Source organism: Neofelis nebulosa, chromosome 7 (genome assembly GCF_028018385.1).
Source record: "Neofelis nebulosa isolate mNeoNeb1 chromosome 7, mNeoNeb1.pri, whole genome shotgun sequence".
NCBI classification, from domain to species: domain Eukaryota; kingdom Metazoa; phylum Chordata; class Mammalia; order Carnivora; family Felidae; genus Neofelis; species Neofelis nebulosa.
The window spans coordinates 73,567,859-73,639,169 of record NC_080788.1 but is presented as its reverse complement, the minus strand read 5'-3'; the positions used below and the strand labels follow the sequence as shown (position 1 = coordinate 73,639,169).

Below are 71,311 nucleotides of genomic sequence, written 5' to 3'. Positions count from 1 at the left end.
TGTTCTATTTTATTTTTAATTAAAAATTTGTTAATGTTTATTTATTTTTGAGAGAGAGAGAGAGAGAGCATAAGTGGGGGAGGGGTAGAGAGAGAGGAAGGCACAGAATCTGAAGCAGGCTCCAGGCTCCAGGCTCTGAGCTGTCAGCACAGAGCACAATATGGGGCTCAAACTCACAAACCATGAGATCATGACCTGAGCCGAAGTTGGACACCCAACCGATTGAGCCACCCAGCTACCCCACAAATTGTTTTATTTTAATCTCCAACTTTATTTTGGCTTTTGGAGATAGGAAGCAAAGCAAAGCAAAGCAAAGCAAAGAAAAGAAAAGAAAAGAAAAGAAAATGGGTGATGAGAAAGCAGAATTGTGCACATTATTAACAATTCTCTGGCCCACATATTCTCTTGCTCCTCCTCCTCTACCCTGGCCTAAATTCGTAACCCTCTGTTTCAGAGATTTTCATTCTTCATTTAGCAATGAATCCTAAAGTGAATCATAACACTTTTCTCAGGTTAGAGCGTTCCCTTGTGGACTAACCTAGGGCTGACACCATATTATGTGCAGTAATGTGGCCCCCAACCCAGGGTCTCTGAGTGTGACCTTTGACATCGACAGTATGTTTTCAGAAGCTCCTGGAGCATGGAGTGTGTCCAAAGTGCTCTTAGAAATGATTGATCTGAACGGAGGTGGTACATCAGAGGATTCTTCAGCTCACAGGTCTTGCAGCCTGATGGCTGTGGGAAGTGGTGAATGGACCTCCAGTCACCATGAGAGGGAGTTCCTTGAAAGCAGGAAAAGTCCTTTCCATATTCCCTGTCAGAACATATACCGGGACACAAGTGAAGTTTCGAGTGTATCTGATCCAAGCTGTGGTGCCTACTTTCAAGTTTTTTCATTTTTAATCCACTATGCTAGGCAATTCACAAAACATGGTTAATCCTCATGATGACACAGTAAAGTAAGTACCATACTTACTTCCAAGGTACTTAGGAGGAAATTGATGCTCACAAAGCTAGTATAAAATGCCCAGAGTTACCCAGCCACTAAGTGGCAGAGCCATGAGAGGCTATGGCTCTTTTCACAGTGTCGCGTCACCTTTCAGGGAGAGAGACGTCTAAGAACAACGATTATGGAAAGACACTGGGCCCTCTTCTGGGGAAATGAAAACAAAATCTCCTGCCAGTCCAGAACACCTCTCCACAAAGGGAGAAAAGAAAGAGTTTTATTATTGAGGAATCATTAAGCCAGAATGTAATGTGCACCACAGGCAATTTGTTAAGAGATTGCAAAACATAGACAAGAGGTGCCTCCGTGGCTCAATGGGTTAAGTGACTTCTGCTCAGGTCATGGTCCCCACATCAGTCTCTGGGCTGACAGCTCAGAGCCTGGATGGAGCCCGCTTTGAATTCTCTGTCTCCCTCTCTCTCTCTCCCTCTCTCTGCCCCTCCCCTGCTCATGTTCGGTCTCTGTCTCAAAAATAAATAAACATTAAAAAAATTAAAAAATACTTAAAACACAGGCAAAAATTTTACCCCTTTATATAGCCAGCCGGGCAGATACAACCCATTACAAGTGTTTTCTCAACATGAACAGAAATTAGTCCTCAGGTAAGAGAACTTTACAGCGTCCTTTGTCATAATTTGCCCTCAATTTACCTGGGAATTGGGGTAGCCACCCTATGTTTGCTAATTGCCTTTATCTGAAAGAGAAACTTCTCATATCTTTAGGACAGAAGGTGAGTTTGCAACTTAGAGCAAGGCGTCTGTGGAGTTTGGGCTCATCTCCTCCCACAGAAACTGGGAGGCAGGAATGTCATCCTTCCTCATGATTACATCTCAATGAGCTGGCTTCCACCTGCTTGAGAGAAACATCCCTGGGTTGTAAAACTGGCAAGAGGCTTGGTCAGCTTTTTAAAAGATTTACACACCTCAAAGGGACAGAGAAAAGATTCATAATTACAAGTTTTCTAAAGTACTCTAATAAAAGGGACTGGGAGAGTGCCCTTCCCTCTTTATACCACAGAGAATTAGAATTTTTTTTAAATTTTTTTAACGTTTATTTATTTTTGAGACAGAGAGAGACAGAGCATGAACAGGGGAGGGGCAGAGAGAGAGGGAGACACAGAATCTGAAACAGGTTCCAGGCTCTGAGCTGTCAGCACAAAGCCCGACGTGGGGCTCGAACTCATGGACCGTGAGATCATGACCTGAGCCGAAGTCGGACGCTTAACCGACCGAGCCACCCAGGCGCCCCTAGAATTTATTTTTTTGGCTTTAATTTCTATGTACGATCTTCAAAATGAAGGAGTTCCCTATGATAAAACTTTCAGGGAAAGCCTTTGGAATAGGTTACTGGAACAGTATGGAATTAAAAGCAACAGCAAAATGGCCTTTGGAATCTAAGAGTGAGAAAATATAAAACTGCAGTTATTAGTTATTCGCATGGAAATGGATATTGTCTATAGTGAAAAGACTTTGGATGAGAAAGTGAATTCCAGTCTCCCACGAGTATAAGAAATTGATGGAAATTTTTAAATGAGGCCTCTTGGCATGGAAGATGAAGGTTTCATTCTTAATAAAAATTATGTGAACATTAATACTTTAAGAAGTACGTATAATCAGTATGAATGCAGGTGCCTTCCTTGTATAAACACAGCACTTGCTTCAAATCTTTTTTCCTCACTTACCCAAGAACTCTGAAAATCACGTCATTTTATGTCAATCCTACTACGGTTAGGGTTGTGTTTAGCCGCAGGTAACAAAAAATTCAATCAAATCATGGTTTGTGAAGAGTTTTCATGCACAGGGGTGCCTGAGTGGCTCAGTGGGTTGGGCATCTGACTTTGGCTCAGGCCATGATCTTGTGGTTCACGAGTTTAAGCCCCACGTCCAGCTCTGTGCTGACAGTTCAGAGCCTGGAGCCTGCTTCAGGATTCTGTGTCTCCCTCTCTCTGCCCTTGCCCTGCTCATGCTCTGTCTCTGTCTCTTTCAAAAGTAAATAAACATTAAAAAAATTTTTTTAAAGAGTTTTCATATACAAATAAATCTGAAGAAGGGACTTGACTTGGCCTCTAAAAGATGAATGTGGGATTGGGGAGGAGACCCAGGCCTGGGCTTTCCTTGATGATAAGTTACAACTTCTGTGTTGCCTGAAGAAGAGTTGGGGAAGGGGACTGGAAAATGTAGTCCTGTACCAGGAGAGCAAAAACATTATAGGAACTCCTAGCAGTTTTCTGATTATGTCTCATTGGTCAGAACTGTGCTATATGCAACCCTTCGTTGTAAAAAAGGATGTGAAATGTAGCACGGGTTTTTTTGTTTTTTGTTTTTTGTTTTTTAAGGTGGGGAGATAGTTGCCCAAATGGGTTATCAACAGTTCTGTAAGTAAGGAGGCAGAAGAGAATGTGGATTAGGTTGGCAACTTGCCATGTCTGCTTTCCTGACCACTAAGGTGGGGATCCAGAATATTAGGCAGAGATGATATCTTTCCTTCTTGAGAAGTCAGTACAAACTTCACAGTAGCGATAACATTTCCTTAGATAACATTTCCTTAATAATCATATCATTACAGGGTATTTGTTGAGTACATATGTTGCACATGGGACTTCATATAATTTTGTATATTTTATCTCATTTAATTCATAATAACTCAGCACAATAGGAGTTCTTTTTTTTCTCTTTTTTTCAAGTGTATTTATTTATTCTGAGAGAGAGTGCGGGGTGGGGGGAGGGGCAAGCTCTACCTGACATGGGGCTCGATCCCACAGACCATGAGATCATGATCTGAGCCAGAATCAAGAGTCAGACTCTCAACTGACTGAGCCACCCAGGCCCCCCTGGGTGTTCTTATTAACATGTGTTAACAAGGAAGCTTAGATGAAGATAAATAATTGCTTAAGGATACAGAGCTAGAAAATTGCACACAAGATTTGCAATTTGATGTTTGTGACTCCAAAACCCATGTGCTTTGCATATCATCTTGCTTTTTTTTTTTTTAAGTTTGTTTTTTTTTGGGAGAGAGAGAGAGAGAGAGAGAGAGAGAGAGAGAAAGAACAAGGGTGGGGGAGGGACAGAGAGAGAGAGAGAGAGAGAGAGAGAGAGAGAGAGAGAGAGAGAGAATCCCAAGCAGTCTCCACTCTGTCAGTGCAGAACCTGTTGTGGGGCTGAAACCCACGAACTGTGAGATCATGACCCAAGCTGAAATCAAGAGTCGGGCACTTAACTGCCTGAGCCACCTAGGTGCCCCTCATCTTGCTTTAAAGACCAGTAGGAATTTGTCAAGTATAAAAGTAGGCCAGTGGAAGACTTACCAGGTGGAGGGAACTGTCAACTAGCTTCTTCGGAATAAACTGGTGGTTTCCAGAGGGGAGGAAATGGGGGAGGCAAACTGGGGGAAAAGAGGTGGGAGGTACAAGCCTCTACTTATGGGATGAGTATGGCATAGCATATTTTATGGGAATAAAAGGCATAGCATAGAGAATATGGTCAATGATATTTTAATGGCATTGCATAGTAATAGATGGTGGTTATACTTGCCATGAGCACAGCATAATGTATAAACTTGTAGAAACACTATGTTGTGCACCTGAAAGTAATGTAACATTGTGTGAACTACACTCAAATAAAATTTCTTTTGGAAACCAAAAAAATCCTATCTTCTTCAGCCTTGAAAACTTGAAGTTATTGATATCTACCACTCAAAGTCTAATAATCACCAAGCAAATCCTGTGTAAATACAGGCAATTGTAGCTAATGTGTAAGTAGTTCAGAACCACCAAATGGAGAGATTGCTTTGGAATCACAGTTGGGATATTACTGAAGTACACAGTAGGCATTTTTTTTCTGCCAAAAAAAGTACCAACTTTCTTCTAATTATTTTTTTTTTTACTATACTTCTGACTTTCACTCCAGTTTCATCAACTCTACTAGAATAAAGCTGCAAAATCATTCATTTCTGTCCCCTTGGACTAACCATTCCTGGCTGTGGTCTTTTTTTTTTTTTTTTTTTTTTTAATTTTTTTTTCAACGTTTTTTATTTATTTTTGGGACAGAGAGAGACAGAGCATGAACGGGGGAGGGGCAGAGAGAGAGGGAGACACAGAATCGGAAACAGGCTCCAGGCTCCGAGTCATCAGCCCAGAGCCTGACGCGGGGCTCGAACTCACGGACCGCGAGATCGTGACCTGGCTGAAGTCGGACGCTTAACCGACTGCGCCACCCAGGCGCCCCCTGGCTGTGGTCTTTAGGAAAACAGAATGACTCATTGCAACTACGATGCACCCTGACCATTATATTCATTTTTCTTCTCTATCGACTCCCTTCTTTTCTCCCCACTGCCCACCCCAGGGAGCTGTAGACCCATATTTTTACTGGTTCAGATAGTGAGATGCATTTCTAGAAGGTGATCCCACGACAGAGGAATCTTGTTCTTTAGTGTATGTGGGAAATATCTGGAAAGGTAGTGGAGATGGTTCCATGAGAGCCTGAGATTGTTACCACTGTTCATGTCAGGAAATGTAGGAGGAAGGGCCGGTAGGGGGGTGGGGGACTCAGCAGCAGCATGACAGAGCCTGCAGTAGGGCTTGGGTACATGCATCAGGTGCCATGGGAGCACTGTGGCCCTGCACAGGTGTAGATGGCAGCATCTTCAGCCTGGGCGGCAATGATGAACAGGGAGCTGTCTTTTCTTGCCTCACCAAACTGAGCTACTAGACTCTTCTGCTTCTTTATTTCTCCTCTCCTAGATAATGTCATCAAATGGACTGGACCTTCCCCAGGCTTCTGTCTGTACCACTGAAAGCTGGTAAACGTGCTTGTGGAGTTGCAATACGCAGTAAAGTTTTCTCCCTCCTGGATGCTTAGAAAGCGAGGACTCTGCTCCAGTTGCTGGGTGCTCTGCCCTGTTGAAAACCAAAGCAGTGGGCACTGGGGAACGGAACTGGGGACTCTTTCCCAGCCTGACATGACTTTTCTTCCCTCTTCCCCACCTGCTCCTTCCCTCACCCTCTCCCTTTTTTCTTTTAATTTTCCCTTGGATTTCCAGTTAAGGTAACTGGAAACTTCTCAAACTCACATGCCAGTTGAATCCAAAGGATCAGCACTGAGAATTTCAGGAGCATCTTTTCTTCCTGTCACAGGATGGCCCTGGTCACTGACTTTAGCTGCCCTTGAAAGATACCCTCCTGAAAGAGGCTTTTTTGAACTAGAGTAACACTTCCCACCCACTTGGATCTGGGTAAAAAGGCAGAGGTCTCTGTGTGGCAGCCAATTGAATTATTCACTCTCTAACCTCCCCTTCCTCCAGCCTCACACTCTGCTTTGAAGGATTTTGCCTTTTGAGACAGTACCCTCCTGTGGAGAGATAGGAAAGTGATTTACTTTCAGTAATGCTTTTCTTTCTCCTAGTTTCATTTGGTATGCACAAATACCAAGATATAAGTAGACACTAATGACCTTTCTCAGAAATAGAAAATACATCCTTTTAAAAATTGATCATTTTGGGGTGCCTGGATGGCTCAGTCGGTTAAACATCCAACTTTAGCTCAGGTCATGATCTCACTGTTCATGAGTTCCAGCTCTGTGTCAGGCTCTCTGCTGACAGCTCAGAGCCTGGAGCCTGTTTAGGATTCTGTGTCTCCCTCTCTCTCTGCCCCGCCCCTGTTTCTCTCTCAAAATAAATAAGCATTAAAAAATTTTAAAAACATTTATCATTTTGAGGCGTACCTGGGTGTTTCAGTCGGTTAAGCGTCTGACTTTAGTTTCACCTCAGGTCATGGTCTCTCGGTTCATGAGTTTGAGCCCCATGTCTGGCTCTGTGTGCAAGGAGGGGCAGGAAGCCTGCTCAGGATTCTCTCTCCCTCTCTCTCCCTCTCTCTCTGCCTCTCCCCTGCTTGTGCTCTCTCTCTCTCTCTAAAAATAAGTAAATAACATTTAAAAAATCATTAAAAAATAATAAAAAAATAAAAATTTATCATTTTGAGACAGAATAACAGAAGATAATGGAAATACTATCTTATAACTTCTGGTATCCTCAGCAAGCATGTTGAGCAGAACTGTGTCTGTAAACTGCATTTGTAGGTGTAATATGTGTGTTGTGTTTGTGTATGAAACTGTGGTATATTTTCTGGGTCATATGGCATGGGTAAGCACCCAGACATGAACCTATTTTTACCAAATTAAGATGAATAACCCTGTTGATATTCTTTAATTAAGAATACTTTCCTGATATCTATCGCATTACTCTGCCATTAGGTCTCTGATTCATGACTCTCAAAGTCTTCAACATGTTGTGTTGTGATTGCATCTGTTGGATTCACCTACAAGTTCCTTGACAGAAAGATTGCACCATTTTCACTCTTGTGGCCCTAGCAATTGCTAGGCAGAAAAATGTCAATACATGGCTAACAAATTATTGAATCAATGTGTGAGTGTGTGTGTGTGTGTGTGTGTGTGTGCATTAATATAGTGCTTCAAGTATACAGATATTGTGATGTGGGTGTATTGTGTATTCAAATATCATAAAATCTTGGGTAAATGGCCTCATGATTGCTTTAGCTACTGTTCATAGCCATTAGTAAAGATAATCAGTGTTGGCCATGTGACTACATCCAAGTGTAATGAGATTTGGTTCAGCATGATGGCTCTCCAGGTGAATGTTTTTGGGCCTTCTCTGCCATCTTATGCTCCATAACGTACTACTGAGTTTTAGGTACTATATCACCCTTTTGTCATGAGCTACACTATTCACAATAGCCGACAGAATTAAGTTACTATTTAGCTCTTCAGATTCTGAAGTCAAATGGGATCACCATCAACTTTCGCCAGTTGTTGGAGAAATGTTTCTTTCTTCAGTGTGCCCATTCTATAAAGGGATCTGTTTGTAATCATACATTAAAAAGAAAATAAAAACCAGTTATGCTCAAACAACACAATGATTTCTCTCAGTGTATGATTGTTACTGAGCCTCAACATCAGCTGCGCATTGCTCGAAATGCCAATACTCAAGAGACGACGGTTTTTTTTTTTTAAGTTTATTTATTTATCTTGAGAGCCAAAATCAATTTCAAGCTGGGCATAAAGCCGACTTTAAAAATATGTATTTTGGTGGAGGAGGGATAACTTCTGACTAAATGATTTGGTGCTGGAGTCAGACATATTTAGATTAGTAAGGCATCACTGCCAATTACCAGTGAGGTCACATCAATTTACTTCACTCACTCATGTAATAGCTTCCTATTCAGTAGAGCAGGGCTTACACTACTTATTTTATGGGTATGTCTTGCGGATACCCTGAGATTATGTACATAAATCAGACGATGTTTCAATCAACCTATTTTTATGATTCCCTGAAGCTCATCTCTACCCCTCCAATTCCTCCTCAACAGGACTGAGCAAAAAGGTCTAGCAGGGTCCTTATCCAGAAACATCCAAGAGCACGTCACCATCGTTAGCCACAATCATCCTAAGGGAAATCACCCATCCCGTGTGAATGTCCTGGCCTGTGACAAGGGTTGTGTGAAGAGGTAGGACAAGCACACAAGATCCAATTAGTCACCTTTTCCCTTTTTAATAAACCGGTATACAAAGTATCTAGTTGGGCCAAAACGTAGGTATTTTTGATTTGGTAAACTTGATAAACTATGCATACAACTAGCAGTTATCGACTTCTCTAAACACTTTACATAAATCAACTCATTTCATCCTATCAACTCCGGGAGGTAGCTAACATTATTCTTATTTTTCCTGAGGAGCAAATGGAGGTACAGAAGTTAATTAAGCTCCCAGGATCATAGAGCAGAGTCCGGCTTCGAATCTAGGCAGTGCACCTGATGAATGCACAAACCTGACCAGCTTAGAATACTGCCTCTCAGGCGGTGTAAACCTTGCCAAGGGGGGGGGGGGGGGGGTGGTCAGCAGACCAGCAGCAGCACGTGGGAGTTTGTTAGAAATGCAGAGTTACAGGTCTTACCGAATCATAATCTGTAGTTTAACAAGATCCCCACCTCATCAAAGTTTGAACAAGTCTGATGCAAAAGTGGTATGGTAACCATCCTAAATCATTGAGAATAAATATGCATCCAAGCGAGGTGGTGGATTCAAGAGGAAATACATATACTTATCTATTGAAACTACCTTGAGCATTATGAATATTCAAATACGTATTTCCTCTTACCGCAGCTGTGGATATTCATGTCCTTGCCTTCCTTCCTCAACTCAATCCCTGAGATATCTTTATTCCTTTAACTTAAGTCTGCAACATGGATGCCGGAGGTATTTTGTGTTTTTATCTCCTAAATCTCTGCCGAGGGAAACCTGTTCTATCCACAGCTGAGATTGCATCTTCTCTTTCCAAGAAAAATGTCTCATATTGTACTCAATTTATTCAAGTCAACTAGTAGCTTTATACAATTCTTTGGAAGATGGCTACTGTGCAAAGAGCTAGAGCTTAATTTTGTAATCTAGGGTTTAGTGACTTTGGATGCTCACAGGTGCTATAAATTAATTAACTGGCCTGTGTTCCTGGTTAAGTCATCAAAACAGCTCCCCCTAGGGGCGTCCGGGTGGCCTAGTCAGTTGAGCATCTGACTTCGGCATAGGTCATGATCTCACAGCTCATGAGTTCAAACCCCACATCGGGTTCTGTGCTGACAGCTCAGAGCCTGGAGCCTGCTTCTGATTCTGTGTCTCCCTCTCTCTGCCCCTCCCCCATTCATGCTCTGTCTGTCTGTCTGTCTCTCAAAGATACAATAATAAAACATTAAAATTTTTTTTAAAAAACCCAACTCTCTCTCTGTTTCATACGAGTAACTATACGTTGTGAGCAATTCAAACCCCTGGCCGGTTTGCAACTTAGTATTCGATCCACTTACAAAACAGCCAGTGTATATTTTACTTCAGTGGCACAATGAGGCTCAGCCCATCATTTATGTTAGTCTTTATTAGTTTCTTATTTGATAAATGGACATCTTTATTCTAGAAGGTGTTTTAGAATGGCCCTGTGAGAGGCTGAGTAGGTGAAATTGTCCTTTCAGAATAGAGGAAGGCTGTCTAAGATCACAGAATAGGGATGGATAGACAAGAGCCAAAAGTCAGTTTTCTCTTGCCAGCTCCTTTTAGGGCACCAAGAGAGGCAGAAAAGGGAACGGTGAGATAGGACAAAGAAGGAAATGTCCGTGGAAGATATGGAAGAAACTGGAACAAAAATAAAGTACTCACATTGCAGGCCCCAGTTATGCAAGGGTGGGAAATAAGTTAATGTAACTAACATTGGGGAGATAGAACTCTATGAAAAGCCATTGTTATACTTCAGTGTGTAGGCCTGAGTGGCCTAGAGTGTCACATTATATAACGTCAAAAAATAAGAGGATGGACCGAGTTACTGACTTCCTCAGCTGATGCAGAGGAAGAGAAGTTGGCAAAGCCCATATTAAGGCATAGCTATATTATCAAATGTATATATTTGCATTTTGAGATAATTTTTTCAGACTACTAAAAATACTTGATTCACTGGGGTTGCTTTTCCAAAACGCCTGTCGAGAACAACTTTGCTGCCTTGACGCTAGGTGTCACAACCCCAGCAGCAGGACTGGGGACCAGCTGCAGGTGCCCAAAGAATACAAAACACAGAGGTTAATTGGTGAAACTGAAATGTTCCTGAAGCCCTGAATCTCCTTAGTGGTAAGGTTAACTCTTGGTTTCTCTCTTCTTTTTCACTCCAATTTAAATTTGTTACAAACAGGATCTTGGCAATCCTTCCTGAGGTTCTGTTTATCCCCGTTAAAGCGTACACAGGAACAGGAATAGCAACTTTAGTGTTTCTCCCCACTTTGACATGCAGGGATCAAGAACTCTTCTTGTTGATTGGCAAGGCAGCATAAGACATATAAATTTAATCTTGCTATAGAATTTACACACTTTTTCTACTGTTCTTGCAACATATAAATTTAATCTTGCTATAGAATTTACACACTTTTTCTACTGTTCTTGCAGAGAACCCTGGATAACCCCAAACAAGGGTGACTCTGCTACATCCCTTAGGCTGTTGGGAAAGTCTTTGACAGCTTTGGTGCCCACATCCAAGGGGAAGCCATAAGATCTAAGCTTCTCCACCCAGCCTGGCCAAGCATCCTAACCTAAGGTGCTTGAAGTTCACAACTGTTGAGATCTTAGACTTCAAGAAATAGAATTATGTGTGTGGTTATGAAGACAGAGACCAGCTCCACTCTTTGCCAAGAATTATTTACACAAACTGTAAACGATGTCCCTCCGATCTGTGAGTGGAAACATGACCCTTTCAGGGAGGATTCTTCCCTGAAGACTCTCTCTTGGGTTCTTGAGTCATGAAAAGTCCCAAGGTTTGTGTTCAGCTCCCCCTGCGGACCCAGGCACCGTGTCGCTCACAGAGCAGAAGTACTTGGCTGCATCACTACCAAGGGCTGGGGATTTCCTCAGGTGGAAAGAGGTTTCACTCTTCTTAAACTCAGCCTCGAAACCGTTGAGGCCTTTAACCAGGGTGTCCCCTGATATGTACTTGAGGAGAAGCTGGAGTCCTTGGTTGGGGTACTGCACGTACCAGAAGACATAAGTCGTTGCACTAGAGGAATAGTTGCACTTCAGCTCCAGACGGGCTCCTTCAGAGACCAACACCTGGGCATCAGGCTGAGTCACTGACTGGGCTCCCGTTCCTCCTGAAACATCAATGCTGAGTCAGTGAGACCAGGACAGACGTACTTAAAAGGAGACAGTGTCTCCCTGCAGATTCCAGTCAGAACAGTGTTTCTGACATGGAGGCAGGAGCGTAAAATACAGTGTTACTTACTCACTGTGAAGAGCATTCCAAACAGCAGGATGGTCACTGAGCACATAGCTAGGCGGTGAGGAAGCTGACGGCTGTGTTCTGGAAGATTTCCCCTGAGGAGCAGGAAGAAGCCTGCCGGATTGTGCTGAGTCTTGGATTGCGCTGAGTCTTTGTAACAAGGAAAATTTGAGTTTCCAGAAATCCCCGTTCAAAGGCTAAGTTCTAGAGATAGTTAGTAAGAGACGCTTCCTTGACAATGACTGCTCCTGGTGTCTAGCCTACTCAGAATGTGTGCCTCTGTTGAGCTGTAAGGTAAAGAAGCTCACAGAAGTGAGGTAGAATTTTTTTTTTTTTTTTTTTTTTTTTTTTTTAAGAAGAGTCTCTTCCAGTTTACACAGTATCACCCTCTGGGGGTCAAATATGGTAACAAATTGTGTCAAGGTTTTTGTGCCTGTCTTTTTCCTGCTCCTATTTAGGCTTGAATGAATTTCTTAGCATTATAATCTGATGAGAGTGTGTTTAAGGGGCTGCTTACTAAGAGTCTGTTTTCATCTTAAGAAGTAAGTACTAGGGGGGCCTGGGTGGCTCAGTCGGTTTAGCGGCCGACTTCGGCTCAGGTCACGATCTTGCGATCCGTGAGTTCGAGCCCCGCGTCGGGCTCCGTGCTGACAGCTCAGAGCCTGGAGCCTGTTTCGGATTCTGTGTCTCCCTCTCTCTGACCCTCCCCCGTTCATGCTCTGTCTCTCTCTCTTTCTCAAAAATAAATAAACGTTAAAAAAACAAAAAAAGAAGTAAGTACTATTATTTGGCCAAATGAAGGAAATAGTATTACCATCCTCATTTTATAAATGAGAAAACTGAAATGTGGAAGGAAGTTTGTAATTTCTCCAAGGTCACAGTAAGTGACAACTGGAATTTGTCCCATTAGAATGATTCAAAAATCCGTGTTATTAACCACTGATAATTTACTACTAATGTCCCTTAGAGTAGATATTATCCTAACTTACTGACGGGAAATCAAATCTTTACGAAGTTAAATACTTTGTCCAAGGACAACATAAGAATTGGAATCTAATTCTGTTATACACCAAGCCCAGCCCCTCACCCACTATATTATTTATGATATAGTACTCCCTTTAAATAGTAGATATAATTTCACCAAGACACTCAGAGCAATACTCTGAGAAAAGCAATACTCAGAGAAAAGAATAGAAACTAAGGGAAATTCCCAAGGAACCCACCACCAAAGAGAGGGCAGTGGAAATCGTACCAAAGAAACCTCAAAGAGTAGCCTGGAGAAGTAAGTGACAAGTCAGAAATGACTGGTGTCCAGAAAGAGAAGGGAAAAGGACTTTTAAGAACAAAGGGACATTCAACAGAGCAATGCTGAAGACTTTGAAAGCCCCACCATCAATAATGATTTGATTTCACTACTCCTATGTTTGTCACAATTTTTAGCAAGCGTGAATGTTGAATTTTGGCAAACTTATTTTCTGCATAGATTAACACGATCATGTGATTTTCTTCTTTAGCCTGTTAGGAAGGTAGATTGCATCAGTTAAGTTCCAAACATTGAAGCAGAGCAGTCTTGCATCCCTGGGAAGAATCCATTGGCGTTTGGTATTATTCTTTTTATATATTGATGAATCTACTCGCCAATATTCTGTTAAATTTTGTGCCTATAGTCATTCATGAGGGAAATTTCTCTGCAGTTTTCTGTATGTCCTTTGTCTGATTTTGGTACTGGCGTAATACTAGGTTCATAAAAGGAGTTAGCAATTACTCTCTATTTTCTGGAAGAACTTGTTTAAAATTCATGCCAATTCTTCAAATGTTTAATAGAATTCTCACAATTCAGCCATCTGAGTCTGGAGATTCTTTTAAAATTATTTAACATTTAACTTTACACAGACATTGTGCCTTCAGCTTTCTCTGACTCCTGCCCTAAAGAGAGATAAGGAAGAGTTGCTCCTGGAGCTCCACAGCAAGGTTTGGGGACAGGTCGCAGGTGCTTTGAGAACACTGTGCCCCTGTGCAGAAATAGACTCCTGAATCTGCAGTCTGGGTGGCCACCATGTGCAGCAAACTGTTCTTTCTAGTGTCTCCAAACCAAGCTGTCAGTCTTTTCTGCTTCACATCTCCACTCTTAACTAAGGTGACCAAGAGGACGGGACTGCCCCCAGGCCTCTGCTTATACCACTGTAAGCTGTTTAAAGTCCTTGAGGAATTGCAGGAAATGGTGAAGTTCTCTCCTTCTTGTAGAAGCAGGAATTGAGGACTTTGCTTTATCTCTTGTCCGTTCACTTCTGTTAAAAAAAAAAAACACAAACAAAAAACCAATGGGAGGCATCAGAGAAAATCTGATTAGATCTCTATTCTCTGAGCTACACTCTTCTTGTCTACTTTTCTCCTTCTTTCCCTGTCTCCCTCCCCAAGTGCCTCTAACTTTCTTATTTTTTAGCTCCCCCTCTCCAATTTTTTTGCTCTTAATCAGAAAAATCTCATTCCTGCAGATGGTATTCCACTATGCTGGGCTCTCTGGAAGCAATCAGGGAAATCTCAAACTCACGTGATATTTGCATCCACAAGATCAACACTGGTACTGTAAGTAACATCTCCCTCTTCTTCCTCTTCAGAAAGAATGACTGAATCTGGTTGCTCCTAAATGTGTTTCCCTTGTTACAAGAGTCTCCCAGACCCAAAGAAATGTAGTGTACCACTACACTGCCTTTTGGAAAGAAAGGGGAAAGAAGTGACTGCAATTTCAGGTAGCCAATCAGACTATTTTTCTCAATCACCTTCAGAAGAGGGTCTATGATTGCAGATGCTGCCTCCTGGGGGCCAGACTCAAGACGTGCCGATTTTATAACTGATTCCTTATACGCTTGTTTGTTTTTAGAGAGAGAGAGGGTACACATGAGCGAGGGGGAAGAGAGAGAGAGAGAGAGAGAGAGAGACAGAGAGAGAGAGAGAGAGAGACACGCAGGGCTCGGGTTTTTACCGGAAGCCAGGCTCCAGTTCACCCGATGCGGGACTTGAACTCAGGAGCCCCTGAGATGAGTGGCAGTCAGATGCTTAACCCACTGAGCCACTGTTTTCTACTTCAAATGGTGCCTATATTTGTCAAGACTTGGGGAAAAAAAGTTTACTGTTGCTGATACTGTTCAGGGAGGAATACTTTGTCTTTAAAAAAAAAAAATGGGTTCTGTGATTTAAAACTAGGATGTCAACAGGTAATAAAACTTCCATTTGGCATTCCCAGTTTCATCCAGAAACAAGTAGCGTTTGTCTGTGCATGAGCTAATGGAACATACTAGGTCACAGATATTTAAATAAATGTGGGAAAAGACTCATAATTTATTGTTAGGTCACCCATGTAGAAGATAAAAAGTACCTATTTCTCTGTCATCCTACAGATTACCCTGATTATTAATTACCAGTTTAGAGGTCATCTCTACTGTCCCAATGTGTTACTTGTTCAATATATCAGTGATTTTTTAAAAAATCAACATAATTTGAAAGAAGAGGTCTTATCTATCACATATGAATTTCTCTAAGAAGGCTTCCTTAAAACACTTGGGTAGAATAGCTCCCCATGGCTCCAAAGATTTTCAATCTCACTTACCACAGTACTTATTGCCCTGTGTGATAATGATCTGTTAATTGTCTGAGCTGCCTCATATTCATCTACCTCGAGGGCGTGTACTAGATATCATCCTTAACAATTGCGCTGACCTATATGGTAGCTACTAGCCGCATGAGGCTTCTTAAAGTAATTAAAATTAAATAAAATTTAAAATTTAGTGTGTCAGGGTGGCTCAGTCAGATAAGTGTCTGACTCTTGATTTCGGCTCAGGTCACGATCTCACACTTTGTGACTTTGAGCCCCGCGTCGGGCTCAGAGCCTGCTTGGGATTCTCTCTCTCTCTCTCTCTCTCTCTCTCTCTCTCTCTACCCCTCCATCCCTCAAAAATAAATCCATAAAAACTTTAAAGAAGTAAAAATAAAATAAAATTTAGTTTGTCAGTTATATTAACTACGCTTCAAGTTCTCAATAGCCACGTAGGGCTAGTGGCTAGTGGACAGTGTGAATATAGATATTTCTGCTACCTCAGAAAGTTCTGTTGGACAGTGCCTCTTTTGAATGTGGGGTCTATGAAAACAAGGAATTTTGTCTGTTTTGGTCGCTACTGTATCACAAGTAAAGTCCCGGACGTGTGGTAGTCACTTAATCAATGTTTGTCTTTGTTCATCACCATGTTCCCACAAACTATTCTAATACCTGGCAAACAGTGGGTACTCAAATATTTGTTAAATGATAAATAAATGTGTGTGCTTGCATATACCCTTTGGGAATGTAGACAGTCAAGTTACTTTAGGGAGAAACCACATTCGTTTTCTAGGTCTACTGTAACAAACGTGGTGGCTCAGAATAACAAAAACTTATTTTCTAACAGTACTGGAGGCCAGTATGTAATCAAGGTGTCAGCAGGGCAATGCTCCCTTTGAGTGCTCAGGGGTTGGAGCTTGCCCTGCCTCTTCCACCTCCTGATGCCTCCAGGCATCCCTTGGCTTGTGGCTGCATCTCTCCAAACTCCACCTCTAGCCAGAGTGCCTCACCGGGCCTTCTCCTCTGTGTGTCTCTCAAAAAGACATTTGCCATTGGATTTATGACCCGCCTGGATAATCCAGGATGATCTTATATTGCTATTCTTAATTTAATTACTTTTGCAAAGGCTCTTTGTCGGGTAAGGTCACATTCACAGTTCCCGAGGATTAAGAAGTGGACTTCTCTTTGGGAGGTTCATGGTTTAATCCACTATAGGCGCTCTAATGTCTTTGAAGAATTGCCATGTAGATGTTTTAATAGCAGAAATCTCAACACTTCAAGTTAGAGTTAAAAGTGGATCTGAATTTGAATTAAAGAATAATATGGAAACAGAACATGTTCTGTTTTAGCAGTTTCAGGATGAGCTAGAAAATGAAAATCCCATGAGTTAAGATAAACGTTTTGGACATACACGCCATTGGGATCCTCTTTCCTTCCCAGGAATGTTGGTTCAGGGCCCCCAAATGAAGGCAAAACCAGTGCTGTGATAATGAAGTCTCCTTCCCATACCAAAAGAGGAAGGAGTCTGGAAGGGACACTGTGGAAACTTGAATCATTGTGTCACTTCTGGGCAGAACAAGGGCAGGGCTGCAGTGCACATGGAAGCCTAACCTGGAGCGAGAACATCTGGCGCGGGAGAAATCTGCTCTTCTCCAACACACACCATACTCTCTGTTGTAAACTGTCTCTGGGCCCCACGGCGTGACGTAGAAATTTGCTAAATGAAGAGAAGAAGGAATTGGTTTGAGGAGTAGAAGGAATCTCTCCCCTCCCAGTAGGAAATGCTTGCACTGAATATAACATTTTTTTTTTTAATGTTTATTTATTTTTGAGACAGAGAGAGACAGAGCATGAACAGGGGCGGGTCAGAGAGAGGGAGGCACAGAATCTGAAACAGGCCCCAGGCTCTGAGCTGTCAGCCCAATGCCCGACGCGGGGCTTGAACTCACGGACCACGAGATCATGACCCAAGCTGAAGTCGGCCGCTTAACCAACTGAGCCACCCAGGCGCCCCTTGCGCTGAATATAAATATAAGACAGCTCAAAGTAGCAAATATTTTTGTTAAAATAATCACGAGGGAGTACAGATTCAAGAATATTTATACTAAAATGCTATGTGTTATCCTATGAGATTGCAGATAAGACATACACAATGCTGTCTGAACTGGACAAGTTGGATGAGTAGACATTTTACAATGGGGAAGGTACATTCCGGGCAAAGGGGGTGCATCTGCAAGGGCACAGATTTAAGAAAGAGTTCAGTGTGTGCGTAAGTGGTTAGAATTTTTAAATAGCAGATACGCATCTGTGGCATGTAGTGAAAAGGGGTGGGAGGTGAACATAGAAGATAACTTAAGAGGGGCACCTGGGTGGCTCAGTCAGTTAAGCATCCAACTCTTGATTTTGACTCAGGTGACAGCATGGAGCCTGCTTGGGATTCTCTCTCTCCTTCTCCCCGCCCTGCCCCCACTCATTTGTGTGCTCACAGGTGTGTGCTCTCTCTCTCTCTCTCAAAATAAATAACCTTAAAAAAAAAGAAGATAAATTAGGGGGGAAACGTAAACGGACTCATATCTTTTAATATAGAATTTATCTTTACAACTTCTAATGGTTCCTCATTACCCAAAGATTAGCAAGAAGTGATCTGATCAAATATATATATTTTATAATAATTCTAGTGGCTACGTAGAAGTTAGATCCAAAGGAGTAGAGACTAGAGGCAACAGACAATTAAGAGGCCATAAAATCATCCAAGGAGTGTGTTTATTCCATTCGCTTTTTGGTTAGATGTCCCCCACCCCCACTGTCTGTTCTTCCTGAATTCCATGCTCCCCTTACATAATGAATCTGAGCTGGCTTTGTGACTCACTTTAACAAACAGAATGCCACAGAAGGAACATCGTGGCAGTTCTAGGACTAAATGTTAAGTTCGCTTGGCAGTTTCCACCTTTGTGATTTTTTTTAAAAAAGTTTATTTATTTTTGAGAGAGAGACAGAGCACAAGCAGGGAAGGGGCAGAGATAGAGGGAGACACAGAATCCGAAGCAGGCTCCAGGCTCTGAGTTGTCAGCACAGAGCCCAATGCCTGGGCTCGAACCCAAGAATCACGAGATCATGACCTGAGCCGAAGTCAGATGCTTAACCGACTAAGCTACCCAGGCACCCCGCCACTTTTGTGATTTTGAAAACCCTGAGCCACCACATAAGATATAATATACAGCTTCCCTTCTGGAAAGACCACTCCAGAGGTCATGTGGGGAGGAACAGTCTCTGAGAATACAGCAAATGAGAGACGAGCCTTGCCATCCCGGTGTTCCAGCTGAGGCCAGCCTTCCAGGCATTCTTGCTGAGGCTCCAGACATTTAAGCGAGCAGTTTGGGGGTGTGCCAGTCCAGTGGAGCCCCTGGACGCCACATGGAGCAGAAGTATCATGAGATAGTAAAACGGTAGCTGTTTAAAAGCTGTTTAAAAGTTTTGGGGTGGTTTATTCTGCAGCAAACTGTTACGGCACTGAAGTCCTTTGAAGAGTCTTGTTGAGGACTTGGGAGAAATTGGCAAGAATTAAAATGTGTTTTTCCTCTATCTGACTTCTGATGGTTTCTAACAGTTCCACCTGGAACATCTGCCTATTTCACCGAACTTCTTTTCAAATATGACCCCAGCGCTCCCGCTCTGGCACAGAAGGCATGGTGACAATGCTTGGGTGTGATGTGAGCCCTGGGCTTCCACAGCACAGGAGCAGGTGGCTGATTGCTCACGCTGGGGCCCTACAATAAACAGGAAGATGTAAGACTATTTTGTTCAATGTGATTTTTATACTTCACTTGTTCTTCTCATTCCATTTACTAAACTCTAAAACACGAACAAAAGACGCCCCCACACTGTGGAGCTATTTACAAGAGCATGCCTGTATCTCTGTGAATAATCAAAATTTGACAGACCATTTTCAATGTCAGATCAATTTTAGCACTCAGAGACTGAGAATTGTGGTTCATATTTCCTTGGTTACACTTTTGTAAAGGTATAGATATTTTTTTGGTAAGGAGTCTGCATTCCAGATTTACATTTCCCCCATGCTTTTAATAGTAGATTTTCCAAAGTATGTGCCACTGTATCCAGGAATTGGCCACATGTGTGGAAAGAGCTTTATCCCCCCGCATCCAAAGGCAAGCAAGGGGCCCAGAGAAGCTGGGGTCATGGACCAGTGTCAAGTGGCATTCTGTCCGGAAGCGCTGTGCAAATGCAACCGATTTCTCTCTGTCCTGTTACATGAAAAAGTCTGTGAAGCATTGTGTTGCGGTAATGTGCAAACGAACCAAACATTGTCCTTGACTGTCTTCTGTGCCTTTTGTTTCTACCAATTCAGAGTTAGCTAAAACCACAGGATTATTACTGAAAATATTAGAAATTTCTGCCATTGATCTTTATGACAGTAATAATGGAGATCCAATTTGGGAAGCTGACCAGTGGCTAGAACAGTGAATGGCCTTCTCTTGTGTTGTTTTCCTCCAACAACGCTACTGGGCAATGGACTGTACGTTCTCCTCACTCAGTCTTGTGCTACACACATTCCCATTCTACACACATTCCAATAACATGACAGGCTCAACTGTTCCCAGTCTGACCATCAGATGGAGTTATTACTACCTTGTGAATGATTTTTGGAAAAACAATCTTTCCATATGTGTGCCTCTTAAATAAGGGTCCAATCTGAGGGATCGGTATGCAATCCAATACTGTTTTCAAAATATGCAGTTGTTTTTTTTGTTTTTTTTTTTTAAATGTGATGATGACAGGAGTGAGATTTCAAAACCCAAAAATCTACAAAAAGAAAGAGACAAAGAGAGCACTGGCAGCGTAATTTAAGAAGCCGGACAGAAGCTGGATGAGCAGTCATTAATGTAGATGTCGGGAGAAAGCTGACAAGCTGTGAGATGAAAAGGCCCAGAAAGGAGTTAATTCATGTTAACCAAACCCCAAAAGGCTCCAGATTAGAGGCCTCTAGAGCACCAATGGGGTATTAAACTACTGGATTGTTTGGAAGTCTGCAAAATGAGCACAGCCCCAGATGCTCTACCCACCTCATATGCCTGGAAATGACAAAGAAAGAAACTTAGATCCTCATCGAGTTCAGTTACTTATTCAATATCGCAATCCCAGTACAAACTAGGGGATAGATCAAGCATAATAGTGAGCTTCCCTCATCCGTGCTCCTTTCAGGCCTCCCAAGTGATTTTTAAAAATGCAAATATCCATATATGAGAAGAGATGAAATCCAGATCACGTAAGGGGCAAGTTGAACTGAACCAAAACCAAAATTGGCATTGCCTGTTCCGGGTATGACACAGGCAGATCTCCTTGCCAGGAGTGAGAAGAGGGCACATTCACATGTTCCACTCATGCATGTGAACAGACATGACCGAATGACTAGTGCTTAGGATGTAGCAACAGTGAGGAGTAAATATTATCCTAGTTTAACCAGATTACTTTACCTAGGTTGGAGTAACCATCTAGTGCACCTGGAATCGGTTATGCCAAAAGAGGAAGCAAGGGACCTGACTCAGTGACACAGCTTATATATCGGTGGGAGTTGAGGTCAGTGGGGCTTAGTAATAGTCCAGTTAATTGAGGGAGCTACAGTGACTGGAAGGTTTGTGTATCTGGGTCTGCACTTTCCTCTGATTATTGAAAACACTGTAACTCAGTGAATTTGCCTTTTCCACCCTGCACATGGCACTTGTCAACGCTGAGACCAGAGTGGCACCAGCCACGGGTTTGGGTATGGGCTGCAGGTGCCTGGAGAGCACTGTGTCTGTCAAGGCACAGATGTATGTGGCAGCATCTTCCAGCTGGGATCCTTTGATGTACAAGGAGCTAGAACCCTTCTTAGTATCAAGAGTGACTTTTACTCGTCCTTCCTCCTTTTCATCCCCATTTAAAGCAATTGTAAACAGGAACTTGGGGCTTTTTGCAGGTTCCCATCTGTACCACTGTAAACCATAAAAACTGCTGGTAGGAAAATGGCAGGTGAAATTGGTGTTTTCTCCTTCGTGAACATGAAGCGACAGAGGATACTGGTTCACATCCAATACGCTGCACACTCCTGTTGAGAAAGACGGGGTCAGACAGAGAAATTGGTCTCTACAGTTTCCATTTTCTTTGCACGTTCCCAAGTAACACCTAGAGGTGTCTGACCACCCTCACCCCCTTCTCCATCACCACCCACGACTGTCCAGAATCTCTCTGGCAACCCAAAGACTTACGGCCAAGATGAAGCCACAAGATTAGCAACGAGGCTGCCAAAGGACTCTTCTCCATTGATCCTACCCAAGGATCTCCGCAGAGGAACGCTCTGCAGCCTAGATCTGTTTCAGAAAACAGAATGTCACATCTGGTTGCACAGCCAATCACAGACAAGCTCATCTAAATGTCCTGGAAACACACCAACCAACTCTGCCCTAGATTCAGTTTCCTGTGGTTCAAAAGGAGAGATCAAACACTGTTTTTGTTTGTTTGGGGTTTTTTTTGATGCCAGCTCCACAAGCATTGGGGAAATGCCACACAAAGAGAGTGGGCAGCCTATGAGACATTGGCTGCTTAATCATGGACTGCCATTTTTCTGCTTCAGAGAGAGTTACAGGTGCCATAGCAATCTGGGATAGGGAAAGCACTTTGGCTAGAAATCTTTCCATGAATCTTCAAAAAATGTATTTATTTTGTTTTGTTTTGTTTTATTTTAGAGAGAGAGCACAAGTGGGGTAGGGGGCAGAGGGAGGGAGAAAGAGAGAGAGAGAGAGAGAGAGAGAGAGAATCCCAAGCAAGCTGCTTGCTTAGTGGAGCTCGATCCCACCATGCTGGGATCATGACCTGAGCTGAAGTCAAGAGTCTGAGGTATAATGTTAGTTTGACTTAACATACATGCATTTGCTTAAGCAGTGATTTTTGTGCCTAGGATTTCCCTCTGAGCTCTGAAAATTACAAAAGCAACCTTCTCTGTTTTCTGTGAGCTCGAAATGTAGTTGGAGAAATAAGAGGTGCCCAGAAAAAAAGTAATAGTGCACGATTGCAGGAATTAAGATTATTCAGAATATATATCTACTTCTGGGAAACTGGTGGTATAAGTTGGTTTCAAACCCCTTCCTGTGAACAACTAAAATAAGTAAGGAAACAGCATGGTTTAGTGGCTAATATTAAAGAGTGTTTTCCACAGACTCAAATCATATTCTGAAAAGTGGAGTAGGTTGCAAACGCATCTCAATGGCTAATTTATAGTTCTCCTTTCTAAGAAAAGAGATGTGGCTGTGGTTCATGACAGAAACCCTAGAAATATCTCCTGGTTCAGAAGTGTAAGGGCTAGGGCTAGGGATGGGCTGTGAGAAAAACAACAGCCACTCCGAGTCGAGCTCCTTTTTTCTTCAGATCACGGCATTCAGACGCCTCAGTGATACTGAGAGTCTGTCCTCACAGCTCAGAAAGCCCACTTGATGTAAAATGTGTATCTGCTGAAAATACTGATCCACTGATGAGTTCATTCACACATTGGAGGGGCAGGGTCCTCAAGAAGAAAGGCATGCCTCTGACAGAGGGAGCATTCCTGTAACTAATAGGGCAGAATCTGCAATTTTTAGCCACCTACTTTGCCTGAAACAGAGGCCAAGCCAACTGACCGCTAGATACCTTACATAAGTTAAATCATACCTTGGGGCACCTGGGTGGCTCAGTCAGTTGGTTAAGAGTCTGACTTTGGCTCAGGTCATGATCTCGTGGTTTGGGGGTTCAAGCCCCACATGGAGCTCTCTGCTGTCAGCGTGGAGCCCACTTCAGATCCTCTGCCCCCCCCTTTTCTGCCCACTTGAGTGCTTTCTCTCTCTCTCTCTCTCTCTCTCTCTCTCTCTCAAATAAATAAACATTAAAAAATCATACCTTAAGTGACTTGCAGGGTAGAAATCTTGACAATTCTGGATAAATAACACAGAGATTAGTCCATCTTAATCCTTTACATTAGTATTGGAATTGCGAGGACTCTAGACATAAAGTGGACCTTTGGACAACACAGGTTTGAGCCATGCAGATCCACTTTTATACATTTATTTTTCAATAAATGTGCCGGAAATTGCAAGGGAGATTTGTGACAATTCGGAAAACTTGCAGATAAGCTAGATAGCCTAGTAATATGGGAAAAAATTAAGAAAAAGTTAGGTATGTCACTAACGCACAAAATATATATATATATAGATACCATTTTATCATTTATGACTATAAAATATACACCAATGTATTCTAAAGGTTAAAATGTATCAAAACTTACACACACAAACACTCACCGTACACGACCCCATTCACAGCCTACCCTTACATAGGCATAAGGGGAATGATATTTAATTTAAAACTAACGTGTCAGTTTTCCTTTTTTAAAACTATGTTCGTTTTCTTACCGTTTTATCACTTTGCTTTCAAAGAATCACATTACCATAAAGTATGCCTCTCTTTCTCTTTATTGAAGAAACTGTATCAAGTAAACAGTTTTTTAAAAATGAAACTATGTTTCCAAAGCTGTATTATAAATATGACTGTAATACTCTATGCCCTAAAATCTTTATAACACTTCATTTGCTGGTGTGGAGGCTAGGCTATATACTAATGGTTATGAATCATAATCATTACACTATGGTATACACGTAGGCTTATCTGCTGTGCTCGTGAAGCGATCATGCCAGTTCACTAAACTACCATAAAGCAATCATATCGCTGCTTCTTCATCATCAATGCGTGAATTGTTATACCTGTAAATAAATAGGAATTTGTTTCGCACATTATCTTTTCATTTTTGATGTCTAATGTTAGCAATGCATACAGCACCTACAGTGTTTTGTATCATGTAAGACAATATTGATACAGGTACTGGCAGACAACTTATCCTGTAAACAGGTAACATAAACTTAGGGTATTGATAAATACAGTTCAGTACTGTAAATGTATTTTCTTCCTTATGATTTCCTTCATAACATTGTCTTTCCTCTACCATACTTTTGTAAGAATATAATATATAATACATATAACAAATGTGTAATTGTATGTTAATATAAGTATATGTTAATCAACTGTTACCAGTAAGGTTTCTGGTCAACAGAAGGCTGTTAGCAGTTTTTTGGCGAGCCAGAATTTAAAAACACAGATTTTCAGTGGTGCAGGGGTTGGTGCCCTTAAACTTCACCTTGGTTCAAGGGGTAATTTTATCTGTTGTACATTCATTCAACAAGTATGTATTGATGATACCTCCTCTGTACTAGGCATTGTTCAGGCAAGGAAGATGCAGTAGTGAAGAAGATAGAGGAGAAGAAAAAAATTAAAGAGATTTTTAAAAAGTAAGATAATTTTAAACAGTGATATGCTCTATAAAGAAAATACAGGGGCGCCTGGGTGGCTCAGTTGGTTATGTGTCCAACTTCGGCTCAGGTCACGATCTCGCAGTCTTGCGAGTTCAAGCCCGCGTTGAACCCGGTGCTGAGAGCCCGGAGCCTGGAGCCTGGAGCCTGCTTCGGATCCTGTGTCTCCCGCTCCCTGCCCCTCCCCCACTTGCACTCTGTTTCTTTCTCTCTCCAAAAAATAAAATGAACATTAAAAAAAAATTTTAAAGACAATACAATACTATAATGAAATAGAGTGTTATTTTTGGCATGAGGAAAAGCATCTGCTGTAAATAGGATATGGAGGGAAGGCTCCATTCTGTCACTTGCTCTGTGACAGTAGGCAAGGTATTTTACCTCTCTTATGCTCAATTTTTTTCTGTAAATGGTCAGTATCCTTCTATTGGGCAATGGACTAAGCATTGGCAGGCATCATCTCATTGACTTCTCATCAGTACTCACACTATAGGGATGAGGAAACTGACACATAAAAATTATTAACTCATTTACCTAAGATCTTAACTGATGAATGGTAGATCTGGAAATCCAAGCACGTTGGTCCCAAAGCAAAGTGGTCTCAAGCATTTTGCTACACTGTCTCCCGAAAGGATCCTGCACCAACCTTGAAGTGTTCCAATAAGAATTAAATGAGAACACACATGCCAGTCACCTAGTGCAATAACTTCCTTACCTCAGGCACTCAACGAGATGCATGTAATGTATAAAACACCGAGGGCTTGGGAGACACAATCTGAAATTGCAGTGGAGTTTATTCACAAGAGAAAGCTCAATATTTTCCGAGGTAAATTTTGCAATTTACATAGCCTATTTCACGTATTATCGTAAGTATCCAGGGTCTATCATGTTTGATTCTGTCAATGGGAAGTCAGTGCATTATGTTGTCATATTGGGGGATTGGGTGGCATAGGATAACATGAAAAGAGTAAACCAAGCAGTGTTCTCTATGACACAATTATTATTATTATTATTATTTTACATCATTGATCCTTGCTCCCACTTCTCAGGATATTTCTATACTACAATAAAGGACAGAGGAGTAAACACAATGTCACTTAACAGAGAAAAACTTCCCGTCTTGGGCAACAGTGCCAAGCTTTATTTCCCCGATATCTCATTATTCTCCAGCTCGAATCATCCCACATATTATAGGTATAATTTGGAAGTCAATCACTTTCACATCTGGCTGGCCAAAAGGTTAAAAACCAGCCAGCCCTCCCGAATCTTCTCTCGCATGATAACAGCAATGGCAAGTTCACTGACTTTGGTTCAGCAATGGTAGCTCCTGCCGGGACAAGTCTTTGCCACAATTTAACCTTGCTGTCCTCACTGGAGGGCAGAGCAAGGCCAGTGTCACAAAATATTTTAGCAGAACACCAGGTGGCAGTGCTTCAATAAAGAACTGCTCTTGTTTTTGATAACTTGGAGTACGCTGGAGCCTGATTCTCAGGGTAGAAAAATAGAGAGAAAAGATTCACAAAGTGGTGACATTTGAATAAAGATGTAAAGGAAGTGCAGAGGTACACCGTGCAGATATTTTGGTGAGAGTGCAGTTTTATAGGCAGAGAGGACAAAGGCAAGCAGCAAGTATCTTGATATCGAAACATGTTGTGAGTGTTTAAGGAACAATGTCTCTTCTTTGCCTGTAACCCCTTATTCCTCCCAGAACACTGCTGTGTAAGAGATTTGTTAAAGCATTCAGCGCTGTTAACTGGTTAGTGGACGATTTCTTCATGTATGGACCCTGGGACAATTTGTACTTGGGTTCACCATCTTCTTTTCTAGTTCTTTTTGAGTTCCAGTTGAAACCAGTAACGTTACCATTGCTGAGGTATCCAGCCACCCTCTTCTGGGGCCAATTGCTTCTCCATATTCCAAACCTTACTCTGTCAGAGCCCTGTAAGGTGTTACACCCTGGCTGACGATATAAGTTAGAGATGCTTTTAAAGTTAGGAAAGTTATGTCTCATTTCCCAAATACAAAAAATGGGAACGTGTATGTCAACTCTACTTAAAAAATAAACATTTTTAAAACAAAAGTTATAAAATGGGAATGAAACCTGTCTCATAGGGTTCACAGTGTTTAATTAGATAATGAATCCAAATGCATACTGCAGTGCCTAACATATAATAAGCTCAATAAACACCAAGTTTCTTTTTTCCTAGTAAAGCCCGCCTTTCCTTCAATGTCCAGGTCTGTGACCTGTTACTGCTTTTGTTTCTCTCCACATGGATTCAGTGATGGAAGTTTCTCTGAAATTCACTCAGTCCTGTATTTCCCCAGAGATAATCATTATTTTCTCCTATTCTATTAGGGTCATTTCCTCCTAGCTACGTTCATATACTCGGGGCAGATGAAATACTCAGGTGGGGTTATATTTTCATTTTCCTAATGAATAATAATATTGAGAGCTTTTTTGTATGTCAGCTATTTGATATATTTCTGTAGTGACTCTTCAAGTTTTTGTCATTTTTATTTGTTGCGTTCTTATTGAATTACATGTGCTTTTTATATATTTTGCATCTGAATCCTTTTTCAGAAATATGCATCGCAAATATCGTTTACCAGTCCGTGCATTGATTTTCCACCTTCTTACCAGTGATTTTTAACAAAGACAGGATTCAAAGGTACAAACTTACAGTTATAAAATAAATAGGTCACAGGAAAGAAAAGTACAGCATAAGGAATATAGTAAATAATATTATAATAACTTCATATGATGAAAGATAGTGACTACACTTAGCCATGGTGAGTGTCTCATAATGTATGTAATTGTCAAATAACTAGAGGGTACACCTGACACTAATATAATATTATATGACCACTATGCTTCAATTTAAAAATAAAGAAACCCCAAAATATGTTTTCTTGTTCATAGGAATCTAGCTTAAAAGGTTTGTTTTCTTTAAGGACTTAAAAAATGTTTTCTCTTGATAACTTTCTATTGCTTCTAATGAAAAATCAGGTATCATTCTTTTTTTTATTTTGGAAGTTTATTTTTATTTATTTTGAGACAGAGAGACAAGCAGGGGAGGGACAGAGAGAGAGAGGGAGAGAGCGAATCCCAAGCAGGCTCTGAACTGTCAGCCCAGAGCCCGATGCAGGGGCTGGAACTCACAGACCGTGAGATCATGACCTGAGCCGAGGTCAAGAGTCTGATGCTTAACCAACTGAGCCATCCAGGCACCAGCCACAGGTATCATTCTTAACCATGTTTCACAGAACGCAGGACAGTGTTATCAACTGTCCCTGAGTACGGGCAAGATTTTTTTTCCACTTAAATAAACATTCCGAATATGTATTTGTGTTCAGTGCCCGCAGTGTGCTTCTGCCAAAGCCACGGTGGTGGACTTGTAGAATTCTTTACGGAACTTTACGGAATTCTACATAACATTGCTGCTGAATAAGGAGCTTGTTTCATAGAAAGTTAAACAGAACAGTGAGAGGAGATGCTTGCTATGTGCAAAAAGGTTATGGAATGAGTGACGGAAAAAGTAGTGACAAATAACCAGCTGTAATCACGTGACAGTGTACAGAAACAAAGGCTACCATAGTTACAAAAATTTGTTTTTTGTAACTTTGATATGCATATATTCGTATGTTAACCATGTTTTACTCCTCTTTCCCATTTGCCTACATGTAGTAGTATGCACTACTATAAATTGATCTTATACCTCATTGTATCAGTAGTGAAGCTACGGGATATCAATGGGAGAGTGACTCAGCTAGAAGAGGAAACATCACCCCAAAATGGACAAATATACTTTATATCTTTTTTGTGGGAGAAGGTTATCTTGGTTCTGGTTGAGTGAGGAACAATGGCATCATATTAGCAGGGAGCATCATTTTGCTACTGTCTTTACTTAAAAATGAAGTGTTATTGACAGAGGTACATATGGATGCCAAGGTGACGAGGAGGGTCCTGTGGTAGCTTTGTACTGTCTCAACTATCTGGAAATATGTTTCCCAGAGTTTGCTTCCTGGTATTGTTCTGGGTTAAGGTTTTCCACAAAAGACATTTGTGCAAGATTTGGAAGGTAGTTGTGACGCGGCAGCCATATTTTTTGATGTTCTGAAGGTTTTGCTGTGGTAACTCACACAGCCTGCGGCCGATCTACTGGCTCATCTTACTGTTGGCTCTCGACTCCTTCACCTCCTACCACAGCTCCTCCCTCAGCTTCCCTTTGTTTTGGGCCAAGTCTCCATGTAGTGTGATGGCAAATAATACCTACTCCTCCTGAAGTTCACCCAACACTATGAGATTGAAGGAGGTGAGAGAGAGGGATGTTTTAGTTTGTCTTTGTGGGTTCCAGTTGTCCTCATGAGTTCTGGTATGTTCTTACAAGTCACAGTTTGTCCATGCCTTTGTTTACATCCACATTTCCTTCACAAATATCACCACAACTGATTTACAGCAAACCCAGGCTCAGTACTAGGTGCAAAGACAACAGCTTTATATAGACTTCTCCACCAGCTAAGGCAATTGCATGAGGTCAGATCCTTATCATTAATCTCTGATTCTATGCCACTCATGGTAGGTCTAAGTCTCTGATTGTACCCTTACTGACACAGAGCCTAAAAAGAAAGGACGAAGGAGATGATTTTCATGGTGATTCCAGATAACTAGACCCAGATTTGCGGTGTGAGCATCTTTAACTGACACTGACACTTTAAAATCATCATGGGGTACATTTTTTCAACTTCAGGTGACTTTGTGCATGTTCTGTATGATGGATTTTAGGTCAAAAATTCAAACTGAGAATGTATTAGAAGAGAGTTAGTCTCGACACCTGCTTCCAAATGACATAGAAAAAGGCTTAACTTAGAATTAAACCTTCTGATCCACACCGCGGATTAAGCAACCACAGCCACTACCATTTCTTGTCTGGGACGTTGCAGGTGTGCATTTCAACTTGGCTCCTGCAGCAGGGAGGCTGTCTCTTATTGAGCTGTGGGATTTTTTTTTTTAATTTTTTTTTAACGTTTTATTTATTTTTGAGACAGAGAGAGACAGAGCATGAACGGGGGAGGGGCAGAGAGAGAGGGAGACACAGAATCGGAAGCAGGCTCCAGGCTCTGAGCCATCAGCCCAGAGCCTGACGCGGGGCTTGAACTCACAGACGGCGAGATCATGACCTGAGCCGAAGTCGGCCGCCTAACCGACTGAGCCACCCAGGCGCCCCTGAGCTGTGGGATTTTTATTCAGCTTTATGATCACTTCGAACAGTGTTCCTGGAGAGCACAGAAATACTTTGCTGAATCCTCCAGCTATAAGGTTGAAATGGTGAAGTTGATGGATTTAGCTGATTTCTGGAAGTTTGTAGAATAGCAACCATTCTTTGTGTTCTTGCCAAAAGAGCTCTGATGAACAAGGAGAGTGATCTCTCCACTGGGACGCTGCATATACCAAAAAATGTATCATGTGCTCTGCATTGTTTCATACAGACAGATCAAGGGTAACTGCGCTGCTGAACCTGTTACATGGATGTGGCCAGCTGGACATGAGTAACTTCCTGGGCCACACTGGATCGTGAGGGAAACATCCGAAAACAGAGCTGATGTGGTGAGTAAAATATTGTGAAGAATTAGACTAATGTAGGACCCAAAGAGAAACCAAACTGAAATCATAATATGCTTGCTTGTCTCGAATCTTTCTTTTTTCCTCAAATGCCCATTAAGGACCACCTGCCTGCGTGCAGCCCTTTCATTCTTAACATTCTTACCTTTTTCTGGAACCTTCCCCATCAGAGTAGATAGAGGCCATGAATACCCTCAGCAGGCTGGAGAGCAGCATGCGGCCTATATTCCCAGGACAGAGGTGTTTAGCTCTGCCTTAAGCAGAGAGCAGTGCCTGAGTGCTTCGCAGCACAGACACATAGTTCCTGGGGTCTGAGGCTACTCCCCCAAACAGGAAATAGGGTTTCTGATGTTCATTGACCACATGGTCCATGCACAGATAAGAGTCTGGCTCACCCCAAGCCTTTACTTTGTCTACTGGTTTTTCCCTGATAGCTAAGTTAGGTAGTACCTGAAAGGGGACATAGAAGAAGCTTATTAGCATGAAAGTTTTGAGCTGAAGGGAAATGAAGATTGAACTAGTTGACATACACTGATAATTTTCAGAGGAGGAATTTGGGGGGCCCATTGGAAATGGAATTTATTATGGGCTGTGGACCTTCCAACTACTTACTAGTTGTTAATTTAACCTATACTTTCTTTTCTCCTTCCAGAATCTAATGATTTAAAAAACAACAACAATAACAAAAACCCTCACAGATCTTTGGCTTTCTCAGTGAAATGTTATCCTACTCAAAGCAACGAGTACATCTCTTTTTCTTCTTCCCTATTGAGTTCTAGGATTCTGCTTAACTTTTAGAATAAAGTTCCTTCAAAATCAAATGATGAAAAAATCAGGCTGATGAAAATTCTGACTTTCTGAATTCATTCAGTTATATTTTTATGAAATTATAACAGAAATAAACTATTTTTCTTTTGAAATCTGACATTGAGCTTTATGTATTAGACTCTAAAAAGGATAAGGATATTCAGTCCTATTGCCTCCATAAGTAGAATTGTACTTATTAGATCATGTGTCCTAGTATTGTCCTGAGGTCATATTTTCTCTCATTGGTCCAGAGGTTTTGGTCTCACTTATAAAATCTGTAGCTGGGTGGTTTGTGTGTGTCTGTGTGTGTGTTTTGTAAAATAAAGTTAAAGTAAGCATGCTACATCGTTCTGTGATGCAGTGCTATAATCCGCTCCTACAAGTTGTGATATCTATAGGTTTCACGCACTTAGGACATGTCAAGACCACATGGTGGTTAAGTTTTGTATACTGTAACTGATCATGTGGAATGTAGCTGTCAGTCTTCTCTTCAGTTTCATTGTTTTAGTGGATGAATTCATCTAAAAGGACCAAAAGGCAAATAACTAGAAAAGAAGGTACAGACAAGGTCTCTAAAGCATTGCCAGTTCCTTGATTCTAAGGTCAAAGTAACTTATCAGAGAGTGGGGCAACGAAGAGAGTTTATAGTTAGTTGAGACATCTACCTCTCTGTCCTATTTTGCTTCTGAGTGCTGACAGTTAACTGATGCCTTGGTTTGTTATTATTTGTAACTAAGCAAAGGAGACCATGTGCTGTGGGCACAGCAGCCTGGAGAGCAGCATGAAGGCCAGACGACCCTCTTGTTGAAATGGCCCTGCGGGTTTCTGACAGTAGAGGTGTAAGGTCCCTCAGCTGCATAGAGCAGCAGCCTCTGAAATGTGGTTTCTGGATGGATCAAGGTTTTTGTTTATTTGTTTTTTAGTTTTTTAAGTTTATTTATTTTGAGAGAGAGGGTGAGTGAGCAGGGAGGGGCAGAAAGAGGGAGACAGAGAATCCCAAGTAGGATCTGCACTGTGCACAGAGCCCGATGCAGAGCTCAAATCCATGAACCCACAAGATCATGACCTGAGCTGAAATCAAGAGTCAGATGCTTAACCCACTGAGCCACCCAGGTGCCCCATGGCTAAATCAAGTTTGAACGTGCTATGACACCCAGTTCGGAGTTTTGTCCTGTCCTAAACATTATTTTGTCTTTCCTTATGACTTAATGATTATATCTGGTTAAGCACAAGCCTAAAACTTAATACCAAAGCAATAATTAGAAGGAGATTTATTACTGAGGCACCTGGGTGACTCAGTCTGTTAAGCGTCAGACTTCAACTCAGGTCATGATCTCAAGGTCCGTGAGTTCAAGCCCCATGTCAAGCTCTGTGCTGACAGCTCAGAGCCTAGATCCTGCTTCAGATTCTGTGTCTCCTCCTTTCTTTGCCCCTCCCCCCACTCACATTCTGTCTCTCTCTCTCTCTCAAAAATAAAATTAAAATATTTAAAGAACAAAAATAAGAAAAAAAGATTTATTGCTCAAAATTTCTAAGTTTAGTAAATTAATCTGTGATAAGATCTGATAGGCTTATCTGAAACAAATTTATTATGAATCATGGCTGTGACTGCAAATATTTATTCATATTTTGATTCTTCTCTTGCCTCCAACCTGATTCTGAGGTGAAACATGCTCACTGATCTTTGGCTTCCCTACATGAGACAAAGGGGAACTCATTATCTCCTTTCCTTTCCTACTTACCACCAAACCATGAGAACTGGTAACTTTACAACAGCAAATATTGTTCAGACAGATGATATCAAAATATGTTTCTCACGGGGCGCCTGGGTGGCTCAGTCGGTTAGGTGGCCGACTTTGGCTCAGGTCATGATCTCACGGTCTGTGAGTTCGAGCCCCTCGTCGGGCTCTGTGCTGACAGCTCAGAGCCTGGAGCCCATTTCGGATTCTGTGTCTCCCTCTCTCTCTGCCCCTCCCCTGTTCATGCTCTGTCTCTCTCTGTCTCAAAAATAAATAAACATTAAAAAAAAAATTAAAAAAAAATATGTTTCTGGCTTCTGTAACCTCTCCAGTCGTGTATTGGAATACCAAATGTAACAGCAGTAAAATCATGTTCATTTATGACATAACTCTATGCTTAATTTATTAGAAGTTATATATGGAATCATAATAATCTAGTAAGTGAAATCATACATTATGTAGCCTTTCGAGATGGACTTTTTTCACTTGGCATAATGACCTTGAGATCCTTCGAGGTCATTGCATGTATCAATAGTCTGTTCCAGGGTGCCTGGGTGGCTCAGTCGGTTTAAGCGTCCGACTTTGATTTAGGTCATGATCTCACGGTTTGTGGGTTCGAGCCCCACATTGGGCTCTGTGCTGACAGCTCAGAGCCTGGAGCCTGCTTCGGATTCTGTGTCTCCCTCTCTTTCTGCCCTTCCCCTGCTCATGCTCTGTCTCTCTCTCTCTCAAAAATAAATAAACATTAAAAAATTTTTTTAAAATATTCTTTTCTTTTTTATTACTACATGGCATTCCATTGTATGAATGTACCACAGTATATTTATCCATTCACCCAATGAAAAAGATTTGGGTGGTTTCCAGTTTTTGGCCATCACAAATATAGTTGCCATAAACATTCATGTACAGATTTTTGTGTGAACATAAGCTTATCATTTCTCTAAAATATGTACCCAGGAGTGTGATTGCTGCATTGTAAGGTAAGTGAATGTTTAACTTTATGTGAAACTACCAAACTGTTTTCCAGAGGGACTGTACCACTTCCCCACCAGCCACGTATGAGTGATCCAATTTCTCTGCATCCTTGCCAGAACTTGGTATTGTCAGTACTTTTTATTTTAGCAATTCTGATAGATGTGGTGTGGTATCTCTGTGTGGCTTTAATCTGCATGTCCCTAGTCACTAATGATGCTGAAAATCTGTTCATATGCTTATTTATATGCTTATTTCCCTACCACAAATTCTCTTTGGTGAAGTGTCTGCATGAATCTTTTGCCCATTTTTAATTGGATTAAAATGTTTGTTTCCTTCCTTTCCTTCCTTTGTTTGTTTCCTTCCTATTGAGTTCAGAAGGTTCTTTATATTCTGAATACCAGTCCTTTGATGAAACTGTATTTTGCAAATATTTCCTGCCAATCTGTGATTTGTCTTTTTTATTCTCTTAACTTTTATAGAACAAATGTTTTTAATTTTGGTGAAATCTAGGTTGTTGATTTTTTCTAATGGATTGTACTTTCAGTGTCTTGTCAAAAATCCCTTCACCTAGCCCTAGGTCATGAAGATTTTCTCTTATATTTTCTCTTAAAAGAATTATAGTGTTACATTTTACACTTGGGTGTATGATCCATTTTGAGACTCTTCTCAAGTTTTTGTATAAAGGTGTGAGATTTAGGTCAGGTTCAATAATTTGCTTAGGAGCATCCAGTTGTCCCAACACCATGTGTTGCTAAGGCTAACTTTCCTCCATTGAGTTGCCTTGAAACTTTGTCAAAAAATCAGTTGTCCCCACTTGTGTGCGTCTACTTCTATAGTTTTACTCAGCAGCACAAAGCTGTTAATGATATTCTTGCATTATCCTTGTAGGGTAGAATCTGGAGGGTGGTTTTCTTTTCCATTCCTTACATGTATAATTTGTATCTTCTCTCTTTTTTTTTTTTCCCTTGATAATTCTAGCTAGGGACATATCAACTTTATTAATCATCTTAAGAAAATAAACTTTAAATTTTTTTATCTCTATTGTTTGTTTTGTAGTTCATCAGTTTGACTTTCTAATTCTTTTCTTTTTTTTTTTTTAGTTTATGGTGGGTTTAATTTGTTCTTTATTTCTATCTTCTTTTGTTGAAAGCTTACAGCAGTGTTTTTCAACTTTTCTTCCTTACGAATGTAAGTATTTAAAATATTAAATGTCCTAGGTGAAGGGGATTAAAAGTACACTTACCATGATGAACACTGAGTAAGGTATGGAATTGTTGAATCACTCTATTGTACACCTGAAACTAATAGAACACTGCATGTTAACTACACTGGTATTAAAATAAAATAAAATAAAATAAAATAAAATATTAAATCTCCTTCTATGTACTATTTTAGCTACACCTCATGTACATTTTTATTTTTATATGCTGTAATAAAATCTATATGAATGTGGTCTCTCAAAATATCTTCTTGTACTCTACTCCCCTTTTCTTATGACGATGTGAGATGATAAAATGTCTACATGATGAGAGGAAGCAAGGGGAACGGAGTAGGCATGGTGACCTCCTGTTAGTTGACAATATGCCTGAAGGAGGCCCATCTGCCTCCAGACTATGGTTGACCACAGGCAACTGAAACCACAGAAAGGGAAACTGGTTAAGAGGAGGCTATTGTATTTTAAAGTTCAAGGCTTAAATTCCAAATACTTGAGAGTTTCCAGAGACATTTTTTTTTTTTTTGCAGCTGACCTTCAGAATCCATTTTACTTTGATCAGAAAATAAATTCTGTATCATTCCAGTCCTCTTGAATGTATCGAGAATTTTTTGTGGCCAATCAGACTTTGCGCATGCGTGTGAATGCTTCCTCCGCACAGTAGGGCTTGGCTGGAGCCACAGCTTCAGGTTTGGGTACAGGCAGCAGGTGCCTGGGGAGCACTGTGCACTTGCTGCTGCACAGAAGTAGGTGGCTGAGTCTCCCGGCTGGGAAGCCATGATGTGCAGTGAAAATTGTTTGGCACTTTCACTGACGAAAACTGTGAATCTCCCATCTTCCTTTGTGTGCTTAACCGAGAACACGGCTAGTAGTAATGCAGGGCCTTGACCAGGGTATTGCCGGTACCATACGAAGTAGTCAAACGCTGTGTTCTCATAAGTGCAGTTCAGAGTAGGAAAAGCTCCTTCCTGGACTATCAGAGAGGGAGGGCCCTGCTTCACCTGCTCCTGGCCACTCTTCTCTTGGCCGCTCACCCCTGCTTAAAAAAATAACAAAGTCATTAGGTCCCCGAATTTATATTTTCCTCTTAAAGTTTTGACGTGCATGAGGTTGCCTGTATCCCAATTTCCTCATCCCCCCAGATTAAAGACATATCCTGGCCTTTCTCCTCTGCAACTCACAGCCTAGTTGAAGCCATAGAATTAAAATTGATGTTCTCAGGATCTTGTCCATTCCTCCCGACACCAAAGATCCGAGACAACTCATTTGGTCCTCTGTTCTTCCTAGCTTGCTAGAACTCTAACTTCAAGGTCACACCTGCTTTTAATTCCTTCAACAGGCCCCACCCCTTCACAAGTGCTTTCACTGAAAACTATTTTTGTCAAAGGAAGTACTTCCTCATTTTGCCCTAACTTAGAATCACTGAAAATATCTTCTCTGGGAATCAAAAATTTCCCCAACACATGGATGAGTTTAGAATTTCTCTCCTCCCCCAAACCCCTCTTCCTTTTCCTCATACCTCCTAGTTAAAAATCATATACTAGGTCACTAGGTTTATATGTCAATAAAGATTACATTTAAGAAAAGGAAGAGATGGACCCCTATGAAGCCACAAGATTAGCATGTGTGGGGCATTTCTTTTTTTTATTACAAATACTAATTAAAGCCTATTAAAAACACACAAAAAGTGTAATATCACATTACAAGCTAGGGTGATGGAGCAGAACATAGAGAATATATGGTCTCTTTCCCCTAGGGAACTTAAATTTTATTACACTCTTTTAAATGTGTCCATATTATATATGATCTTAAAAGAATTATAGAAAATAATTGAACCAATTTTGATTTCTTTTATATTTCTTCTAAAATATAAATCAGGTAAATTAAATATTTCTAAGAATATACCTGGGGAAAAGAAATTGGAAAGTACTGGAATAATCTGTTCTGCAGGACCTTTGATCTCCAAATGGGCATAAAAGAATAGAAAGATTCTGCACATTTCAGAAGATATGGAGTCTTGATCATCCAGTAACGTAGCATTTTTAGTAGTGCTCATTCTGAGTTTGAACAAACATTTAACTTTTTCTTCACATTTTGTCTTAATGGGTAAAATATGAAAATATGAAGAATCAGTTTGGCTTTAGACGTTAACACGGCAGGGCATAGAGACAGAAATTCAGGATAAATTCCAAAAGCAGCCCTAAAAATAAGAGTGATAGGTACTACAAATAATAGAAATTAGAAGAAATAAGGAGGACATAATTTTTCTGAAGCACAGAGAAATTTTGTTGTATCTGTATTTGATATCATCTCAAATCTAATAAAAAGAAAACACATCAGAGTTCAATAGGAGCCAATGATTAGAGTCCCCATTCCTCATTCCCCAATCTCATTCTACTCCAGTACTCTAAAGAGATTTCTTACCGTTTGTTGCATTTCTGATGTGTTTCTTCCGTTTTCATTTATTCATTCATTAATGCGTATCTTCAATATATAAGTGAGTGCTTACTAAATGAGCAACACTTGGGTCTCATTCTGAAAGAAACATAGTCCCAATCTTCAGTCAACCTAGTCAATACTCAAGTTCAGCTAAATGAAGTCTACAAAAGAGAACTGTGTATCTAATCGATGTGATGGAAAAAGTAATGAACTCTGCTTCTAGACCCAGATGGAGAAGGGTTCTTATGGAGGATATGCTTGAATTAGGACTTAGATCATCAGTAGATTTCCCAGTAAAAATAATGGGATAAGAGAATTCTATGCACACATTAACTCAGTAATTGGAGGTTGGCTGTGTATGGGTGAAAACAACATAAATTCATATTAAAGAAGCTAATGTAGCCCTGACCTTGAAGAACAAGGTATATTATTTTAAAAAGTGTTGTTTGGGGGCTGGGGGCAGGTGACTCAGTCAGTGAAGCATCTGATTCTTGATTTTGGCTCAGGTCATGATCTCACAGTTAATGAGATCAAGCCTCACATCGGGATCTGCTCTGACAGCACAGAGCCTGCTTGGGATTCTCTCTCTCCTCTCTCTCTCCCCCTCCCTCTGCACTCTCTTTCTCAAAATAAATAAATAAACTTTAGAAAAAGTGTTGCTTTTCAAAGTCATATTTTTCAAACTATTAGACTAACCACTGATACTATTTAGGTAGATGGATGGATAGGTAGATAGTTAAATGCATAGATACATGCAGATGATTAATAGATACAAATTGAAGCAAAGTAGGAGATAATAGTTGATTAAATTTTTAAGGATTAATTCTGGCTAGTTGATGAATTTGTGTGGGTGAGACAAATGTTAATCTTCTTTGAAGCAGTACTGCCTCTTGGTGGTCATATAGAAAAGTCACACTGAATGATTTTCCACAGTTTCTTAACAGTTTGTGTTCAGAAATCCCTGGGTCAATTAGAGCACGGAAGTAAGTGACTGAGTCTTCTTGAGCCAGTGATGTCTTCGGATGAATGAAATTTTGCTCCTGTTGAGTTCTTTGAAACTTGAGCTCTTTTTTACTGAGATGTATCTCAGGTGGATTTAGAGGCCTTGGTTGCAAAGAGGGACCTACCAAGAGACAACAGGGCTCCTGAAACATTCTTGGTGGAATGTCACGTGCCCTATGGTCTTTTCAGATGCAGAAATTGGCCCGCTGGCTGAGTCACTGCTTGGGCTGTCTTTCCTCCCATAACCTCAACATCAGATCAGGGAGAGTCCTATATATTGAAGAGAACGCGTCTTTAAATAAATTCTAATATAGACAATTGTTCTACATCTTTGCCAAAGTATTATATAGTCATCTTTTTTTTTTTTCAGCTGACATGATGGTTATGTAGTGATCTCATTGTGGTATTACCCTGTCTTTCTCTGATGACTAGGGATGTAGAAAGTTTGGCAGACTTTTTCAATACAGAGTCGAATCAATATTTTTGGCTTTGCAGGCCATTTGGTCTCTGTTGCAACTACTCAACTCTGCCACTGTAGCATGAAAAAAGCCACTGATAATACATAAATAAATGAGCGTTGCTGTGTTCCAATAAAACTTTATTTGCAAAAATATGTAGCTGGCTGGATTTGGTTTGTGGGCATATTTTGTTGATCCCCAATGTGGAGCATCTTTTTAATGTGCGTATTGGTCATTCCTACCTCTTTTATAAAAAGCCTGCTCAAATATTTTGCCCATTTTTAAACTGGGTAATTTATCTTTTATTGAGTTTTTTTTTTTTCAATGGCATGTTCGTGATTCAGTGAAGAATCTTATTGCTATGTGGACACAATTACCCATAACTATGCAGTCCACAACTTCTTTGAAAAATCTGACTTTGGAACCAGTGACTTAGCAGATGTCCAAAGCAGTAAAACATCAGGATTTGGACTAGAATGAGCTGCAAAGAGAAATTCGTTTTCCCATAACCATAAATGTTGATGATTTTGTAAGTTCTGATATTATGTCAAATGATGAGGGAGGATAAGGCAAGTTGAGGTCAAAGCACAGCTGGCATGCATTCCACCTCTCACCCCCGCCCAAGGGTATTCCTGGCACTCCAGGCTGCCCAAGAACAAAGGAAAGAAAACAAAACAAATGGTTCACTGAGACCACTGGACCTGAGTTCCCATCAGTTTACAAACGTCTTAGTAAATTATAAGAAAAAGGCAATCTTATCAGTAATTTAATCCAGAAACCTGTAGACCCAGTTTCCTGGAGCCCCAACATTACCCTCTCCTCCATAGTGATGTGGGGAACAAAGGCAAGAAGAAGGAAATGGAAGGTAAAATTAAATTTCTTGGGGCGCCTGGGTGGCTCAGTCGGTTGGGCGTCCGACTTCGGCTCAGGTCATGATCTCACGGTCTGTGAGTTCGAGCCCCGCGTCGGGCTCTGTGCTGACAGCTCAGAGCCTGGAGCCTGTTTCGGATTCTGTGTCTCCCTCTCTCTCTGCCCCTCCCCTGTTCACGCTCTGTCTCTCTCTGTCTCAAAAATAAATAAACGTTAAAAAAATTTTTTTTAAAAATAAATTTCTTTACAACTTGTGGTCCACTGAAAAATACTTGAGGCAAAAGAAGAGTAGAACATTACTCCAGGAACCCCCTACCATCCTAAAGTTAATACCTTCCTAGAGGTAAAACAACCTGAGATTGACAATAGTAGGGCTTCAGGTATCTTAGGAGTCCTCTTTAGCATATGAGAGTCCTTCTGGAGACCTCACTTTTGCCTTTACCTCCCCAACCTCCATAGTATGTATATAGCCAGTCACTCTTCACAACCCCAGTGCTGCTCTTTTTGCCCACAGGTCCTGTCCCTGTGCTTTAATAAAATCACCTTTTGGCACCAAACATGTCTTCAAGAATTCTTTCTTGGCTGTCAGCCTTGAACCTCACCCCCCATCACCCCAAAACAACCAAGAACACAGGACTCCTTCTTCCCCTGTACTTCCCTCAGAGAGGCTGACTGCTAACACCTCTCCTCTCCCCCGGCTTTTTGTTATAGAAGCTGCGTTGCCCACAAGAGAAGCCACAAAGTCCACGGCAACGGTTCACCCCACTCATGGGGCAGCAAAGCTCTACCCCAGGCATGACAGACTGAGAATACTGGGCCCATGTTGCACTCACCCCAGCTCCCTCATTGAGTGGTGCTTCCATGCTGGGAAAGGTAAGTCGGGACCAGAGGCCGCTGATCCCACCCAGCACACTGTTCCTAAAGCAGGAACATCACTCTGAGAAACACAGGTCATGGTCCTTTCTCACAGCTCCAGAGTGGTGACAGAGAGGTTATGCGCAGGGAGAGAAGCAGCTATAACAACAGAGCTCTCCCCTCGAGAAGACTTTATCTGGACCATAGCATTGGGAAGTTCAAGTTTAAGGGTACTGTTGAAAACAGTGGAGATTTTGGTCATAAGAAATTAATAGAAGTCCAGTAGCTCAAGAACAGCAATAAGGGGGGCGCCTGAGTGGCGCAGTCGGTTAAGCGTCCGACTTCAGCCAGGTCATGATCTTGCGGTCCGTGAGTTCGAGCCCCGCGTCGGGCTCTGGGCTGATGGCTCGGAGCCTGGAGCCTGTTTCCGATTCTGTGTCTCCCTCTCTCTCTGCCCCTCCCCCGTTCATGCTCTGTCTCTCTCTGTCCCAAAAATAAAATAAAAAACGTTAAAAAAAAATTTTTAAAAAGAAAAAGAAAAAGAACAGCAATAAGGTAAATCATAAACTAGGAATTTGACAGAGAAAACAGGAAAAAGCTAGGAAGCATCCTCCAGGGGTCAGAATAAGCATCAACGATAAATCTCAAAGACTACCTCTGCAAAGGGGCTTGGAGCAATGTATGCCCACTGGGGCATTGTTGAAAACAAAAGAACAATCAGCCAGCACTTAATTGAGGCTATTTGGCTAGGTGTGATACAAACAGGGGCAGAGAGCTTACCACAGATCTGGGAAAAAGTCTGTCAAGGTTATCTTGCTAAATACCACTGTTATACCAGGATGTCCGGGCACGTACCCAAGACTGTGTTTTCTTAGGACCAATTTCAGAGGCCACACACCATGGACAAAATTGGTTTAATTGAAAGAGTCGAGTCACCAAACAAATAAACAAGCAAACAACAAGAAGAAGAAGCCCTAAAAGGGATGGGGAATGAATACCCAGGGTTGCTATAATATGTGGTTACCTCCAACCATATCTAGGTCCTAATGCCTGGTATTTGAATATATGAATGAATATGACAAGAGGAACTTTGGATATATGATTAATGTAAGGATCTTGATATGAATCATCCTGGGGTATCTGAATAGGCCCTAAATATAATTACAAGTGTCTTTGTGAGAATGATTAGGAGATTTGACTCCAGAAGAGGAAGGAGATGTAGTGGTGATGAGGGAGCACAAGGCAAGCTGAGGCCAAAGTACAGGCTAACAGCACCCACCCCACCCCCTGCTGCCACCTGGTCCGAGGAATACGTGTGATATTTCTCGGACACTCCTTGCTGCCCAAGAACAGGGGAAAGGAAAGAAAGCAAATGGTTGACTGATAGAGATCACAGTCATACATGACAGGAGTCTCCTTCAGCTTATGGATAACTTAGTAAACTGCAAGAAAAAGGCAGTCTTATCCATAGCCTAATCTCCAGAAACCTATAGACTCCGTTTCCTGGAGCCCTAATATCACCCTCATCAAAATGTAAGGAGGTTTAAGTGTTTATGTGGGAAACAAAGGTAAATGAAAATTAAATTCCCTTACTGCCTATAGCCCACTGACAAGTCCTGAGACTGACAGAGTGACCTTCCTCTAGGAGCTCAGCTCCTGGATGATGGCACTTTGCTAGAGGCAAAAGGGAATATGGGCTTAACATGATCCTGACCCCCCCCCCACCCAGGATCCTGTGAGTCTCTTTAGACACATAAAAATTCCTTTGCAAATCTCCTTTATCTTTAACTCTCAAGTGTATGTTGGCAATTATACTCCAAGCTTACGCCCCCGATATACATTTGAAGTCTCATAACTGAGGTTTAACTAAACAGTAATAAATGGCATTTTCCTAACAACAGCTAGCACCTCAAGGTCCTGGAAACCTTGCTTCCAAAATTCCTTAGAGACTTACACTGTCCCAAACCCCCTCCCAAACTGAAGGTATATAATCAGTCACTCCTCACAACCCCAGTGCAGCTCTTTCTGCCCATGGGTCCTGTCTCTGTGCTTTAATAAAATCACCTTTTTGCACCAAAGACGTATTCAAGAATTCTTTCTTGGCCATCGGCTCCCAACCCCACAATCACCTCAAAACCCCATGGTAGAAGCGAGAGGCTGGAATCATTCAAGAAAGGGTCATGGGCCAGGGAATCCATCTGGTCTCCAGAAGCTAGAACAGGAAATGGATTCTTTCTCTTGAGCCTCTAGAAGGGCTCAACCCTGCTGAGACCTTGACTAGACAGAGAAAATGATTTCAGACTTCTTGCATCCAAAACTATAAGAGGATGAATTTGTTTTGTGTTCAGTGACCAAGTTCATATATGAACATTCAGAAAGAAATTTTTTTTGTTTGCTTTGCCAGACTAGTAGTGGTGTGGTTTGAAGTAGGGGTTGGGAGCCAATGGGAAAGAAAGATCTCTTGAGACATTTTCAGTGCCAATAAATAAATAAATAAATAAATAAATAAATAAATAAAAGGTATTTTTATTATAGCATCGGGACAGGACCTGTGGGCAGAAAGAGCTGCCCGGGGTTGTGAGGCGTGACTGGTTATATAAGATTTTCTATCCTATGGAGGGAAGGGTGATGTTAGGGCTCCAGGAAATTGAGTCTATAGGTTTCTGAAGGTTGCTTTTTTTTTTTCCTTACAATTAATCATTAACGCAGTTGCAAACATGGAAACATGTCTTGCATGGCTGTGATCTCTATCAGTTAACCATTTGCTTTTCCCCTTCCTTTGTTCTTGGGCAGCCAGGAGTGCCTGAGGAATATCACACACATCCCACCTGGGGATGGGGAGGGGTTGCAGGATGTTAGCTTGTGCTTTGCCCCCAGCTTGCCTTTTGCTCCCTCATCAGGATGGGATGCAGCGAGTTGCAATTGTCTATTAAGACACATTGGATTGAGGCAGGTTTGTACTCTTGAGACACCCAGCTAAGCTGGATCCTTCTCTAATAACATCTTTATTGGAGTGATTTTTTTTTCTTTGTATTCCTTTCACTTTTTTCCCTCTTGGAATCCCGCATATTGGGCTTAACTATTCATTTTAAGTCTGTCTTCTCATTAGCTACTCATGTTCCAAGTCAGAGGTTTAAGTCCAGAAAAAGAGATCCCAGGTTGAGAAGGGAAGATAAAGACCAAAAAGTCTCAAATCTGTAGGACCTAAAAGTGCCTGTGGTTTGAACTCCAGCGATATAGTCAGAAATATTAAGCCGTGCCAATGCCGTGTGGTGGGCTTCTGGATCTGACTGCGGCTGGAGGAGGAGCCAAGTCCTGCTGAGGGTTTGTGCACAGGCTGCAGGTGCCTGGGGAGCATTGTGACTCTGCCCCGGCGCAGAAATAAATGGCTGAGTCTGTGGTGCTGGAGGAGGAAATGTAGAGCAAGCTGCGGCGATCCTCAACCATGGTCGTAGAGCGTAATCTTCCATTCTGCTTTGTCCCGGAAGGAATGTAAAACAGGTGGATGAGGTGGCCCCCAGGATTTTGGCGAAACCACTGCACCCTGTTCACAGAGGTGGAAAAATTGCACTGCAGTGTGCAGCTGAGTCCTTCCTGGAGACTCAGGTCTGGGGGACTCTGCTTCACCATCAATCCTGTCACACCTGATGAGAAACGGAGACATGGTCACAGGCTATGGTCACTGCAACCCCTGCAAAACCTAGAAAACGCTCTCATAGATTATGAGAAGGACAGAAAGCCTGCCAGTCTTGTGAGCTCCCCCCGTCCTCCCTCAACAACACTGCAGCTGCTGAATCCTTTCAGATTCCCACCTGGGACTGTCTCAACTCACAGCAAACCTGGGTGCACAAAAGTCCCAGCACAGTGACCAGTAGCCTCTTCAGGACGCTTTGCCCTGCTGACCAGGACATTTTCACCATAAGATAGACTAAACTAAACCCTGGGGCGTGAGCGTCACCAACTGGATCTGGAAGTGTTCCTGCTTCTGTAACCAATCAGCCTCACCCAACAAACATTGTTGGGGCCCAGATGCTCTGTGACAGGAAGCCCCACCCTCTGGCCTCACCCCCCCTGAGAATGGGCTGCGTGGGGGCGCGACAGAGGGCATTATTCTGATACTTCAGGGACACTTGCTGATAATCCTGGAAGTCGTAGTGTGGGAGAGGGAAAGGGAGAGGCCCCCGGGGGGAGAGAACCAGGCTTCTTCTAAGCTAATGGAGGAGCATCATAGAAAGAATTTTCATGTTCTAAAATCTGAAAAACAGGCGAGTATTCTGACAAAAAGATATTTACTCACCCATGAATTAATTATATGAGAGCCATTCCAGTCATGCCAAGTAAGAACATAAATGTTATATATTATATACTTAACGAATTCCTATTATTGGAATGTATGAAATATTTATGGCCTAGAATAACCAAGACTTGTGGTAAATATTGTTACGGGAAATGAACCTAATAAGACTGTAAATTATGAGGAAAAGATAGGACCAATTTGGACATTATTTCTACATATTAACTTTGCTGCATAATACTTCGTTTTTCTAATTCTTGGCTGTAAAGTTTCCTGTGGTTCACACTTGCGGTTTAGTGAATCCTTTCTCTAATTTATCTTCCTCTTTTCCTTCTACCTTCCCCTCTCATTGCACCTTCTACTTCCTACTTCCTTTCTTCTTTTTTCCCTTAGCTTCTCTGTCTTCCCTCCTTTTGGTTTTCTAGTGACAGGAAAGAAACAGAAAAAATATTAAGGAAAAGGTGGTATACAACGATTTAGAAATGATTTTGGATCTGTGAACAAAAGTTCCTATTTGTCCTGATACAGAAAATTCTTAGGCAGTAAAAATGAAACAAACCAGAAAACTCTGGAATTCTTCGCCTTCCATCTCTCTTTATGTGACTCTGTTTGATCTAGAAGTCTTTTCTGATAAAGGCAGATCAAGGTAATGATACAGATAAAGATTATAACAATGTAAATACAGATATATGCATCACAGCTAGAAACGTCTAGTACTTGAATCAGGGAATAAGGCAAAGCTACTAATTGAAAGGAATATTCAGTAAGAAGCATGTTTCGTACATGCTGATAATGATTTAGTTTTTCCTCACACCCAATTATTCTCCCCTCTTTACTGTCTATTACTAGCCCCCATTTTCACACTCAGACAATTTCTCCAGTCTTTCAACAGCTACTCACAACTAGGTTGCTCAGGATAGTCTTGATTTAAGAAAAGCCTATAGTACCTCCTAATGGACCAGAACCTTAAGAAAGAAACACCTTTTACTCAGCAGTAAGAGCACACATAGCTCAGCCCAGCTATCTTTGTCTGGCGCTGTACCTGTGGATTGACTTGAAGCCATAGAAGTGTCCACAGGACAGAGAATACCATGAATTGGACTATGAGTCCCCCGCCCCCCAGTGCCTTTTAATGAAAATAATATTTTCATGTAATATAATTTTTGGTAATTGTATGAAAACAATCTAATTCTTAGCTATGAACTTATTTTTTTATTAATTTTTCTAATGTTCCGAATTTTTCTAATGTTCTAATCCGAAGCAGGCTCCAGGCTCTGAGCTGTTAGCACAGAGCCTGACGTGGGCTTGAACTCACAGACCATGAGATCATGACCAGATCTGAAGTCGGATGCTTAACCAACTGAGACACCCAGGCGGCCCTTAGCCAGGAACTTATTAAAAAATGAGACCTTCACTGTGATTCAATACAGGTTAGCTCATATATTTAAGAGTGTTTTAGACCTGAGAAAATAAAAAAATGAATTAGACACTAGATCTTCATTCAGGGAGCTTATGGTAATAGTGGGGGAGACAAACATCTTTCTAAATGTAATCAAGTCCTAGGGAATGCAGCAATTAAAACATGCCATTAATATTACCTGAACACCAAGACAGCAACAATTACTTTAAGCCTCTATTATAGGAGGCAGTTTAGTGGAAAATGTGATACCGTATGCCTTCTATGCAGGTGACAAGAGTGGACAATAACAAAAGCAAAGATGGGTGATCTTTGAAATGCAACCCATCATTTTAATTTTTTTAAGTTTATTTATGTATTTAGAGAGAACGAGTGGGGGAGGGGCAGAGAGAAAGAATCCCAAGCAGGCTCCACACTGCCAGTGCAGAGCCCGATGCAGGGCTCGGACTCACGAAACTGTGAGATCATGACCTGAGCTGAAACCAAAAGTTGGTTTTTAAGCAGGTTTAGCCGCCCAGGCACCCCAAGTGACCCATTATTTTAAATACAAAGAACAGAGAAGATGAGCAAGTATGTGGATGGGACCACTGATCTCACACACACACACACACACAAATAAATGTATTAAAAATTTGGGTGTCTCTGTCACTCGGATCTGGGCACAGTCTATAACCTTAAGTAACTACTAATAGCTTTTAGGCTCAAGGAAAAGCCTTATTCACATACCTTAAGGGTTGCCTCTTAAACTGCATTTGAATATCGGAAAAATTTGTGGGCTGTGCTACTCCAGACTTTGATTTGGAATTTGGGAAGATTTAAGGGAAAGTAAAGAAAAATCAATTCACTAACCCAATCTTTCCTTTCAGATGCTATGGATGCAATAGATTCTTGCATCATGAAATTTTATTTCCTGAAATGCTAAGTATCCATTTTCTTGCTTATCTATGTACTCACCTATGGTTCTAAAGGATATAGGCATGGTATTCATAACAGTCTTTCATGATGGTTGGAACACTGCAGGACTTAACAATACTACTTTAAAACCGTATGTATTCATTCTGGACTAAACGTGCTTAAAAAGCGGTGTTATTGGGGCGCCTGGGTGGCGCAGTTGGTTAAGCGTCCGACTTCAGCCAGGTCACGATCTCGCGGTCTGTGAGTTCGGGCCCGCGTCAGGCTCTGGGTTGATGGCTCGGAGCCCAGCCAGGTCACGATCTCGCGGTCTGTGAGTTCGAGCCCCGCGTCAGGCTCTGGGCTGATGGCTCGGAGCCTGGAGCCTGTTTCCGATTCTGTGTCTCCCTCTCTCTCTGCCCCTCCCCCGTTCATGCTCTGTCTCTCTCTGTCCCAAAAATAAATTAAAAAAAAAAAAAAAAAAAAAGCGGTGTTATTTACTTTACAACTAGATGGACTTTGAAACTAAAATTGAATGACTTTATTTTTATTAAAAAAATCCATAATTAAGCTTAACATTTTTTTATATTATTTATTTATTTATTTATTTTTGAGAGAGAGAGCACACATGGGGGGAGGGGCAGAAAGAGAGAGGGGGAGACACAGAATCTGAAGCAGTTTCCAGGCTCTGAGCTGTCAGCACAGAGCCTGACGTGGGGCTTGAACCCAGGAACCGTGAGTTCATGCCCAGAGCTAAAGTCAGAGAATTCAGACGCATAACCAACTGAGCCACCCAAGTGCCCCTAAGTTTAAAATTTTTAAATAAAATTTCAGTTTTAAGCACATGTTACTAAAACTGTTGATTGTTCTTTTTTATATATATTGCCTTTTAGCTTTAGTAGATTAAAAGGAAAATAACTTTTTGAAAGCATATGAATAAAGCTTTAGTTTGTGCCCTTGTCTCAGACTCTATAAATAACAGGAGTCCTCTGCAGATGGATTTGCAGTTTCAAGGAATAGAAAACGAAGGCCTCTATATTTTTACTGAAGTCAGGTGATCTGCAGACACTGAATATCTGATGAATTGTTCAAGAATATTGCAAATTTTTATCAATGGCACTGTGAGAAAAAGTGTAGGAAAAGAAAATGATTAAGGATTCACTTATTATTATTGTCCATTCAACAGGTATGAGAGAAATTGAATTAGAGAAGAGAAAAAGGGAGGCAGTAACCTGGGTGTGCTGATCAAGAAAGGCTGGTCACTCATAGAACAAAGAAGTCCAAGATTTCACATGAACTTCATCATGACCTGTGTTTGACTGAGAATGTTATCAAGGACCCGTGGATAAAAAAGGCCCTTTTCCCTTCATTCTGAATTGTCTTTCAAAAGTCACCTGACAATATCCTTAAAATGCCAGCTCTAATTAAGTCCATTCTCAAATATTTTAGTCAAAGCGCTGATGTTCTTTAAGGAAAGAAACTTCTGAGGATACTAGTAAAATAATCTGGAGATAATGCAGTTTGACATAAGCAGTTATCCTGGGTTTTCGGTAGAGTAATTCTCTGATTTGCCTTATGCCAACTCACATGGCCAACTCCGGACCATCTAAGCCCATCACTATTTCAGATGACACGAGAGCAAGTAACTTCCTCCAGCTTGTTGAAAATCAAATCCTATAGCTTCATTTCCTCTAGAAGCCTGACTCTAGAGGATAAAAATGCTGCACTTCAAAAAACAGGAGTCTTGCCTTTGCAAAATGGAAAAATAAATAAATAAAAGGAAAAATATCTAGGGGCGCCTGGGTGGCTCAGTCGGTGAAGCATCCAACTTTGGCTCAGGTTGTGATCACAGTTCGTGAGTCAGAGCCCTGAATCAGTTCTGCACTGATAGCATGGAGCCTGCTTCGGATCCTCGGTCTTCCTCTCTCTCTGCCCCTCCTCTGCTTGTTCTCTCTCTCTCAAAAATAAATAAACATTTTTTGAAAAAGGGAAAATATCTGGGAATGCAAGCTGGTGCAGCCACTCTGGAAAACAGTATGGAGGTTCCTCAAAAAACTAAAAATAGAACTACCCTACGACCCAGCAATTGCACTACTAGGCATTTATCCAAGGGATACAAGTGTGCTGTTTCGAAGGGACACATGCACCCCCATGTTTATAGCAGCACTATCAACAGTAGCCAAAGTATGGAAAGAACCCAAATGTCCATTGATGGAGGAATGGCTAAAGAAAATGTGGTATATATATATATATATATATATATATATATATATATATATATATACAATAGAGTATTACTTGGCAATCCAAAAGAATGAAATCTTCCCATTTGCAACTACGTGGATGGAACTGGAGAGTATTACGCTAAGTGAAGTTAGTCAGAGAAAGACAAATATCATATGACTTCACTCATATGAGGACTTTAAGAGACAAAACAGATGAACATAAGGAAGGGAAACAAAAATAATGTGAAAACAGAGAGGGGAACAAAACAGAAAAGACTCATAAATATGGAGAACAAACTGAGGGTTATGGGAGGGGTTGTGGGAGGGGGGGATGGGCTAAATGGGTAAGGGGCACTAAGGAAGCTACTCCTTAAATCATTTTTCCACTATATGCTTACTAATTTGGATGTAAATTAAAAAAAATAAAAAATAAAACAAGTTTAAAAAAAAGAAAAAAGAAAAAGGGAAAATATCTAAGATGTCCATAGAAACCAAACACTTCCCAGGATTCTGTGTTATCTGTATTGTTTGTCTTTACAGAACATGTCAACTTCCTGAAAACAATTCAGGCTGAGACCCTTAGTCCTTTAAGTTACAGTGTCTCAGAAGGTTTGTGTTCAGCTCCCCCTGTAGTCCCAGGCGCTGTGTCACTCACAGCACAGAAGTACTTGGCCGAGTCGCTCCAATGGGCTGAGTGTTTCCTCAGGTGGAAGGCCTTTTCACTCTTCTTAAATTCAGCCTCGAAACCTTTGATGCCTTGAACCAGGGCATCTGATGGCCCTGAAGAGTACTTGAGGAGAAGCTGGAGTCCTTGGTTGGGGTGCTGCACATACCAGAAGAGATAAGTAGTTCCACTGGAGGAATAGTTGCAACTCAGCTCCAGACGGGCTCCTTCAGAGACAGTGATGTGGCCGTCAGGTTGGGTCAGTGACTGGGCTCCAGTCCCTCCTGAAACATTAGTGCTGAGTCAATGAACTCCACTAAAGCAAAAGGTCTATATTCAGAATCAAGCCAGAACAATGTTTTACTTGTGGACAAGGGAATTAAATGGAATGTTACTCACTCAGGAACAGAAGCACCCCAAGCGTCAAGATGAACACCAAGGTCATGGCCAAGCAGTGAAGAACCAGAGAGTTTTCTTTCTGGGAAGTTGTTCACACACAAATAAAATCTGATGACTGAGGGGACTTGAATCCAGATTGCTCTGAGGTTGAGGAAGAATGATAGATTTAGATTCCTTTTTCTTCGGGACTGTTAGGAAGAGATGCTCTCCGGGCAAAACTGTCTGCCCCTGTTGTCTGAGATTCTTTATATGTCACTGTCTAAAAAATGCCGACAGAACACCTCTTTAAAGTATAAGGACAGAGGTTTTTGGGAGCTTATTCTGATCTTTTACAGAAAAGCCATTGAACTTAGGCAACAGTGCCCTCTAGGGGCGAAACAGAGCTAAGGAGACATTCACATTTTTTTGTGAACCTTTCTGACTTGTTCCTGACCGTCTATAGGTGAATTTCAAAGCATTATGGTTGTGTCCAGAGGATTTATGTTTTGCAGGCCCTGAAACTTATAAAATGGGGTATTTTTATAAAAGAATAGAAAATTTTGAATAAAAAATCGGGCACAAAATAATTTTTTAGAATGAGAAAGAAAATCACAACAAATTACAAATTTTATTAAACAAAGGCCACAAATATCATAAAATCTAGAAAACTGCATATTTCCCTCATATATTTATTTAATACTTTTTGTTTCTTTTTCTTTTGGCTCCATACTTTTTAGTTGTTTCTTCATTTGACAATAAATTTGCAATATTTCCTATATAGTAAAAATAAAGATAATTCAGTCTTTACTCCCAGCATGGCTGATCACACACACACACAAATTTTAATTCACAGTGCATTGTGATAATGCTACATAAATTTTTAGGACTATAGTCAAATTTTGTAAAACATCTATTTAGTCACTGTGTACTGTAAGATTTCATTACATTTCAAGTTTTCTTATGCTGTAACAAAGCCTAAATACTATGAACTGATGATACTTATTAACCAGTTTATTAAGTCTGTGTTACTTTTCTATTGCTATGTACCAAACTACCACGAGCTCTGTGACTTAGAACAACACCCATTTTTTATCTCACATATTCTGTGGGTCAGAAGTCTGGGTACAGTTAAGCAAGATCTCACAAGTCTACAATCAAGAAGTCAACCAAGATTGCTGTCTTGTCTGAGGTGTGGGGGCCCTCTTTCAGCTCAAGCAGTTGTTGGCAGAATTCATTTTCTTGTAGTTGTAGAACTCATAGCAGCTTGCTTCTTCAAGCCTAGCAGGAGAAGCTCTCTGATCTCAGGAAAACCTAAGCCCTCTTGTGTCAAGCACACCTGATTGTAATAAGCCCACCAAAGGATATTCTGTCTTTTGATGAACTCAAAATCAAACTGATTAAGGGCTTTAATTACATCTGCAAAGTCTCTTTACCTTTGCCATTAATATAGCTTGGTCGTACAAGTGACATCCATCATATTGTAGGTCCTGCCCACATTCAAGGGGAGGAGATTACATAGGGTATGTACACCAGAGGTCAGAAATCTTAGGTACCATCTTAGAATTTGCCTACCACAGTTGTTAATGTCTTCATTTTACTGGTGTATTATGAGTTATACATTAACCCCATAAATGTAAAAAATTTGGGACCAATCAGCAAGAAGTTAAGAAAAACCTTAATAGATACAACTGGGTAAAGCCATTTCGCACCAAAGGAAAGCATAAGCAAAGGCATCTGCCACAAAGGTAAGGAATCAAGTTTATATAGAATGGAGGGCACAGATATGGTAATAGTAGGCAGTAAAACCATAAAAATGGATTGGAACCAGCCAGGAAGGTGCAATATAGTTTTAACCTCCAGAAAGTTGCCAACAGTAGACCATCAGGTCTTTAAGGAAGCAAAGACTTGTTAATGGACCATTAGCAGAGTCTTATGTCTAGCCTGAGTAGTCAGGCTGCTGAAATGAGAATTGAGGCCATAGGGGCAGATGGAATTTCCAAAGGAGAGGGCACATATTGAGAAGAAAAGAGGGCCTACAGCAGGAGGAATGCTCACGATGTGGAATAATCAAAGAATAGTATAAAAGGACACTGCAAAAGATCTCCCAGATCTTGAATTTATTTTTTACTTTTATTTATTATTTGTTTATTTAATGTTTATTACTTTTGAGAGAGAGAGAGACAGAGTGCAAGCGGGGGAGGGGCAGAGAGAGAGAGGGAGACACAGAATTCCAAGCAGGCTCCAGGCTCCAGGCTGCCAGCACAGAGCCCATTGCGGGGCTCGAACTCACAAACTGTGAGATCATGACATGAGCTGAATGAAGTCAGACACTTAACCAACTGAGCCACAGGTGCCCCCAGATCTTGAATTTTTAAATGGGAGTGCAGAGGGTCAGAGAGAGAAAGATTTCAAAAAAGGAATGAGTGAATAAGTAGGTAAGACTGCAGAAAGTGGCTGCTCTAAATGTGGTCTGTAGGTTAAGCAGCATTGGCATCACTGGGGGCTATTCTGGATTGCGTGATCTCAGACACTACCCAAACTTCCTAAGCCAGAATCTTCATTTTAGTGATTCATGTGCACATTAAAATTTGAGAAATATTGGCCTAGTGTTTTAATGCAACTTAAACATATCTTTTGGATTTAAAGATGAAGAGGTCATTGATGACTTCTGAGAAAACAGATTTTAAAAAGGGTTGGGACAAAAGCCAAGATGCATGGAGGTGTGGAGTGAAAGACAGGAGACAAGGTGAAAGCAGTTATGATTGAGGCTACAGTAAAGGAACAGGGAGCCAAGAAGTGGATTGGTGGCAGGAGAGACGTGTATGGGCTTGGGGCGAGTGTTAAATTATTTTTTAAGATGAGAAAGCTTAAATATTTTAATTGATGAAAAGGAATCAGTGGCAAAAAAAAAAAAAAAAAAAAAAGATTATGGAGTTTGGGTAATCAGTGGGCTGAGGTGCCAGAGAAGTGGGACAGAATGATATGGGAGAAGAGTTTGGGCACAGGATACTGTCTGTTTAAAAGTAAGAGGGGTAACTTTTACATCATTACAGGAAGTAAGGTAAATTATATGTATAAAAGCAAAGTTTTAGTTGGGATGCAGACAGTTGAAGATGATATTAATGATATCATTTAATGATATCAATTATCTTTATGGTCACCTACCATGGATAATCAAAAGGTGGTGGATATGCTGTTTTGGCAGAATAGAGCTTCAAGGGAGATATTGTAGAGTATAGAATGATAACAGATTATAGAAACAAAATATTTTCGTGCACTGTTTCATGTACAATTGATGTTAAAAGCTGTGACTATATGGACACAATCTTCAGTATAGCTATGTGGTTTTTACCAGCTATGCTCATCAGTCAAGCAATATGACTAAGAGGGAAGATTGGTCCAGAAGTGGAATTTATCAGATGTGTTGTGATGGTTAATTTTGTGTCAACTTAACTGGCCTGAGGGATGCCCAGATAGCTGGTAAAACATTCTTTCTGCATGTCTGTGAGAATTTCCAGGAGAGATTAGTGGATTGGAGGCAGGAAAGGCACGTATGGGTTTGGAGAGTGTTAAATTATTTTTTAAGATGAGAAAGCTTAAATATTTGAAATGATGAAAAGGAATCAGTGGCAGAAAAAAAATAAGATTATAAAGTGAGATTATTTGACTGAGTGGAATGACCAAAGAGATCTCTTCTCACTAGTGTGGGCAGGTATTGTCTAGTCCACTGGGGGTCTGAATGGAACAGAAAGATGAAGAAAGAACAAATTGTCTCCCTCTTACCCTTTTCTCTCTTCATGAGCTGGAACATCCATCTTTTTCTGCTGTCAGACCATGGAGATCCTGGTTCTCAGGCCTTTGGACATGGAGGGAATTATACCACTGGCTTTCTTGGTCTTCCAGCTTTCAGATGGCAGACTTTGGGACTTCTTGGCCTCTCTAATGAGTGAGCCAATTCCTATAATAAGTCTATCTATCTATCTATCTATCTATCTCCTATTAATTTCATTTCTCTGGAGAACCATGACTAATACAAGTGTCGTAGAATAACAGGTGGACAGAGTGAGATGAGAATACCAGCACGAAGCAGTTGAAGAAATATGTCCTGGAGACTGTTGGATGAGAAGGAAGAGAAAATAGCAGATGAGACAGAAGACTATGAAGGAACTGGAGGAACAGATGTTATTAAAGAACAGATTTGGTAAGAGTAACTTCATGAGGACAATCAAAACAGATGATTGTCATCTGAGAAGGTAGGGCTTCAGGGATGGAAAAGTTCTGGTTAATGACTAGTGGCATGGCTAGCTTATTTGACATCTGGATCAAATAAAGTTTAAGACTCTTTTTCACTATACACAAAAATGTTTCATAATTATCATGGTATATTTAGGAAAAGACATATCTTCTTGGTGCATTCTTTAGTTTTTAATGTAAATAATTAACAATTTAATAAAGAAGATATTTCAGTGTTTAGAATATTATTCAAATTCAATAAATCATTTATTTATGACTTAAATTGGCACTTAAAAATATTACCCCTTCTGGGGCACCTCAGTGGCTCAGTCGGTTAAGCATCCGACTCTTGATTTTGGTTCAGGTCATGATCTCATGGTTCCTGGGATCAAACTCTGCCTTGGACTCTGTACTGGCAGCGCAGAACCTGCTTGGGATTCTCTTTTCCCTCTCTCTCTGTCCCATCCCTGCTTGTGCTCTCTCGCTGTCTCTCAAAAATAAACATTAAAAAAAATATTATCTCTTATAGTGTTCATTCTCTGTTTTATATTTTAAACACAAATAGAAACTATCAATGGTCTCATAAAATAACAAAATAGAATAACTCAATATTATGTTTCTCTCCACAACCATTGTACTATTATTGTTTGTTTCAAATCTATGTTTGAATGTAGAAATATATAATGCGATACGTTTAGAAATATGACCTGCATGAAAAGCAAGCTCAGACAATTACACAGTGTTACAAACTTGTTCCAAAAATTAAAGGCATGTGCTTTCACTATTGGGAACATGGAAGAGTTATACTTTTCTCTAAGTACTATACAATTAAAATCCATGGACATTATGTATAAAACAAAACAAAACCAAAAGGTGGAGAGAAGTCAGAACAGCTAGGGACTTTGAGAACTGAGAAAGAACAACACGGTGAGTTTGCCGGGTTTTCTTTTTGTCTCCTTCCGGATTTGGAGTTGAGGAAGCTGACAACAAGGAAACACGGTCTCTCAGGCTCGGGCTCACTTGCTCTCCTATCTTGAGATTGTGCTTCTCACTTTAAAAAGCTTCCCAGCTTGGGGCACCTGGGTGGCTCAGTCTGTTGAGTGTCCAACTTCTGGCTCAGGTTATGATCTCACGGTTCATGAGTTCGAGCCCCTTATCAGCTCACGGCTGTCAGCATGGAGCCCGCTTTAGATCCTCTGTCCTCCTTGCTGCCCCTTCTCTGCTCTCTCTCTCTCTTTCTAAATAAACATGAAAAAAAAAGCTTTAAAAAAAAGCTTTCCAGCTTGTGTTACACACACACACACACACACACACACACACATACACAGGCCGTTAGATATATGGAATTATGCTAATTATCAAGTCTTGAGCCACAGCCTTCACCTGCACCAATAACTGTATCTGAATCTAGCTGTCAACATTGTTGCCCATTAGAATCTGGGACAACGGAAAAGAAAGAGAAAGAAAGAAAGAAAGAAAGAAAGAAAGAAAGAAAGAAAGAAAGAAAGAAAGAAAGAAAGAAAGAAAGAAAGAAAGAAAGAAAGAAAGAAAGAAAGAAAGAAAGAAAGAAAGAAAGAAAGAAAGAAAGAGGAAGGAAAGAAGGAAGGAAGAAAAAAGGAAGAAAGAAAGAAAGAAAGAAAGAAAGAAAGAAAGAAAGAAAGAAAGAAAGAAAGAAACCCAATGTTTCAGTGTTTCAGGCCCGAGGAGGTCTGATTTAATTGCCTGAGATGGACCCAGGTATCAGTGCTCTTTTAAGCCCCAAAGCTGTTCCAATGGGCTCTCAAGTTGAGAATCTGGGTCAAGAGGGACTCAGTCCACTGATCAGCCTAGACTCCATCACTAGACCCAAAATTAGAACCTCACCTAAATCATGTGTACTAAGAAGGGAAGAGGAGCTGTGCCTCAAAACAAATATGAGGTATAGTTACTAAAAAGAAAAGCAGGGATGGATCCTAGCTGGCAAAACAGAAATCTTCTATATGGGCCACAAACCTTATCTTCATACTGCCGATCATTCTGTTGCAAACCTTGCCAAATTCTCAACACCCTAAAGGGAACTTCGTGGCTCTTCCAGGTGAAAAGGTCTAAATATTATAGAGAACACTACTTTGAAAAGACCCTCCAAAAAACCCTGCTGCTCTCTCTACTCAAAGGCTCAGAAAACGGTCTTGTTTAGCAAGACAGAGCATGGTTAGTCAATAATCGTTGTATTCCCGACACACATCCCAGAAAAAAACTGCAGCCCCATGCACACTAACACAATCAAATGCCAGGTGGGGAGCCTAGACTACTGCCCTGCAAACACAGAGGCACCTTTAGCATCTCTCCTGATGTAGTGTCAGAGAAGGCCAAGTAGAGAATGGGAACTGTAACTCCTGCCTTCTGGTAATGAGCTTTACTATGTTCCCTAAGTGTGAGGGCGACTCTGTGGGGAGCCTGGACTTCCACCACCACTGGGAACAATGGAGAGCCTTTCCTCTTCCCCACCAGAGTGGTCTAGTGGCGACCTAGTTCAGGCCTAGTTCACTATTGCCCAGTAGTTACAAGGCCACCCCCGCCTAGCGTCCGTGGAGACCATGGGAGCTGCAACTCCCACCTAGCAATAATGAGGTGCACTGTATCAAGAAGTATCAAGAAGGCTGAATGGCTGAAAGAGAAGAGAAGAGCTGTCAAATCCAGAACAGATTTACAAAAATGGTGAAAGAGGGAAACTTAAAACATCAGGAGGGAAGAAAGAACACAGTAATCAAAAAGAAGGATAAATACATAAAGCTTTCCTTTTTCTCTTGAGTTTCCTAAATTAAGTTTAATGGGTCAGGGAAAAATTATAACATTGTTTAATGATATTCTAAGCATATATAGGGGAAATATTAAAGAAAATTATATTATGAATATGGGAAGATAAGTGGATGTAAAAAGGAGGCACTGTTTTTATACTTCATTCAAATTGGTGACATGACATCACTAGTAGACTGTGTTATGTATATGACAGTGTAATACCCAGGACAATCCTTTTAAAAAGCTATACAGGGAGATACATCAAAAACACCATAGATAAATTAAAATTGAATTCTAGAAAAATGCCAAATGACTCACAGAGATTAAAAGGAAAAAACACAGGAAAACAAAAAAACAGTGAGAACAAACGAATAAATAAATAGACTGGAAGATTAAGCCACAAAACATCAATGATATTAAATGCAAATTATATAAATATATCAATTATGATACAGAGATTGTTCTATCCATGAAAAGACAGTTAAAATAAGAAGTGGATTAAAAAACATGACCCAACTATAACTGTCTACAGGCAACTCATTTTATTTTATTTTATTTTATTTTATTTATTTATTTTTTTAACTCATTTTAAATTACATAGGCATATTGAAAGTAAAAGGATAGAGGACTAGGAAGATGGTGGCATAGGAGGACGCTAGGCTCACCGCGCGTCCTGCTGATCACTTAGATTCCACCTACACCTGCGTAAATAACCCAGAAAACCGCCAGAGGATTAGCAGAACGGAGTCTCCGGAGCCAAGCGCAGATGAGAGGCCCACGGAAGAGGGTAGGAAGGGCAGCGAGGCGGTGCGAGCTCCACGGACTGGCGGGAGGGAGCCGGGTCGGAGGGGCGGCCCGCCGGCCAAGCAGAGCCCCCGAGTCTGGCTGGCAAAAGCGGAGGGGCCGGAGGGAGTGTGTTCCGCAAGCAAGCGTGACTTAGCATCTGGGAGGTCATAAGTTAACAGCTCTGCTTGCAAAGCGGGAAGGCTGGAGGACAAAGGGAGGGAGAGTTGCTGAGCCCCAGGACGAAAGAGCTCAGTTTGGTGGGGAACAAAGGCGCTCGCCAGCGCCATCTCCCTCGTCCATCCCCCAGCCAAAATCCCAAAGGGAACCAGTTCCTTCCAGGGAACTTGCTTGCTCCGCGCAAACACCCAGCGCTGTGCTTCTGCGGAGCCACCCCTGCGGCAGCGGGTCTGACTCCCTCCCGCTGCCACAGGGCCCCTCCTGAAGTGGATCACCTAAGGAGAAGCGAGCTAAGTCTGCCCCTCCTGCCCCCGTGCACCTTGCCTACCCACCCCAGCTAATATGCCAGATCCCCAGCACCACAAGCCTGGCAGTGTGCAAGTAGCCCAGACGGGCCACGCCACCCCACAGTGAATCCCGCCCCTAGGAGAGGGGAAGACAAGGCACACACCAGTCTGACTGTGGCCCCAGCGGTGGGCTGGGGGCAGACATCAGGTCGGACTGTGGCCCCGCCCACCAACTCCAGTTATACACCACAGCACAGGGGAAGTGCCCTGCAGGTCCTCACCACTCCAGGGACTAGCCAAAATGACCAAACGGAAGAATTCCCCTCAGAAAAACATCCAGGAAATAACAACAGCTAATGAACTGATCAAAAATGATTTAAACAATATAACAGAAAGTGAATTTAGAAAAATAGTCATAAAATTAATCGCTGGGCTTGAAAACAGTATAGAGGACAGCAGAGAATCTCTTGCTACAGAGATCAAGGGACTAAGGAACAGTCAGGAGGAGCTGAAAAACGCTTTAAACGAGATGCAAAATAAAATGGAAATGTCCACGGCTCGGATTGAAGAGGCAGAGGAGAGAATAGGTGAACTAGAAGATAAAATTATGGAAAAAGAGGAAGCTGAGAAAAAGAGAGATAAAAAAATCCAGGAGTATGAGGGGAAAATTAGAGAACTAAGTGATACACTAAAAAGAAATAATATACGCATAATTGGTATCCCAGAGGAGGAAGAGAGAGGGAAAGGTGCTGAAGGTGTACTTGAAGAAATAATAGCTGAGAACGTTCTTGAACTGGGGAAGGAAGAAGGCATTGAAATCCAAGAGGCACAGAGAACTCCCTTCAGACGTAACTTGAATCGATCTTCTGCACGACATATCATAGTGAAACTGGCAAAACACAAGGATAAAGAGAAAATTCTGAAAGCAGCAAGGGATAAACGTGCCCTAACATATAAAGGGAGACCTATAAGACTCGTGATTGATCTCTCTTTTGAAACTTGGCAGGCCAGAAAGGGATGGCAGGAGATCTTCAATGTGATGAACAGAAAAAAATATGCAGCTGGGAATCCTTTATCCAGCAAGTCTGTCATTTAGAATAGAAGGAGAGATAAAGGTCTTCCCAAACAAACAAAAACTGAAGGAATTCGTCACCACTAAACCAGCCCTACAAGAGATCCTAAGGGGAATCCTGTGAGACAAAGTACCAGAGACATCGCTACAAGCATAAAACATACAGACATCCCAATGATTCTAAACCCGTATCTTTCTATAATAACACTGAATGTAAATGGACTAAATGCGCCAACCAAAAGACATAGGCTATTAGAATGGATAAAAAAACAAGACCCATCTATTTGCTGTCTACAAGAGACTCATTTTAGACCTGAGGACACCTTTAGATTGAGAGTGAGGGGATGGAGAACTATTTATCATGCTATTAGAAGCCAAAAGAAAGCTGGAGTAGCGATACTTATATCAGACAAACTAGACTTCAAATTAAAGGCTGTAACAAAAGATGAAGAAGGACATTATATAATAATTACAGGGTCTATCCATCAGGAAGAGCTAACAGTTATAAATGTCTATGTGCCGAATACAGGAGCCCCCAAATATATAAAACAATTACTCATAAACATAAGCAACCTTATTGATAAGAATGTGGTAATTGCAGGGGACTTTAACACTCCACTTACAGAAATGGATAGATCATCTAGACACAGGGTCAATAAAGAAACAAGGGTCCTGAATGATACATTGGATCAGATGGACTTGACAGATATATTTAGAACTCTGCATCCCAAAGCAACAGAATATACTTTCTTTTCGAGTGCACATGGAACATTCTCCAAGATAGATCATATACTGGGTCACAAAACAGCCCTTCATAAGTATACAAGAATTGAAATTATACCATGCATACTTTCAGACCACAATGCTATGAAGCTTGAAATCAACCACAGGAAAAAGTCTGGAAAACCTCCAAAAGCATGGAGGTTAAAGAACACCTTACTAAAGAATGAGTGGGTCAACCAGGCAATTAGAGAAGAAATTAAAAAATATATGGAAACAAACGAAAATGAAAATACAACAATCCAAATGTTTTGGGATGCAGCGAAGGCAGTCCTGAGAGGAAAATACATTGCAGTCCAGGCCTATCTCAAGAAACAAGAAAAATCCCAAATACAAAATCTAACAGCACACCTAAATGAAATAGAAGCAGAACAGCAAAGGCAGCCTAAACCCAGCAGAAGAAGAGAAATAATAAAGATCAGAGCAGAAATAAACAATATAGAATCTAAAAAAACTGTACAGCAGATCAACGAAACCAAGAGTTGGTTTTTTGAAAAATAAACAAAGTTGACAAACCTCTAGCCAGGCTTCTCACAAAGAAAAGGGAGATGACCCAAATAGATAAAATCATGAATGAAAATGGAATTATTACAACCAATCCCTCAGAGATACAAACAATTATCAGGGAATACTATGAAAAATTATATGCCAACAAATTGGACAACCTGGAAGAAATGGACAAATTCCTAAACACCCACACTCTTCCAAAACTCAATCAGGAGGAAAGAGAAAGCTTGAACAGACCCATAACCAGCGAAGAAATTGAATCGGTTATCAAAAATCTCCCAACAAATAAGAGTCCAGGACCAGATGGCTTCCCAGGGGAGTTCTACCAGACGTTTAAAGCAGAGATAATACCTATCCTTCTCAAGCTATTCCAAGAAATAGAAAGGGAAGGAAAACTTCCAGACTCATTCTATGAAGCCAGTATTACTTTGATTCCCAAACCAGACAGAGACCCAGTAAAAAAAGAGAACTACAGGCCAATATCCCTGATGAATATGGATGCAAAAATTCTCAATAAGATACTAGCAAATCGAATTCAACAGCATATAAAAAGAATTATTCACCATGATCAAGTGGGATTCATTCCTGGGATGCAGGGCTGGTTCAACATTTGCAAATCAATCAACGTGATACATCATATTAATAAAAGCAAAGATAAGAACCATATGATCCTGTCAATTGATGCAGAAAAGGCCTTTGACAAAATTCAGCAACACTTCTTAATAAAAACCCTTGAGAAAGTCGGGATAGAAGGAACATACTTAAAGATCATAAAAGCCATTTATGAAAAGCCCACAGCTAACATCATCCTCAATGGGGAACAACTGAGAGCTTTTTCCCTGAGATCAGGAACACGACAGGGATGTCCACTCTCACCGCTGTTGTTTAACATAGTGTTGGAAGTTCTAGCATCAGCAATCAGACTACAAAAGGAAATCAAAGGCATCAAAATTGGCAAAGATGAAGTCAAGCTTTCACTTTTTGCAGATGACATGATACTATACAAGGAAAATCCGATAGACTCCACCAAAAGTCTGCTAGAACTGATACATGAATTTAGCAAAGTTGCAGGATACAAAATCAATGTACAGAAATCAGTTGCATTCTTATACACTAACAATGAAGCAACAGAAAGACAAATAAAGAAACTGATCCCATTCACAATTGCACCAAGAAGCATAAAATACCTAGGAATAAATCTAACCAAAGATGTAAAAGATCTGTATGCTGAAAACTATAGAAAGCTTATGAAGGTAATTGAAGAAGATATAAAGAAATGGAAAGAAAAAAAAAAAAAAAAAAAAAAAAAAAAAAAAAAAAAGAAATGGAAAGACATTCCCTGCTCATGGATTGGAAGAATAAATATTGTCAAAATGTCACTACCCAAAGCTATCTACACATTCAATGCAATCCCAATCAAAATTGCACCAGCATTCTTCTCGAAACTAGAATAAGCAATCCTAAAATTCATACGGAACCACAAAAGGCCCCAAATAGCCAAAGTAATTTTGAGGAAGAAGAAAAAAGCAGGAGGCATCACAATCCCAGACTTTAGCCTCTACTACAAAGCTGTCATCATCAAGACAGCATGGTATTGGCACAAAAACAGACACATAGACCAATGGAATAGAATAGAAACCCCAGAACTAGACCCACAAATGTATGGCCAACTCATCTTTGACAAAGCAGGAAAGAACATCCAATGGAAAAAAGACAGTCTCTTTAACAAATGGTGCTGGGAGAACTGGACAGCAACATGCAGAAGGTTGAAACTAGACCACTTTCTCACACCATTCACAAAAATAAACTCAAAATGGATAAAGGACCTGAATGTGAGACAGGAAACCATCAAAACCCTAGAGGAGAAAGCAGGAAAAGACCTCTCTGACCTCAGCCGTAGCAATCTCTTACTCGACACATCCCCAAAGGCAAGGGAATTAAAAGCAAAAATGAATTACTGGGACCTTATGAAGATAAAAAAACTTCTGCACAGCAAAGGAAACAACCAACAAAACTAAAAGGCAACCAACGGAATGGGAAAAGATATTTGCAAATGACATATCGGACAAAGGGCTAGTATCCAAAATCTATAAAGAGCTCACCAAACTCCACACCCGAAAAACAAATAACCCAGTGAAGAAATGGGCAGAAAACATGAATAGACACTTCTCTAAAGAAGACATCCGGATGGCCAACAGGCACATGAAAAGATCCTCAACGTCGCTCCTTATCAGGGAAATACAAATCAAAACCACACTCAGATATCACTTCACGCCCGTCAGAGTGGCCAAAATGAACAAATCAGGAGACTATAGATACTGGAGAGGATGTAGAGAAACGGGAACCCTCTTGCACTGTTGGTGGGAATGCAAATTGGTGCAGCCACTCTGGAAAACAGTGTGGAGGTTCCTCAGAAAATTAAAAATAGACCTACCCTATGACCCAGCAATAGCGCTGCTAGGAATTTACCCAAGGGATACAGGAGTACTGATGCATAGGGGCACTTGTACCCCAATGTTTATAGCAGCACTCTCAACAATAGCCAAATTATGGAAAGAGCCTAAATGTCCATCAACTGATGAATGGATAAAGAAATTGTGGTTTATATACACAATGGAGTACTACATGGCAATGAGAAAGAACGAAATATGGCCCTTTGTAGCAACGTGGATGGAACTGGAGAGTGTGATGCTAAGTGAAATAAGCCATACAGAGAAAGACAGATACCATATGGTTTCACTCTTATGTGGATCCTGAGAAACTTAACAGAAATCCATGGGGAAGGGGAAGGAAAAAAAAAAAAAAAGAGGTTAGAGTGGGAGAGAGCCAAAGCATAAGAGACTCTTAAAAACTGAGAATAAACTGAGGGTTGATGGGGGTTGGGAGGGAGGGGAGGGTGGGTGATGGGTATTGAGGAGGGCACCTTTTGGGATGAGCACCGGGTGTTGTATGGAAACCAATTTGACAATAAATTTCATATATTGAAAAAAAAATAAAATAAAACTGCAAATCACATACCCACACCCAAAAAAAAAGAAAGTAAAAGGATAGAAAGATATATCATGTGAACATTAATCAAAGGAAAAATGGCTACATTGGTACCAGATAAAGTTGATGGACTTCTGAACAAAGAAAATGACCAGAAACAGAGAGGAGCCTTACATACTGATAAAAAGGATAAATTTCCAAGAGGACATAGCAGTCCTAAATGTGTATGCACCAACCAACAGAGCTGAAGAATGAGTGGAACAAAAACTGACAGGACCAAAGGGAGAAATAGACAAATCTACAATTGTAGTTAGAGACTTTAATACCCTCTCTCCACAAGTGAGAGAACAACTAGCCAGAAAATCAGCAAGCATGTAGAAGAAGTCAATAACACCACAACCAGCCATATCTAGTAGCCAGCTCTACCCATCAACACCCTAGCCAATGATGGCAGAATACACATTCATGGGTATGGGCCAGAATGCCACATTCATGGGTTTCAAGTGCCCATGAAGTACATACCAAGTAAGACTGTATCTTGAGCCATAAAGCAAACCTCAACAAACATGATGTAGAAGAATTAAAATCATAAAGAGCATGTTCTCTGACCACAGTGAAATAAAACTGTAAATAACAGAAAGATAAGAGGAAAATTTCCGAATACTTGGTAACTAAACAGCATACTTCTTTTACTTTTTAATGTTTATTTATTTATTTTGAGAGAGAGAGAGAGTGAAAGAGCATGAGCCTGTGCGTGGGAGGAGCAGAGAAAGAGGGAGAGAGAGAATCCCAAGCAGGCTCCAAACATCAACGTAGAGCTGGAGTCAGGGCTTGATCTCACAAATTGCAAAATCATGACCTGAGCTGAAATCAAGAGTTGGACGCGTAACTGACTGAGCCACCCAGAGGCTCTACAACACACTTCTTAATAATCTAAGGGTCACAGAGAATGTCTCAAAGAAAATCAAGTGTATACTGAATTGAATGAAAATGAGACTACAGCACATCAAAATCTGTGGGATGTGGCCCAAGTAGTGCCAAGAGGGAAATTGATAGCACTAAATGCAAATATTAGAAAAGAATAAAAGTCTCAAATCAACCACCTAAGCACTCACCTCAAAAACCCAGAAAAAGAGAAAAACTAATCCAAAACAAGCATAAGGAAGGAAATAATAAAGGCAAAAAATAGTGAAATTGAAAATGGAAAAACAGTAAAAAAAAAAATCAATAAAACAAAGAGCTGGTTCTTTAAAAAGATCAGCAAAACTGACAACCTTCTAGCAAAATAAGGGAAAAAATGGAGAAGACATGAACAGGTTAACTAAAGATAGGGCATCATATGTGATTGGTTAGGGGCGAATATCTGCCTTTTTCCAATTGGTCCCGTGTTGGATGGACTTCCAGAACACGGTGCTAAGTGAAAGAAGCCATGTATGAAGGGCTGTACAATTCCATTTATGTGAAATGAACAGAATAAATAAACCCTTAGAGACAGACTGCAGGTGACCAGGGGTTGGGGGAGGGGAGAATGGTAAGCAACTGCTTTAATGGGTATGTGGTTTCCTTTCCGGGTGATGACAAGGTTTTGAAACTAGATAGAGGTGGTGGTTGTACAACATAGTGGATGTACTAGATGCCACTTAATTATTCATTTTATTTTTTATTTTTTTTTTTTTTCAACTTTTTTTTTTTTTTTTTAATTTATTTTTGGGACAGAGAGAGACATAGCATGAACGGGGAAGGGTCAGAGAGAGAGGGAGACACAGAATCGGAAACGAGCTCCAGGCTCTGGGCCATCAGCCCAGCCCAGAGCCTGACGCGGGGCTCGAACTCACGGACCGCGAGATCGTGACCTGGCTGAAGTCGGACGCTTAACCGACTGCGCCACCCAGGCGCCCCTAATTATTCATTTTAAAAGAATGAATTGTTTGGCCTGTGAATTAATCTCAACAAAGCTATTATTGAAGTTGAAGTTGATAAAAATCTAAAGATCAAATGTAACTTCAGATACATATGTGAAGATACGTATATGCGCATATATATGTATACATACTCATAGATGTGCATATATACACATACATATGTGTGTGTACATATATAGATCAGGTTTTGCATAGTTAATTGCTTCTATCTGGGAAAAGAGTCAATTTAGAAAGCCCCTCGATGGAGAAAGATTCCTCAGCTTCAAGATAGGGCACGTGGGTGGAGCCCCAGCTGCAGAGTTTGGGTATTGGTGCCAGGAGCCTGTTGTGCACTGTGTCTCTTATAGCACAGAGGTAGGTGGCCGAGTCGCTGGGCTGAGAAGCTGCAATGTGTAAAGCACTGTGTTTTGACGGTTTATCCAGCGAGGCTTTAATTCTTCCACTTGTTTCTTCTCTCTGAGCTGACTGAATCAACAACAGAACTGTGAGTCCTTTGCCAGGGTCCTGCCTAAACCACTGAAGGGAATAAAAAGTGCTACCAGTGTAACTGCAGTTGAGAACCACGCTGTCTCCCTCTTGGACATTCAGAGCTTCCGGACTCTGCATCACCTCCTGTTTACTGCTCACCCCTGTTCAGAAAGAGAACACCGAGAGAGGGACGGGTTGGCGGCTAACCATTCCTGGGAAATTACTTCCCAATTTACTTTTTCAGTCTACATAGAACATCACACCGGTACAGCCCCCTATCTTTCTTTCTCTTCCCTGAGGAGAAACGGCTCAGGATCTGTCTGTTCTTTGCCCATTTCCAAATCCCTTTCACTCACAGTCCAGTTGTAACCAAAGGATGAGCAAACTCAAGGATTTGTCCATTCCTTCTGTCACTTAGAGCCACTGAGAACTCGTTCTTGGGTCTGTAATACTGACAAGGGCTCAAAAGATAAAGAATCTGCTTTGCTACCTTATATGTTCAAGCATCTGTAGGAAACAGGGTGAGCCCAGCCAATCAGAGACAAGTCATATGCTCACACGCACACACACTCACCCGCACGCACACACACACTCACAGGCACAGATCTGCCAAGAGTAGGAGGTGGAAATGGAAACAGTGCCATCTCAGGAGCCACCCCAGCATTGCCAGAGAAATAGTCATTTCTCCTCCTCTTCCTGAATGACAACAATGTTTTAAATATCAAATGCACCGACTGCAGCAAAATCCACGCATAGAGAAAAGTGTAGAGTATAAATGCTTATACCAGAAAAGAAGAAATCTAAGTTTTTACTATATAGTTGTAGCTGCTTTCTTCAGATTCCTATAACTGCTGCCTCCTCTTGCCACTTTAGTCCAGAAGTGCTGGTTGCCCTTAACTCACACTTTCTTGAAAAATCCTTTTATATCCTTTCTCGCCCATCAGATGGCAAAGACTTAAGAATGATGAATAATATTAATATTTCGTGTGTGTGATAATGTCAGGATATGGGTGCTCATCTCTCATAGCAGAACTGTAAACTAATTAAGGTTTACAAGGGTTATTTACCTATTACTGGATCCCAGAAATTCCACCTGCCTGAGAATTCTTTTCCAGAACCACCCTTAAAAAAATATGTATAAAGTTGTATGCAGCAGCAAAAAAAGTAGAAAAATTTAAATATCCTTCACTACAACTCGTCAATACATTATGGCACATCTATATTAGGATACTATACAGTTATGGAAAGGGATTAAACTTAAATTTTCTGACTTGCAGAGAATTCTCTGACGTTCAGTCAAATGAGAGTATTTTACATCTAAGTGTGGTCCCATTTATGTCTTTAAGCAGTATGTTTATTATGAATATGTATTTAAATGAGTCGAAGCAGTTGAAATGTGCTCACAAAATGTTCACAGTAATTGAGAACTTGTGAGGGACAAATCAAGGAGGGTCACTTTCTATTCTAAATGCATAAAGTTGCTTTAATATTTTTTTAGTTTATTTATTAATTTTGAGAGAGAGAGAGAGAGAGAGAGAGAGAGCATGAGCAGGGGAAGGGCAGAGTGAGAGGGAGAGAGAATCCCAAGCAGGCTCCGTGCTGTCAGCGCAAAGCTGACATGTGGGGCTCAAACTTGAAAACCACAAGATTGTGACCTGATCTGAAACCAAGTCAGAGGCTTAACCAACTGAGCCACCCAGGCACCCAAGTTGCTTTAATATTTTAAACTATTAAATCTTCATTTATAACTTATTTAATCATAAAAATAGAGAACATAACAGCCATCTAGAACAATAAGGAAAACATTGAAATAAATATACTAATTGTTTCTTTCTAGCAAACTTTCAAAATTCATTCATTTCTGAAATGCATATGCTACAGTTGGAAAATTGAGGGAACCCAGAACCCTTCTTTTTCCTTATTTTTTCTCCTTTCCTTCTTCTTTTCTTTTCCATTTTCCTCCATGAAGCTCATGTTTTATGTGTAACGTCCTCTTTAAATAGAGGTTATCTCCCCTCCCCTGCCAGAGAAACAGGTGTACAGCATTCTGTCCCACTGTGCATCTCTCACAATGCAGTAATCCACAGTGGTATTTTCCAGGGAAACCTGGTGCAGGTTCAGGGGACTGGAATTTCTGTCCACAGGGATGGGTGGTAAAGCTACTTTATTAGTCACATTGTTCTTTAAACCTGAAATCAGATACTATGGGCCTTGGTTCTAAAATTGTATATATCAGATGATGTACTCTTTTCCTCTAATGGTGGGGTGGGAACAGAGTATGCTTACTTCTTGTCTTTCAGAACTTTCCAAGGAGTTGGGCTCCGTGGTCGTAACATTACATAATCCCTAGGAGTGGAAAAACATAAGATTGTCTCCACACCCCCAAGGCAGACTTTTAAGGTCCAGGTATGGTACCTCTTAGAAGTTTCCTCTATGGGGCGCCTGGGTGGCGCAGTCGGTTAAGCGTCCGACTTCAGCCAGGTCACGATCTCGCGGTCCGTGAGTTCGAGCCCCGCGTCGGGCTCTGGGCTGATGGCTCGGAGCCTGGAGCCTGTTTCCGATTCTGTGTCTCCCTCTCTCTCTGCCCCTCCCCCGTTCATGCTCTGTCTCTCTCTGTCCCAAAAATAAATTAAAAAAAAAAAAAAGTTGAAAAAAAAGAAGTTTCCTCTATGAACCCCATTCTCTACTTCAACTTTCTCTCCTTTCCATCCTACAGAAAGAGCAAAATGTGGCAGGAATTATCTAGACTCACTTGTCAAGAGCCAGGATGCCATTGCTTTCTCTCATTTTCCTTTGGGCTCACTGAATATAAGAAATTCTTTATAGCAAAGAAAGCTCTTATGTGATCACAGAGGGTTATGGGTTGAATTGTGTCAAAATTCATATGTTGAAGTCTTAATCCACAGAACCTCAACATGTGATTTTACTTAGGGTCTTTTCAGAGGTAACCAAATTAGAATAAGGTCATCAAGATGAGCTCTAACCCAATACGGCTGGTATTTTTAGAAAAGGGGAAATCGTACGCGAAGACTTCATAGGGGAAAGATAAACGTGAAGAGACACAGAGAGAAGGTGGCCATCTACAAGCCATGAAGAGAGATCTAAAATGGACCCTTTCCCAACAGGCCTCAGAAGGAACCAACCCAGTAGACACCTTGCTTTCAGACTTCTAGCCTCCAGAACTGTGAAGCAACACATCTCTGTTGTGTAGGTCATCTGTGGTCCTTGTTATGACCGTCCTAGCAAACTGATATACTCGATATGACATAGTCCCTCATACTAAGGATGTGACTTCCTTGCAGAGTATACAGATGTGATCTGACTCCTGCTCTAAGTATGGTTGAGTGAAAGACAGGAAGACAAGTGAAGGCGGCAGGCCCCTCTTCCAATTCCTTGGTTTCAAAGACCATTCTTTCCTAGGTTCAGGATCTGCAGCATAGACACCTCCATCGTCCTCAAACTTCAAGTGGACATGAGAGTCCAGGGCCTAGAATTCAGCCTCTGTATTGGAACCTGGACTGGGGGAGATAGGAGGACAGGCACTTAGCAGGTGTCACACTGAGGAATCCCAGACCATTGGTCAGCCAGTGAGAAAGTAGCTTGGTTGATACACTTCCCTGGTTTAGTTATGTCCCTGGAATAAGGGTGAAAACATGACACAGGCATCCACTCTCACCCAGGGTTTCCCTTGAGAAGTAGTTATGAATTTTCAACTCTAAAAGGATGAGTCAAAAAGAGGAAAATAAGAATTGTAAGGACAGCATCAACTCAGAATGCTTTTCTTACTGCGTTTTCACACTCCAAGAGAAAGAATATATTTTACCACTGATCTGATGAGGTGGGGAGCTCAAAGAGTTTTCTTTACGTTCAGAAAAGCCACCAAGTGAAAAATAGTTATGAGAGGACTGAGAAAGTTCATCTAAATGACAAGAATGAGTAAATTAGACTCTGATGCAGAAAGTGACATGCTCAAAGTGACTGGGCAGGTCTAAGATCAGATCCTAATCTAGAAGCCAACTTTTCTGATTCTCTAGTCTCCTCAAATACTTCCAGGGATCATGTATCTGTAGGGGTCGGGGGTGGCATTTAGAGACTTCACATGTTGGTATAAACAAAACAAGACACATGGAATGGCACCCATCTTTATATTCCACAAACCCTGCTCAAACCCCCCCCGTTCTGTGTGTATGTCTCTGGTCACTGACAGAGTTGACCTCAGAAAAGAACAGGAAGAAGAAAAAAGAATAAAGGCTCTGTAAGAAAGGAGAGAATGACCTTGATAACTTCCTGCTATCTTCTCAAATTTAAGAGAACTGAATGAAACAGATTGAGTAAGATAATTTCCTTCCCACCAAATAAATAAATAAATTCTACTTTTCTCTATCACTATAAAAAATGGTCAAAAATAGATTATTTAGGCTTGAAAATGGCACAGCCACTTTCCCGTCCTCCTCTGTCATCCTATTTTGAGTGGAAAGAAAACGTTTCATAATGGATTGGGACAAAGCCAGGAATCGCTGAATGTTGGAGGCTATGCACAGACTGTTCTGCTTCTAATGAAGAGAATAAAATATATCATTTGTCACAGTTTTTGCAGAGCCTCAGTACTGAATGTTAACCAACCGCTTTCTGCCCCAACTGATCAGGGATGTTATTGACAATGGAACATCCTCCTC

The 71,311-nt window shown here is 41.0% G+C and overlaps 2 protein-coding genes, 1 long non-coding RNA gene and 5 gene segments (V, D, J or C); 1 reads left to right on the top strand and 7 right to left on the bottom strand.

Annotated features, from left to right (window-relative positions):
* Positions 1-11,337: 11,337 nt before the first annotated feature.
* On the bottom strand, positions 11,338-11,945 carry LOC131517953 (T cell receptor alpha variable 8-6-like). The segment is given in 2 exon segments: positions 11,338-11,687; positions 11,819-11,945. Coding segments are annotated over 2 exon segments (396 nt in total).
* Positions 11,946-12,903: 958 nt separating this feature from the next.
* Positions 12,904-14,850, bottom strand: LOC131516903 (uncharacterized). The gene is made up of 2 exons (XM_058738473.1): positions 14,367-14,850; positions 12,904-14,103 (listed from the first exon to the last, which is right to left on the bottom strand). Exons 1-2 carry the CDS (start codon positions 14,713-14,715, stop codon positions 13,742-13,744), a joined length of 711 nt encoding a protein of 236 aa, XP_058594456.1. The 5' UTR covers positions 14,716-14,850; the 3' UTR covers positions 12,904-13,741.
* A 5,698-nt stretch (positions 14,851-20,548) lies between these two features.
* LOC131516908 (T cell receptor alpha variable 24-like) lies at positions 20,549-21,823 on the bottom strand. The segment is given in 2 exon segments: positions 20,549-21,510; positions 21,671-21,823. Coding segments are annotated over 2 exon segments (537 nt in total).
* An 8,842-nt stretch (positions 21,824-30,665) lies between these two features.
* Positions 30,666-36,426, bottom strand: LOC131517952 (uncharacterized). Its single transcript, XM_058740573.1, has 4 exons — positions 36,326-36,426; positions 35,638-36,180; positions 32,870-32,910; positions 30,666-30,860 (listed from the first exon to the last, which is right to left on the bottom strand). The coding sequence occupies exons 1-4, from the start codon at positions 36,408-36,410 to the stop codon at positions 30,666-30,668; spliced, it is 864 nt and encodes a 287-aa protein (XP_058596556.1). The 5' UTR covers positions 36,411-36,426.
* Positions 36,427-43,460: 7,034 nt separating this feature from the next.
* LOC131517951 (T cell receptor alpha variable 22-like) lies at positions 43,461-47,458 on the bottom strand. The segment is given in 3 exon segments: positions 43,461-44,412; positions 44,601-44,753; positions 47,434-47,458. Coding segments are annotated over 3 exon segments (573 nt in total).
* Positions 47,459-49,649: 2,191 nt separating this feature from the next.
* On the bottom strand, positions 49,650-51,527 carry LOC131516918 (T cell receptor alpha variable 8-3-like). The segment is given in 2 exon segments: positions 49,650-50,543; positions 50,659-51,527. Coding segments are annotated over 2 exon segments (402 nt in total).
* Positions 51,528-53,940: 2,413 nt separating this feature from the next.
* LOC131516930 (uncharacterized) lies at positions 53,941-58,542 on the top strand. The gene is made up of 3 exons (XR_009264293.1): positions 53,941-54,583; positions 54,683-54,890; positions 58,250-58,542. It is a non-coding gene; the product is annotated as an uncharacterized LOC131516930 (long non-coding RNA).
* Positions 58,543-66,150: 7,608 nt separating this feature from the next.
* Positions 66,151-67,097, bottom strand: LOC131516912 (T cell receptor alpha variable 21-like). The segment is given in 2 exon segments: positions 66,151-66,796; positions 66,992-67,097. Coding segments are annotated over 2 exon segments (480 nt in total).
* Between the last annotated feature and the right edge of the window lie 4,214 nt (positions 67,098-71,311).

What these genes read in the sequence shown, in the direction of transcription:
- LOC131517952 (XM_058740573.1), bottom strand. Translation starts at nt 36,410, where the DNA reads ATGAGTTGTCTCGGATCTTTGGTGTCGGGAGGAATGGACAAGATCCTG. An exon ending in TCTATGGCTTCAACTAGGCT is followed by an intron (nt 36,181 to 36,325) that starts GTGAGTTGCAGA and finishes TTTTTTAAGCAG; the next exon opens with GGGTGAGCGGCCAAGAGAAG. An exon ending in ATGTCTCTGGAAACTCTCAA is followed by an intron (nt 32,911 to 35,637) that starts GTATTTGGAATT and finishes TGTCTCATGTAG; the next exon opens with GGAAGCCAAAGATCAGTGAG.
- LOC131516903 (XM_058738473.1), bottom strand. Translation starts at nt 14,715, where the DNA reads ATGTGTACCCTCTCTCTCTCTAAAAACAAACAAGCGTATAAGGAATCA. An exon ending in CTTGTGGATGCAAATATCAC is followed by an intron (nt 14,104 to 14,366) that starts GTGAGTTTGAGA and finishes TTTTTTTAACAG; the next exon opens with AAGTGAACGGACAAGAGATA.